The sequence below is a fragment of the Hemiscyllium ocellatum genome, chromosome 5 (genome assembly GCF_020745735.1).
Source record: "Hemiscyllium ocellatum isolate sHemOce1 chromosome 5, sHemOce1.pat.X.cur, whole genome shotgun sequence".
In the NCBI taxonomy this organism is placed as follows: Eukaryota; Metazoa; Chordata; class Chondrichthyes; order Orectolobiformes; family Hemiscylliidae; genus Hemiscyllium; species Hemiscyllium ocellatum.
The window spans coordinates 22851151-22923239 of NC_083405.1; the positions used below are offsets into that span (position 1 = coordinate 22851151).

Sequence of the window (72089 nt, forward strand, 5' to 3'; positions counted from 1 at the left end):
CTCTGATCTCCAGCATCTGCAATCCTCACTTTTGCCTTTCTCCTATACTCAATGGTCTGACCAATAAAGAAAAGTATATCAAACACCTTCCTCACTATCCTATCTACCTGCAACTCTAATTGCAATGAACTCAGAGGTCTCTTTGTTCAGTAACACTCCCAGGACCTTACCTGCTCTGATTAGCTTCTCCAAAATGCAGCACCTCGCGTTTATCTAAATTCAACTCCATCTGCCACTCCTCTGCTGTTCTAGAAACTTTAATCTCTGCTGAGCCGTCTCCTCTCAGCACCCCACCCACCCTCCCCCATCCCCCCGTTAACTCTTTCCATAATTTTCCATGCAACTGAACCTACTCACCCCCAATATTAGGTTTAAACTTTGAAAAGTTCCTGTACGATGCTCATCACATCTTCATTAGCTTGGATTGCTAGCGGTACCTGGCATGTTTATTTTCAGTGGCTCGACCAATGTGTATTAGAAAAGGGAGAGGAGGAGAGAGAAAAGAGAATAATTACTTAGGTCTTGCAGTGGATTTGTGCTTTGAACTAGACTGTTTTATGCAATAGATTAGATCTATGTGCTTTTCACAATTGGGAAAGAGAGAAACATGTAATGTTGAAATAGTTGATTGAAGCTTGTGGCATCAAGAGATGAATAATTCCTGAGTTACTGTATTATTTGCAGCAAATGTAAAATATGTCTGCATATAAATGTAGTCTGACTCAACATATTGGCAATTATCAGTCCCCACTGTTATGAGATAGTTGTATACATTTTAGTGGGAGTGGTTTTAAGCTACAATGAGTTAAACTTGATGATCAGTAAATCTAATAGCCTTGCTATGGTAATTTCATTTTAATTGTAGGAATATTAATTGTCTGTTAAGACTAACTGTAGACCTGTTCCCAAGACTGTTGTGAAGAAAGCCAAGTTCTTAGCAGAATTGTTCACATGGCAACAAGGAGCTTCAAAGCCAGGGAGTCTCCAAGCTCTGCACAGGAGCCAAGAGCCTTTTGACACAAAAATCTTGCTTTCTGCTCATTATAGCAAGGCTTAATTAATCCTTCAGCACAATATGCCATCAGAGGAGGTGGGCAAGCTATGTTTAAACACAGCAAGTAAGATTCTTTGCAGAGAATATTCATTATACAGTTCAGATATAAAGAAGTTTTTGAGTTGATGGGAAAAATTTAAACCTATCAAAGAAAATATCAAGATTGACAACTACTGTAAAGGAAAGGTGAATATGGCCTGCCTTTTTAAAATGACAGTTGCACTCCTAAAGCTTAAGACTTGTTGTCAATTCTAATACAGTGTGGGGACAAAATATGGCACGTTGATCTTACTGTCTTGCTCCAGTGATCTGTATTGATTTTGATTGACATAACATTAGATTCCCTACAGTGTGGAAACAGGCCCTTCGCCCCAACAAGTCCACACTGACCCTCCGAAGAGTAACCCACCTAGATCCTCTGACCAATGCACCTAACACTACGGGCAATTTAGCATGGCCAATTCACCTGACCTGCACATCTTTGGACGGTGGGAGGAAACCAAAGCACCCAGAGGAAACCCACGCAGACACGGGGAGAATGTGCAAACTCCACACAGTTACCTGAGGCAGGAATTGAACCTGGGACCGTGTTGCTGTGAGGCAGCAGTGCTAACCGCTGAGCCAATATTCAGAGACTCTACATCTGAAGATGGTGAAATTTTGTACTCAGCTTATATACACTAGCAGCACTCTAGGGTGTAATTATAATGACAATATTAATCAGAGTGTTGCTTTAACAAAATTGCATTTTATTTTCATACTCCCCTGAGTAAATTCCTGAAGTAAACAAGTGTCAGTTTGCCATTGTTAGTAGCACTCATCTTTGAGTCAAAAGTCCTATTTTCAAGACCCATTTCAAGATTTGTGCACAGTTTGGTATATCAACAATAAGTTGCATTTATTTGGCATATTTTATATAGAAAAATATCAAGACACTTCACTTATGAGGCCTATTATGAGGAAACAGAATTTAACATTCCTCAGACACATTTTGTCAAATCTTTGCACCTTGCACTCATAGAATCCCTACAGTGTGGAAGCAGGGCATCTGGCCCATCATGTCCACACCACCCCTCCGAACAGCATCCCACCCAGACTGAGCTCCCTACCCTTTCCCTGCATTTTCCTATGACTAATCCATCTGGCCTGCATATCCGTGGACTGGGGAGGAAAGCGGAGCACCCGGAGGAAACCCACACAGGGACAATGCGCAAACTCTACACAGACAGGTTCCCAAAGGTGGACTCAAACCCAGGTCCCTGTGCTGTGAGGCAACAGTGCCAACACTGAGCCTTCATGGCGCCCTATCCTTGTCAGGAAATTCACAACAAAAAGCAATGTAAAGGGAAGACAATATTTATACTGTACAGGTCATTCTGCTATAACACATGAATTTGCTATAACATGATTGACGAATTGGGGACACTCTTTATAATGTACGAACTTTTTAAACATGTATTAGTTATAACGTGATTCCAGCCCCATTAGTTTAATTACACAAATTTCTTATAACATGGGATTGCACAAGAACCAACTGTATTAGAGAAAAGTGATAATTGGATGCCAAGTCAAAGCTAGAGGTAATTGAGAAGACTGAACAAAAATCTTGGAGGTATTTTTAAACTATCAGAGGATATAGTTTTACTACAGGATTTGTGTTGGAATTTTGTTTGAATAGAATGCTAAGTGGCCACTCTGTCTGTTCCAATGGATGTAAAAGATCTGTGTTATACCAATGTTGAAATTAGAGTAGAAATTACCAAGATCAGATTGGATTTCTAAAATGAAGCAGAGTGGGACATTCTCCATAGGGGAATCTCAGTCAGTTTCTTTCCACTATCACATTAGGCTCTGATTTCTGATTCAAGGTGTTTCCCTACTGTAAATACAGAGTGATCACAAAGATGCACTCTTTCATCATGACAGTATAATAGAAGTGCAGCAATAATCTTTACATTTTACTTAGCATGATGTGAATCAATGCTTTGTTTGATATCTGTACATTATCATTCATTCACATCAAGGAACCTTAAAGGAAAGTTAACAACTTTAAATGATGAAGAACTTCTCTGAGTCGCAAAGTAAATCACATCAAATAATTTTATGCAAAGATGTTAATTTAAAAAAACCAAAATTCCTTTTAATAATTAACATTATTTAAGTTAGTTTGATCTTCAGATGAGAGCGTCGTATTTAGGATAGTTGCCTTAAGTAAATGCTGCTCAGCATGTACATGTTAATCTCAAGCCTACAGTGATTGCACGTGAGAATCAGAGCAAAATATACAGTTGCAATAAATTTAAAAAGAAAAATTGTCTAACACATTAGTTATATTTAATTAAATTAAAACTGAACATTTAAACTGATGAAATAATTGTTGAAAACAATTGATCCATATTTGATCTCCATCTAAACTATGTTAATTAACATCATGCTCAATGGGAATGGAGGGCAGCTTGTGGTATTGTGTCCCTATCTCTGAGCCAGGAGTCAAGTTCCAGTCCCACCTGCCCCAGAGATGTGGAACAACCTCACTGAATGGATTGATTAGAGAATATCTACAATAGAATTGATATATTGGAGCTCAGCACCTTAGAGCAGGGAGGTAATGAAAATCAGCCCCAGACTTTATCCACATCACTGCCAAGTAGGTAACCTATGAATACTGATTGACTGGCTCATTCAGGCCTCTGGGTCATGTTAACAGAGAAGTGCAGAAATGAATCAATGTGAGTTAACCTCTTCAGGAGAAAGGGAGAAGAAAGGACAGGGGACTTTTAAAAACTGTTTTCTTCACTCTATTTTCATAAAGAGAAAACTGAAAAAATATTAACTCAAGGCTGTCCTAAAACTCCTCATATTGGAAAGATATTCTATACAACTTACCAACAGCATAAAATTATGCATTGCAATAGTTTTTATTTATTTGTTCATCGATTGTGCACTTTGCTGGCTAGACCAGCATTTATTGCCCATTTCTAATCACCCTGGAGATTAGAACAGCTATACTACATGGAGTGGGTATACATAAAGCATTGATACGAAGGACATTCCGGACTGCATCCCAATAACAGTGAGAGAACAGAACTATACTCTTGTCCCAGCGTGGTGGTATCTCAGCAGCCTAGCATGGCAGTCTCTCGGCTCAGTGTGGAGGTACTTCAGCAGCCCATAGTGGTGCTTTGGCCTGGCGTGGTTTCAGTGTGAACCTCTGGTCTTGACATGATTCCAAAGCAGTCTCCCTGCCTCAAGGACTTCAAGGTGAAGCTCAGCACATTCTCGAGTCGAGTCCCAGTGCAGATTTGTCGTTCGGTGCCAGCATGGACTGGGTTGGAAGGACCGGTCTCCCTTTTCTAATCTTATTCTACAATGTGCAAAGTTGGACTTTTTATTTATTTTCTAACTTTTTTTTACATGCTAAGAACTTGTACTGAAGAACTGTACCTACTGACGTCATAAGTGGTGACTTATAAACTATTCACTGTACTCATCTGATAGATATGACAATAAAGCTAAATTCATTCATTCCATCACAATCCTGACTTGTGTCTTCTAGATGGTGGACAGGTTTGGAGAAGCAAGAGATGAGTTATTTGTTGCTGTAATCTTAGCCTTTGGCCTACTCTTTTCTTATGTGGATGCTTCAGTCCAATTTGTGGTCAATGGTAACTTTCAAGACATTGGTGTTGTGGGATTCAGCAATGATGCTCTTGAGCATTAAGGACAATGTTAAATTCTGGTGTGTTGCAGACGCCCATTGCCTGCCACTTGTGTCACTCAAATGTTTCTTGGCATTTATTAGCCTAAATTTAGATGTTGTCCAGGCCTTGCTGCCAATGGGCACAGACTGCTTCTGTATCTGAGGTGACATGAATGGTGCTGAACATTGTGCAGTCAGCACATTTCCCCAGTTCTGACCTCATGAGGAACATAAAGTCATGGATGAAGCAACTGAAGATGGGTAGGCTGAAAACATTATTCTGAAGAATTCCTGAAGAGATGTGCTGGAGTTGAGATGATTGATCTCCAACAATCAGAACCATCTTCCTTTGTGCTTTGTCCTTTCACTCCAATTAATGGAGAATTTACTTGTGATTCTCAGTGACCCTAACTTTGTCATGGAACCTTGATGCCACACTCCATAAGACCACAAGAATTAGGAACAAGAGCAGACCATTCAGCCTCTTGAGATTGCTTTGCCATTTAAAGGATCATGGCTGATTCAACATTCATCATGTCCACTCTCCTGCCCTTTCTCCATAACCCCTAATTCCCTTACTGATCAAGAATCTATCTCTGACCACTCAGTCAAATGCTGCTTTGATGTCAAGAGCAATCAATCTCTCTGACCTCTGGAATTTAGTTGTTTTGTTCATGTTTGAACTAAGGTTGTAATGAGGTCAGGAGCTGAGTGGTCCTGCCAAAACACAAACTGGGCATCAATGAGCAGGTTATTGTCAAGAAGTATTTGCTTGGTTTGATGATCCCTTCCATCTCTTTGCTGATGATCAAGTGTAGACTGAAAGAACTGATTGGAACCAACTTGGATTTGCCCAGCATTTTTGCATGCATTACGTACCTAAGCAATGATCCATATTGTTGGGTAGTTGCCAGCATTTTGGCTCTACTGGAACAGCTTACCTAGGTTGCAAATAGTTCCAGAATACACTTGGCTAGAATTTTGTCAATCCAATACCTTCAGCCATTTCCTGAGTGAATTGACTTACCAGAAGGATGGCCTCTGTGATGCTAAGGACCTCAGGGGGAGGCCAAGATGTCAGAACTTATGGATAGAAATGTTTGCAAATTCTTAAGTTTCACCTTTTGCACTGACATGCTAGACTTCCCCAGCATTGAGGTTGGGGTTATTTGTGGAGCCACCTCCTCCAGTGAGTTGTTAAATTGTCCACCACTACTCACAACTGAACATGGCAGGGCTGCAGAGCTTAGATGTGATCCATTGGTTGAATGATTGTTTAGCTCTGTCTATTGTATGCTGCTTCCTATCATATTTGTAGTCCTGTTTTGTAGCTTGACCAGGTTGACAGCTCATTTCAAAACATGCTGTCCTGCACACTCTTAATTGAACCAGTAGTTAGTGCCCTCCCACTAAGCACCCACACCCTATATCTCCTGCAGCTTTTGCCATATTCAGTACCTTCAGCCGTTTCTTGATGTTGTATATATTTTTACTTCTGACAAGGAAAACCTACCCAGTCAAACTTTTTGACAGGTTAAAACATCTCAACTAGAAGAAACTGTAGGTAGTTAAAAGAACTTTGTCACCTTTACAAGTTAGAGTGGGTCTGGGAATGTAATGTCTGTTATGCGTTTAAACCAGCAAAATTATTTCAGGATTGAATATCCATACAAGTATATTAAAGTAGAAACAACTCATTTTCTTAAGTTTACTAATACCAACATTTTAAATTCACATTTCAAAATTCTAAATGAATTATGTCGAGATGAGGATTTGTGAAGATTTGAAATGACAATGCTTATACGTGCTTATTGATATTTCTTGTAAGAACAAATTTTAAATTACAATATCATAGAATATCAAAGATATTTATATTATGATATTGTAACAGTTTAAATTTACACAATGTTTAAATGCATCGTGAATATTCAATAATACTCAAAATCCAATATACTTTAATTACATTCTTTCCCTCAGTAGGAAGTTTGTGATAAAGTTGACCCTGTTGTGCCTTAATATAGAAACTGTTCTACCTCTCTGTCTTTGTTTTAATATCGATGTATCGCTTTATGATTTGTTTCTGAACAAGGTAGGATGTCATTGTTGTTTCTATTTTCGCAAAAACAACCTTATCAATTTTGCTTATACTGTTTTCCCATGAATTCTTATGGCTCAAACGGTTCTCTCATCTGGTTTTGTCACAAATGTCTGGCTACCTTCCAAAGTGCCTCAGAGTCCCACACATGTTCCATTTCTGTCTTATACTTATTGGCATCTTTTAGAATTCAGGATATAGTGCAATTTAGTTAAAGCAATTCCTTTTACCTTAATTGACACCATACATTTTGCAAAGATTTGGTCAATCCCTTGACAAATTGAATGGTTGAAAATTCTCATTTTTTTTTAATTGAGGACCTCAGGAGGTGGCTGTGATGGAGCATCATCCAATTGGCACTTTCAATTGGAAATGGATACAATGACTTCAGCCATGCTACTCGCATTGATGTGTTAAGCTCCCTATCATTGAGGTTAGGGATATTTAGGGAGTCTGGACTTTGCTGGACTGCAGAGCTTGAATCTAATCCATTGGTTGTGGGATACTTAACCTTGTCTATTGCATGCAGTTTCACTGTTTGGTATGCAAATATTCCTATGTTGTAGCTTCATCAGGTTGATACTTCATCCCTGCTCCTGGTATATCCCTCTATACACCTCATTGTAGCAGGGTTGATCATCCAGTGTGATGGTAATGGTGAAGTGATGGATACACCAGGCCATGGGTTTTACAAATGTTTGAACACAATTCTAAAATACAATGACTACACTGTGAAGGTGAGATTTAGCCTCCACAAGGTGATCACTCTGATCAATACTGTCATTGACGATGCATTGGCAACAGGTAGATTGGGGATGACAAGTAGATTTTTCCCTCTTGTGGATTTGCACACCATTTTCCATGAACGAGACTTGGCCGGCTCAGTCAGTAGTGGATCTACTTAAGCACATTTAGAAATGACCATTGAAGTCCCTCACCTAGAGTATTTTCTGAGCCTTTGCTCCCCTCAGTATTTCCTCCAAGTGGGATTTAACCTGAGGGGGATGCCAGGTGGTAGTCAACTGGAGGCTTCCTTGTTCATGTTCAACCTGATGCTGAGAGACATAATGTGGTCCACAGTCAATACAGGTCTCTTAGTGTAATTCTTTCCCAGCTTTACAGCATTGGTGGATCTAAAATGCATTCCATTTTAGTAGTGACATATTTCTTTATGGCAGTAGCACAGACTGAACTGTTGAGATTGTTAAGCCATTAAAGAGAAAACATAATTTATAAAATATGTTTTGTGTATTATTGTAATGAATGTTTAGGGTGTAGGTTTGCTCACTGAGCTGTAGGTTTGATATCCAGACATTTCATTACCTGGCTAGGTGACCTCCAAGTGAAGTGAAGCGAAGCTGTTGTCTCCTGCTTTCTATTTATATCTTTCTCCTGGATGGGGTTCCTGGGGTTTGTGGTGATGTCATTTCCTGTTTGTTTTCTGAGGGGTTGATATCAACCCCTCAGAAAACAAACAGGAAATGACACCATCTATCAACCCCTCAGAAAACGAACAGGAAATGACACCATCTATCAACCCCTCAGAAAACAACCAGGAAATGACATCACCACAAACCCCAGGAACCCATCCAGGAGAAAGATATAAATAGAAAGCAGGAGACAACAGCTTTGCTTCACCTGGAGGTCGCCACTGATGATGTTACCTAGCCAGGTAATGAAACGTCTGGATATCAAACCTACAGCTCAGCGAGCAAACCTACACCCTAAACCTCAACCTGAGCTACAATCCTTCACAAACCTTGTGTAATAAATGTGTTTCACAAATCTCACTTCTGACCAGCTGATTAATGAACTTGAATTGGATTATTGATATTTTGTACTGAATTATGTTTAAACATAAAAGTGAACAAATTTCAAATAAATGGAACTGTACCAGGATTGACAGATCTGATACACTTACTGATAGTATCCTGGGAAGTGTTGCCGAACAGAGAGATCTTGGGGTACAGGTTTATAGTTTCTTGAAAGTGGAGTTGCAGGTAGACAGGTAGTGAAGGCAGCATTTGGTCCACTTGCCTTTATTGGTCATTGCATTAAGTCCTGTTACAGCTGTACTGGACATTGCCTAGACCACGTTTAGAATACTGTGTTCAATTCTGGTCTCCATGTGAGAGGAAAGATGTTATTAAGCTTGAAAGGGTCCGGAAAAGATTCTATAGAATCCCTGCGGTGCGGAAACAGGTCATCTTGCTCAACAAGTCTACTCTAAACTTCCAAAGAGCAATCCACCCAGACCTATTATTCTACATTTACCCAATACACCCAACCTACACACCCCTGAATACTATGGGCAATTTAGCATGGCCAATTCACCAAACCTTCACATCTTTGGAATGTGGAAAGAAACTGGAGCACCCAGAGGAAACCACACAGAGATGGAGAGAATGTGCAAACTCCACACACAGTCATCCAAGGCTGGAATCAAACCCGGGTCCCTGGCGCTGTGAGGCAGCAGTGCTAACCACTGAGCCACGGTGCCACCACTAATATTTGTATTCCCTCCCAACAGGGAACTGAACCCCAGTTTCCCGTGCGGGGATACTGGCCACTATGCCACTGAGGAGTTGCTAGAGTTGGAGGGCTTGAGCTATAGAGTCTCCCTTTAGGCAGGATAGACTGAGGCTATTTTCCATGGAGTGTCAGAGGTTGAGGAGTGGTCTTACAGAAGCTTATAATAATTATGAAGGGCATAGACAGGGCGAACAGCCAAAACTAGAGAGCATAGATTTAAGGTGAGAGAGCAAGGGACAACTTTTTCATGTAGAGGATGGTGCGTGTATGGATGAGCAGCCAGAGGAAGTGGCGGAGGCTGCTACAGTTACAACATTTAAAATGCATCTGGATGGGTACTTGTGTAGGAAGGAGTTAGAGGGATATGAGCCAAATGCTGGCAAATAGGACTAGATTAATTTAGAGTATTTGGTCCACATGGACAAGTTGGATCAAAGAGTCTGTTTCCATGCTGTACATCTCTATAGTTTATGTAACTGAATTGGTCTTCACAATAATACTAAAAAATTAAATTCCTTTTGAAATTAAACTGGTGATACTGGAGTACTCTTGATTGTATAAATATTAAATTAAGGTTTGATGCTTCGTTAGATGATACCAGATACATTCTAAACCTATCCATGGAGAGAAACTGAATGCTTCCCTTTACAATTGCCGGTGAAACACCTAATTGGATAGTAACATTCTCTAAATGAACAAACACACAGTTCAAAGGGAACAATGATGCAATGCTGATTGTACACAGGAACCAGAAGGAATCAGTCATAATGCCTGTTGAACATCAAATCCACTTTTGAAATCATTTGATTCACTGTGAACAGCCAGCACACTGAGGTGAAGCTCTCAATAATTTGAGTGACATAACTCCTGTCATGATAGTTCTAAATAATTCATCCCTTGTCATAAGACTGTGATTCCATGACTAGTGAATACAATCTCTAGGCATGCACCTTACCTTTGTAATTTTATATATGTCTTGATAAGATCTCTCACTTCTAAACGCCAGAGAACAGAGGTTAAATTTGCTCAGCCTCTCATTACAGAAGACCACCTTCATCCCAGGGATCAATTTAGTGAGCCTTCAGTGCAAGATATATCCTCCCATAAATCCAAAGATTAAGACTACACAGAATTCCAGATGTGGACTCATCATAGCGCAGTACAACTGTAGCTAGAATTCTTTATTCTGGTACTTCAATTCCCTGGCAATAAAGGCCTTCCTAAATATTTATTGTACCTGCAAGACAGCTTTGTTCATTCCTTATATACACATTCCCAGTACTGTCTGAGCAGCAACATTTACAAGTTTCATAACTTTTAAAATGTTTCTGCTTTTCTACTCTTACAACCAGTGATAACTTTACACTTCTCCACATTATAGTCCATCCATCATCTTGTTGCCTACTCAACTTTTCTACATCACCCTGCAGTCTTTTCATCCTCTCTACAGCTTTCCTTACAATTTTGCTAAGATATACATACATTACTGTCACTTCATTTAAATAATTAACATTGTTTAAGAAAGGGGCAAAGGATAACCCAAGAAACCACAGACCTTTCAACTTGACATTAATAGCACAGAAACTGATGGAGGCCATAATACAGGATAAGATAAATATACACTTAGAGAAGAATAAGTTAATATTAGACAATTAGCATGGCTTTGGCAAGGAGAGGTAATGTCTGACAACTTTGACTGAGTTAAAAATTACACAACACCAGGTTATAATCCAACAGGTTTATTTGGAAGCACAAGCTTTCAGAGCGTTGCTCTCGTCAGGATCATCGGACACAAAGTTTATAGTAAAATGATCCTGGCTCCACTAGCTAACTGATGAAGGAGCAGCATTCCGAAAGCTTGTACTTTCAAATAAACCTGTTGGACTATAACCTGGTGTGGTGTGATTTTTAACTTTGGCCACTCCAGTCTAAAACCAGCACCTTCACATCATAACTTTGATTGAGTTCTTCGATGAGGTGACACAAGCAGTGGATGAGTGTAGTGCTGTGGATGTTGCATATTTGGACTTTCAAAAAGAATTTGATATGGTACCACATGGCAGACTGGTTAAGAAATTAGAAATGTTTGGGATTGGCGGGTTCTCAGCAGCATCAATTAGAATTTGGCTAAAAGATAAGAAACAGGGGGTTGGGTACAAATGAGTATTTCTCGGATTGAAGAGTTGAAAGTAGTGATCCCCAGAGATTGGTGTTGGGATCTTGCTTTTTCTGATTTATATAAACAATTTGGAGATTAGTGTTGTGGGAAAAATCTATAAATTTGCAGATGATGCTGACCTAGGGACAACAGGGAATTGTGAGGATGACACTGAGCAACTTCAGAGGAACATTGACAAGATGGTCAAATGGATAGACACATGGAACATGAATTTCAATGCAGATATGTGTATTGTGAGAAGAAACATGTACAGGCAATTCCAGCTCAATAATACAGGAGTAGAGGGACTTTGGGGTTTACATGCATAATTCTCTGAAGATAGTCTGGCAAGTTGAAACAGTTATTAAGGCGGCTTATAGGATCCTTGGATTTATAAATTGCTGCTGACAGTATAAAAGCAAGGAAATTATGCCGTACATACATCTAGGAATCATTGATCAGGCCACATTTAGAGTGATATATTCAGTTCTGGGCACCTTATTTAAAGGAAGATTGTTAAAGCCCTGGAGAGAGTTCAAAGGAGATTTACAAGAATAATACCAGGAATGAGGGACTTTAGTTACTAAGAGAGATTAGAGAAATTGAGCCTATTCTCCTTGGAGCAGAGAGGATTAAAATATTCATTAAGGTGTTCAAAATTATGCACATTTTTGACAGGGTAAATAAGGATATTCTGTTTCCATTGATTGGTATGTCAGCAACTAGAGGTCACAATTTCAAGATTGTCACCAAAAGAGCTGAGATTGAGATGAGGATACATTTCTTAACTCAGTTGTTAGGATTTGGAATGGATTGATTGAAAGAATGGTGGAGGTAGATTCCAAAGGAAGTTTTAAAAGAGAGCTAGATATATATTGAAAGTGAAGAATTTAGAGACCTATGGAGATGGTGGGTAGCTCTTTCAGGAGCCAGTACAGACATTGGGTAGAATGGCTTCATTCTGTACAATAAAATTCTATCATTCTATGATTCAATTGACTGTATAGAGCTGAGATCCCAGCACTGAATGCTGCAGTACTCCACTGCCTATAACACATCAACTTGAAAATAACTAAATTCTATGGTTTCTCCATCCAATGCATCCTCCATACCCCCTTTCCCAAAGTCTACCATGTTAATGGATTAGGAGAAAGTGAGGACTGCAGATGCTGGAGATCAGAGCTGAAAATGTGTTGCTGGAAAAGCGCAGATCAGGCAGCATCCAAGGGGCAGGAGAATCGACATTTCAAGCATGAGCCCTTCTTCAGGAATGAGGCGAGTGTGCCAAGCAGGCTAAGATAAAAGGTAGCTGAAAATGCATTGCTGGAAAAGCGCAGCAGGTCAGGCAGCATCCAAGGAACAGGAAATTCAACGTTTCGGGAATAAGCCCTTCACCAGGAATGGGATAAAAGGTAGGCAGGAGGGTTGGAAATGTAATAGGTGGAAGGAGGTTAAGGTGAGGGTGATAGGCCGGAGTGGGGGGTGGGGGTGGAGTGGTCAGGAAGAAAATTGCAGGTTAGGAAGGTGGTGCTGAGTTTGAGGATTGGGACTGAGACAAGGTGGGGGGAGGGGAGAAGAGGAAACTGGAGAAATCGGAGTTCATCCCTTGTGGTTGGAGGGTTCCTCGGCAGAAGCTGAAGCACTCTTCCTCCAGCCGTCGTGTTGCTATGGTCTGGCGATGGAGGAATCCAAGGACCTGCATGTCCTTGGTGGAGTGGAAGGGGGAGTTGAAGTGTTGAGCCACGGGGTGGTTGGGTTGGTTGGTCTGGGTGTCCCAGAGGTCCCAACAGAGTAGATGTTGGGAAGATGTTTTCATTGGTAGGAAACACTAGGACCCAAGGGCACAGCCTTAAAGGAAAGACCTTTTAAAATGGAGATAAGGAGAAATTTAGTCATCCAGAGTGTTGAATCTATGGAATTCATTGCCACAGAAAGCTGTGGAGGCCAGGTCATTGAGTATATTTAAGACTGAGAAAGATCGGTTCTTGAGTACAGTATTAAGGGGATCAAAGGTTACAGGGAGAAAGGAGAATAAGGTTGAGAAACTTATCAACCATCTTTGAATGGCAGAGCAGACTTGATGGGCTGAATTGCCTAATTTCTGCTCCTATGTCTTATGGTCTGATGGACTTCCCTTTAGAGGAAGCTGGTCAGAAGCCCTTCTAATCCAAATTTTCACTTACGTACTATATGTCAGCCCAGCAAAGTCTGTCTGATGTGAAACCTATTTAGGCACACTGCCAACGTAGGTGGAAGTTGAACCCAGATCTTCTGATTCAGAGGCACAGACACTACCACAGCATCTCAAGAGCTCCTTGCTACTATCCAGGAAAGTATGTAACTCCAGTAACTCAGACTGGTGTGTACATTCTCCTGCCTAAATACTTCTTAGCAAGAACATCTTAATATAAGCCATTACTTCAAAAATGCAAATGGCCTTTGTTTGCATTGTCTTTTTGCAGTTTTAGTCAGAGCACTTGTCAACCAAATTGTTTCTATAAAAACATTAAAAAGCTGCTTGTACGATGAAATCATTTTCAGAGCGAAAAAAAGTGTTTCGAAAAGATTGCCCCTCCCATCTCTATTCTGCAAAGGGTTACAACAGAGGTGCACCAAATTGACCTCTGCTATAATGGTAATGATATATTAAGGGAGACTGAGAAGACTGAAATTTAGAAGAATGAAAGACTATCTCAGAGACAAAGTTCTTAAAGTAATTGACAGAGTAACTGTAGAAAGGATATCTTCCTGCTGAGGAGTCTGGATCCGAGGACACAGTCTCAGAATAAAAGACCATTTAAGACTAAAATGTAGAGAGAAGTGAATCTTTGGTATTCCTCTACTCGAGGTGCTAAGTCATTGAAGTAAGTACAAGACAGAGATCAATAAATTTCAAGCTCCCATTAATATGGCATTGAGGGAGATGATCAGCCTTGATCTAGAATAGTAGAGTAAGATTGAAGGGCTGAATGGTCGATACCTGTTCTTATATCCAACATCAGTGATACAGATATAGTGCTGATGAAGCAGCAGCAATTCAACCTTTCCTTCTGATCTTTACAAATTCAGTCTTCAGAAATGACTGCCTTATGATAGTGTGCTTTTCTGTATAACATGTCATGGGAAATCCAATACCTTTCAATTTAAACTCACCATGACATCTCTACTCAAACTATTTCATTGTATTTTCTTTAACTTGCAGTTCTATGCAAAAACTCCACAAGTACCAAAACAAAGTACGCAGCATAACCCAACACTGAGTTCTACTTGTATGGAAATGTTGTGGTTCTGTTCGCCGAGCTGGAAGTTTTTGCTGCAAACGTTTCGTTCCCTGGCTAGGGAACATCATCAGTGCTATTGGAGCCTCCTGTGAAGCGCTGCTTTGATGTTTCTTCCGGTATTTATAGTGGTATGGAAATATTACTTCAGGCAAAACACTTTACAGGATTAAGATTTTGCCAGTCATTTCAGTTCATGGTAGCTGAGTTTCTCAATGTAAACAGCTTCACAATTTATTTCAGGCTATTTGCTATATTAGCTGCAGCACAAATAGACGATGATTTAAATTGCTTCAGCTTTGTCCTAACCAAGGCCCTCACAGAAATGAACTACCCCCTTGTTAATTTATCTTTAAATTTAAACTTTGAAGGGATTTATTTCTTCTTGGGAATCAGCACCATGATTTTAATCACTCTTAAATCCAAACAAGCATTCTTTAAGTAAACATTCTTTACAAAGAGGTTTATCATAGCGAGGTTTCTTGACTGTAGGGGAGAACACAGCTCAAAGCATTTCCGTTTCACCAATGAATTGTACAGGCCATCTTTCAGTATGACATGATGCACACTAATTAGTTTGAAGAACATTTTTCTGTTTTCAAACCTGGGAACACAGATGTGTTATAGTGTCTGCATCGTCCTTAGCTGAGAATAAGGAACAAGCAGTACATGAAACAGTCAAAAATCAAAAATGCTGGAAATACTCAGTTCAGGCAGAATTGTGAAAAGAGGAACAGTCAACATTTAAAGTTTCCATCAAGATTGCGAAGTGGATAATCAATCTCAGTCTCCTCCTGATTACTTCAGTATCACAGATACCAGTCTTTAGTTAATTCAATTCACACCATATGATATCAAGAAGTGACTGAATAACATCCTGGCATTAGTAACAAAGGCTTATGCTCAGTGTGTAGACAGGATTCCTAGCAAACAGGAGTCAATGGAAATTGTAGGGGGGGGGGTGCGCAGAGTCTTTCAGATTCTCTGCTGGTTGGAGCCATACCCAACACAAAGTAACATGGCCGAGATTGTTGGAAATAAATATCATTTCAGACCCAGGATATCACTACAAGAGGGACAGTTGACAGGGGCCTCAGTGTGCCGGTCCCATTTTGCACTTAACACTCTTGCTCTTAGCCTATTCTTTCACTCCCAGAGTTCCAATGAGTTTGTTTTTGGCCTCATCTTTAACCTCACCAACCCCCATGTTCAAAGGATCATCGTGCACCATTTCTTCCACCTCTGGCATAATACCAGCAATGAACACATTTTCCCTTCTCTTGACAGCCCAAAAGGGTATGTTAACTTTGTAACATCCTAGTCTATTCCTGGGGCTAACAAATCCTCCACTTCTAATGCTGTGTTTACACACAAACACAGGAGCTGCAACACCTGTCCTCTTACCTCCTCCATTTCCACAGTCCATGACACCCAAATATTTCTCTGCATCAAAAGTGATTTAATTGTGTTTATTTCAATTTAGCATGTTGCATCCTTTGCTCATAATAGTTTACACAGAAGAAACCAAATGGGTGACCATTTTGCAAAATACCCCTCTTCAGTCCACAGATACAACCCTAAACTTCTGGTCACTTATCCTTTCATTCTGCAGCCAGTTTTAATGCTAACCTCTCTGCCCTTTTGCAGCTCAGCCCAAGCTCAAGAAACAGTTTCATTTGGTTAAAGTTCAGATTGCAACTTTTGAATTCAACCTTATTAGACCTTATCTCAACCCTTATTTTCTCTTTGCATGTTTCCTCTCAAGTCTCGTCTTTGCATTGGACAGCAGCTGCTCATCGGTGTGCAACTTAATCCTTCTTTTATTATATCTTGTTTATATTTTACGATCTCTTTTTAGAATCTGAGCCATCACCTTATCAATTAATCTCCCTGTCTTGCACCCTCTCCCAATTTTGCCTGCTTAAAATCCATTGCATTTCTGGGTTTTTCCAGGTGGTTGCTGACCTGAAGTGTTAATTCTATTTCTGTCTCTACAGATGGAACCTGCCTGCTCAGTAATTCCAGCATTGTTTTTCTATCCAGCATTTTGATTTTGCTTTAAGGGATTAAGATTAGATGAACCTGTTCGGCATGTTTAAACCATTAACGAACAATCAGAACACAATCGTTATTTGGTAGAGTAAAATGTCTCACAAAATACTGATTCAGCCCTTTACGCCTGTGTCAGCAATTTGAAAACACTATTTTACTTGTTCATCCCTGCCCCACGGATCTTAAAATTTTTCCCTACAAGTATCTACCAATTTCTTTTTGTCAGTCACTGCCAAATCTGTTTCCAAGTTATCAAAATATTACAATCAATTTCATAGTATCAAACAATTTTTCAACAATTTCTCCAGCTCATAACATGGCAATGATTATTTGGCTAGCCTTCTGATTCAGATCATGTGAAGTGCCTTGAAATTTTGTACAATATTAAAGGCATTTTATAAATACAAGTGTTTTTAGCCCCTTTTTTGGCTTTCATACCACAACAGATGAATAGACACTGCAAATCATGCAATTTGTGTTCAAGTGTTACTGAAACATTATTAGATATTTCCACTGCATTTTATAAAGGAATAGTATTCCAATACATCAGCATACAATTGAGGGATTGAACTTAAAGAAAACTGCAAAGGTTGTTTTCATATCATAACTAGGTAGTATATTACTAACTTGAGGCATTGTGCAGCAGGAAGAGGTATGTTTACTGGTGAAAAAATTGCAGGTTCTGCTGTTGCACCAAAAGGTATAACTTTACAGATTCTCCTAACTTTGCTTACATTGCACGAACACAATAATTCACTATTTTCTTGCTTTATGATGTGCCAAATAAAGACATAAGAAATAGGAGATGAAGTACGCCATCTGGCCCATCAAGTCTGCTCAGCCATTCAATAAGTGTTATTTTCTGGGTCTGTAGATTGTGAAGGAGCACAAATGGCCTTTGCAGTGATATGTACTTCGTGTCAGATGTGGGAGTTTAAGGGTTACTGCGGATTATATCTGCCATAAATGCTGTTGGATGCGAATCTTATCAGATCGAGTGGCTGGGTTGGAGACAGATAGAAGCGATGAGGAATTTGCAACAGCAACAGTATGTGATGGATGGCAGTTATAGGAAGGTGGGGGGGAAGTCTCAGATACAGTTACATAGATGGGTTAACTCCAGGAAAGGTAAAAGAGGTAGGCAGCTAGTGCAGGAGTCTTTTGTGGATATATCCATTTCAAACAGGTATGCGGTTTTGAAAAATGTAAGGGGCGATGGATTCTCAGAGGAATGTAGCACGAACAGCCAAGTTTCTGGTATTGAGACTGGCTCTAAGGCAACGAGGTGTACTTCAGCTTCCAAGAGATCAATTGTGTTAGGGGATTCTGTAGTCAGAGGTACAGACAGACCAGCAGCGAAAAAGCAGAATGGTGTGTTGTTTCCCTGGTGCCAGGATCAAGGATGTCTTAAAGAGAGTGCAGAATGTTCTCACGGGGTAGAGGGGCCAGCAGGAGGTCATTGTCCACATTGGAAAGAACAACATAGGAAGGGAAAAGGTTGAGACTCTGAAGGGAGATTACAGAGAGTTAGGCAGAAATTTAAAAAGGAGGTCCTCAAGGGTAGTAATATCTGGATTACTCCCAGTGCTACGAGTTAGTGAGAGCAGGAATAGGAAGATAGAGCAGATGAATGCATGGCTGAGGATGTATGGGAGGTGTATAGGAGAAGGATTCACATTTTTGGATCATTGGAATCTCTTGGGGTAGAAGTGACCTGTACAAGAAGGATGGATTGCACTAAATTGGAAGGGGACTAATATACTGGCAGGGAAATTTGCTAGAACGGCTTGGGAGGATTTAAACTAGTAAGGTTGGGGGGGGGAACCGACCCAGGGAGATAGTGAGGAAAAAGATCGATCCGAGATGGGTACAGCTGAGAACAGAAGTGACTCAAATAGTTAGGGCAGGCAGGGACAAGGTAGGACTAATAAATTAAACTGCATTTATTTCAATGCAAGGGGCCTAACAGGGAAGGCAGATGAACTCAGGGTATGGTTAGGAACATGGGACTGGGATATTATAGCAATTATGGAAACATGGCTCAGGAATCGACAGGACTGGCAGCTTAATGTTCCAGGATACAAATGCTCCAGGAAGGATAGAAAGGGAGGCAAGAGAGGAGGGGAAGTGACATTTTTAATAAGGGATAGCATTACAGCTATGCTGAGGGACGATATTCCCAGAAATACATCCAGGAAAGTTATTTGGATGGAACAGAGAAATAAGAAAGGGACGATCACCTTATTGGGATTGTATTATAGACCCCCACCCCCCCCACACCCCCCCACCCCAACAGTCAAGAGGAAAATTGAGAAACAAACTTCTAAGGAGATCTCAGCTATCTGTAAGAATAATAGGGTGGTTATGGTAGGGAATTTTAACTTTCCAAACATCAACTGGGACTGCCATAGTGTTAAAGATTCCGATAGAGAGGAATCTCTTAAGTGTGTACAAGATAATTTTCTGATTCAATATGTGGATGTACCTACTAGAGAAGGTGCAAAACTTGACCTACTCTTGGGAAATAAGGCAGGGTAGGTGACTGAGGTGTCAGTGGGGACTTTGGGGCCAGCGACCATAATTCTATTTGTTTTAAAATAGTGATGGAAAAGGAACGACCAGATCTAAAAGTTGAAGTTCTAAATTGGAGAAAGGCCAATTTTGACCGTATTAGGCAAGAACTTTCGAAAGCTGATTGGAGGCAGATGTTCACAGGTAAAGGGACGGCTATAAAATGGGAAGCCTTCAGAAATGAGACAACAAGAATCCAGAGAAAGTATATTCCTGTCAGGGTGAAAGGGAAGGCTGGTAGGTATAGGGAATGGTGGATGATTAAAGAAATTGAGGGTTTGGTTAAGAAAAAGGAAGCAAGCATATGTCAGGTATAGACAGGATAGATCGAGTGAATCCTTAGAAGAGTGTAAAGCAAGTAGGAGTATACTTAAGAGGGAAATCAGGAGGGCAAAACAGCGACATGAGATAGCTTTGGCAAATAGAATTAAGGAGAATCCAAAGGGTTTTTACAAATATATTAAGGATAAAATGGGTATCTAGGGAGAGAATAGGGCCCCTCAAAGGTCAGCAAAGCGGCCTTTGTGTGGAGCCACAGAGAATGGAGGAGACACTAAATGAATATTTTGCATCAGTATTTACTGTGGAAAAGGATATGGAAGATATAGACTGTAGGAAAATAGACGGTGACATCTTGCAAAATGTCCAGATTACAGAGGAGGAAGTGCTGGATGTCTTGAAACGCACAAAGGTGGATAAAACCCCAGGACCCGATCAGGTGTACCCGAGAACTCTGTGGGAAGTTAGAGAAGTGATTGCTGGGCCTCTTGCTGAGATATTTGTATCATCGATAGTCACAGATGAAGTGCCAGAAGACTGGAGGTTGGCAAACGTGGTGCCACTGTTTAAGAAGAGCGGTAAAGACAAGCCGGAGATCTATAGACCAGCGATCCTGACGTCAGTGGTGGGCAAGTTGTTGGAGGGAATCCTGAGGGACAGGATGTACATGTATTTGGAAAGGCAAGGACTGATTCGGGCTAGTTAACATGGCTTTGTACGTGGGAAATCATGTCTCTCAAACTTGATTGAGTTTTTTTGAAGTAGTAGCAAAGAAGATTGATGAGGGCAGAGCAGAAGATGTGATCTATATGGACTTCAGTAAGGCATTCGACAAGGTTCCTCATAGGAGACTGATTAGCAAGGTTAGATCTCACGGAATAGAGGGAGAACTAGCCATTTGGATACAGAACTGGCTCAAAGGTAGAAGACAGAGGCTGGTGGTGGAGGGTTGTTTTTCAGACTGGAGGCCTGTGACCAGTGGAGTGCCACAATGATCGGTGCTGGGCCCTCTACTTTTTGTCATTTATATAAATGGTTTGGATGTGAGCATAAGAGGTACAGTTAGTAGTGGATAGCGAAGAGGGTTACCTCAGATTCCAACAGGATCTGGACCAGATGGGCCAATGGGCTGAGAAGTGGCAGATAGAGTTTAATTCAGATAAATGCAAGGTGCTGCATTTTGGGAAAGCAAAACTTAGAAGGAGTTATACACTTAATGGTAAGGTCCCAGGGAGTGTTGCTGAACAAAGTGACCATGGAGTACAGGTTCATAGCTCCTTGAAAGGTAGATAGGATAGTGAAGGCGGCATTTGGTATGCTTTCCTTTATCGGTCAGAGTATTGAGTACAGGAGTTGGGAGGTCATGTTGCGGCTGTACAGGACATTGGTTAGGCCACTTTTGGAATATTGCATGCAATTCTGGTCTCCTTCCTATCGGAAAGATGTTATGAAACTTGAAAGGGTTCAGAAAAGGATTACAAGGATGTTGCCAGGGTTGGAGGATCTGAGCTACAGAGAGAGGCTGAACAGGCTGGGGCTGTTTTCCCTGCAGCGTCGGAGGCTGAGGGGTGACCTTATAGAGGTTTACAAAATTATGAGGGGCATGGATAGGATAAATATTCAAAGTCTTTTCCCTGGGGTCGGGGAGTCCAGAACTAGAGGGCATAGGTTTAGGGTGAGAGGGGAAAGATACAAAAGAGACCTAGAGGCAACTTTTTCACGCAGAGGGTGGTACGTGTATGGAATGAGCTGCCAGAGGATGTGGTGGAGGCTGGTACAATTGCAACATTTAAGAGGCATTTGGATGGGTATATGAATAGGAAGGGTTTGGAGGGATATGGGCCGGGCGCTGGCAGGTGGGACTAGATTGGGTTGGGATATCTGGTTGGCACAGATGGGTTGGACCGAAGGGTCTGTTTCCACGCTGTACATCTCTACGACTCTAAGATCATGGCCGATCTTTTCATGAACTCAGCTCCAATTACCAGCTCTCTCACAATAACCATTAACTGTCCAAAAATCTATCTTTGCCTTAAACACATTCAACAAGGTAGTCTCAACTGCTCCACAGATTCATAACCCCTTGGGTGAAAAAGGTCTTCAACTCAGTCCTAAAAAACGCTTCCCCTTATTTTGAGGCTATGCCCCCTAGTTCGAGTTTCACCCACCAGTGGAAACAACCTCCCTGCTTTTAGCTCAGCTATTCCCTTCACAATTTTATGTTTCTAGAAGTTCCCCATTCATTCTTCCAAATTCCAATGAGTATAATCCCTATCTATCAATCGCTCCTCATAAACCAACCCTCTCAACTCCTAGTGAACCTAATGAACTTTCTTTGCATCCCTTCCAGTGCCAGTACATCCCTTCTCAAGGAAGAACACCAAAAATGTACAGGTGAGGCCGCACCAGTACCCCGTACAGCTGCAGCATAACCTTCCTGTTTTTAAATTCCATCCCTCTAGCAATGAAGGACAATGTTCATTTGCTTTCTTGATTACCTGCTACACCTGCAAATCAACTTTTGGTGATTCATGCATAACCACACCCAGGTCCCTCTGCACAGCAGCATGCTGCCAGTTTTCACCGTTCAATTAATAGTCCCATTTTGTAATTATTCCTTCCAAAATCAATGACCTCACATTAACCAACATTGTACTCCATCTGCCAGACCCTTGCTCACTCACTTGTATATCTCTCTGTAGACTTTTTTTAGTATCCTCTGTACGTTTTGCTCTACCAGTTCATCTGCAAATTTTGAACACGCTATACTTGTTCCCAATTCTAAACTGCCTATATAAACAAGTGCTGTCCCAACACTGATCTCTAAGGCATAAGCATCAAAATTCTCACACATGTAAAGGATTACAACAAGAGCTTAATCCCCAATTAAGATTTATTTATAATAAAATAAACAAACTGCTGAAAACATGCAGTATGTTTAGCAGGATCTGTGATAAGAGAAATTTCACGTTTACTGTTTTAGAAAATCGTATGCAACTCAACAGCATCATTTTCATGTGGGCCCACAGAACTAATCAAAGTGACAAGTGTTTCTAATTTCTGACCTACAAGGTGAGCTTGAGACTATGTGCATACAATTGGGAGCTGTTACTTCTATTTTCTGAAAATCAAGGTCATGTACAAAAATCATTGTTAAGTGAGTCCAATAAAGATTAGACACAAGTGAAATATCTTTATATGATACATTTTAATGGCCCAAAGGGTATTTGCAATTTTGAATGAGCATTACCAGATTCAAATAAGGCAATGTGCCAATTTGCCAGATGGGAATCAAAATTAAACAGTACTTATAGGTTATTACTCCTATTGGTAATATGTCCAATTTGAAGGAAATCAAGTAACTCAAAGTAGTGCAATATCACGTAAATGTTTGTGAACTAATCTCTAATTTGATTTTAAAGCTTTTAACAATTAATTTTTGATGTCTATCTTCGTCAAAAAATACAGTAATTGTCCATCTGAGACACCGAACTAAGCTTAAACACAACGCCAGAGTTTTTGGATGAGTAGTACTGAGCCTCAATGCAGAGCTGTTTGCACATGGCATACATAATACATTAAATTCAGTTATTATTCATTTTCTTATCCCAATTCTCAAAAGATTCAAACTGAAAATGTTTGTTCTAAATTATTTCCTCATTTATCAAAAGCTTGCATCAAAGCAATTAAAAATAACTATATCCATGTTGACCACACTTTTACAGGATTATTAAATACCATCTAAAATGACAACTAAATCACTGTGCAGATATAATTTGGATGGATACTGGTTGCACATGCACTTTCCTCAGCTCAGAATACAGCAAGAACTGTTTTAAGTAGATTAACTAAAAAGTCATAACTGAAATTAAGGCTTCCATAAGATTATTTTGGTGTTGAATTAGTGCTGGTTCAGCACTCAAGCCAGTCAACATTCATAGCAAAAGCTTAGAAGTTTTTGCAGCTGCAGTTCAGAATTTTGCACCCACATATAAAACACTTCAAATTGAGAGCAAATGAAGCTTCAGTTGCTGTACCCCTTGACTACAAAAACTCCTTGATCAGCTTGCCATAACACTTATTCACAGAACTGTTTTATAGCTAATTCTACGTTTACATTCGACCATAAGACTAGGAGCAAAATAATAGGCCATCAGGTCTGCTCCGCCATTTGAGCATGACCATTCACAGTCACATTGACATGCCATCTCTCACTAACTTTCAATTGCCTTGCAGATCAAGAACCTCTGTCTTAAATACATTCAATGACTTGGCCTCCATAGCCCTTTGTTAATGCGTTCCATAGCCACGAACCTCTGGCTGCAGAAATTCCTCATTTCAGTTCTAAATGGTTGCCTCTTCTTTCACAGGTTGTGCCCCTAGGTCCTACCTACTCCTACTAGCGGAAACATCTTCACCAAGTTCACTCTATCCAGGTCTCTCAGTATCCTAAAAATTCAATAAGATCTCTCCTCATCCTACTTAACTACTCCAGAGACCTCAACTACTCCTCATGAGGAGCCTTTCATCTCCAGGATCGTTCTTTTAAATCTCTTCTGAACTTTTCCTTGATACAGGACCCAAAGCTGCTCACAATATTCCAAATTGCATTTGCTTTTCGAACTGCCAACTGAACCTGCATGCTAACCTTAAGAGAACTTAAGAAGTCCTAAGTCCCCATGCACTTCAGATTTCTAAAGCCTTTCCCAATTTAGAAAATAGTCTACACCTCTACCCTTCCTACATAAGTGCAAAACCTCACACATTCCCACATTGTATTGCATCTGCCACTTCTTTGACCACTTGCCTAGCATACCCAAGTCTATCTGCAAACTCCCCCTTCCTCAATATCTGTCCCACCTATATTTCCATCATTAGCAAACTTAGCAAAAATGCCCTCAATTCCTTCATCTAGCTTGTTAATGGATAACATGAATGGTTGTGGTCCCAACAATGAACCCTGCAGAACTCCACTTGGAAAGGCCTCTTTATCCCTACACTCTGCCTTCTGTCAGTCAGCCAATTCTCTATACATGCCAGTATCTTACTCCATAAGACCATGGGCTCTAATCTTGATTCATCTTATCAATTCCTTACATGGCAATATTTTCAATAATAATTGTTATTAAACTAGTTTGGTCTATGTCATTTAGTTGTTTCTGACCAAATTTACTTTAAAATCCAACTTTTATTCAAAATACTGGAATACTATTTTCAAAATGGTTCCATGGAAGCCTACAGGGTTGGCAAAGTGAAAAATCCCCAAGTCCAAATTAAATCTAATATCCTTATCTTTATACTTGCTAACATAATGGCAAGTTTTCATTGTCGGATATCAAATTTACTTTAAAACAAAAATCAGAATAATGCGGAGAGAAAACATTTACAAATTGAAAGATTCAAAAAAGATGTCAATAATTTCAATGACTATTACAAAATAATAAAATGTTAATAATTGTACTGGTTATCGATTTCAGTTGCAAAAATATTAACTGCAAAGTTTAAGTTACTAGTCTTAAGGAAAACTCAGTTAGAAATCTGAGCTGCAGTTGAAATGTTATGGCTGAAGGCTTTTAAGTGATTACTTGTTCATCAAATTCAATGGGAAATGGCACCATTCATGGGATCAGTGAAAGGGGAAATAAAGTGAGTTTGTTGATATTTACTTTGTCAATAACAGTACATAATAAAAAGACATTGTACAGTAAACATCTGGAAAAATCTAATTTTATTTCCATGAACATATGCCTTAAGGACATATAAAAATTCACAAACCTCAAGGACCAGAAAAATACCCTTTCCTCCCCTCTCCAACCCACAAAGCAGAGTTAGAACAAAATCAGAAAATTCCAGAAACACTCAGGTCTGACAGCATTTGTGGACAAAGAAACAATGAACATTTCAGGACAATGATTGATTGGGAATGACTAGCACTGTATTAAAGCTGTGATATTAACTGTTAAACAGTGAGATTGAGATTTCAGAAATAATTAACATCACTACCTGATTCTGCACTGTCAGCAGAGTCATGGAAAAACTTTAGTATTTGTTACTGCAGTGTGGAAGGACACCCATGGACTCTGGATAATATATGCTGAGCTAAACAGTCTCTTTTGTTTCAGTTTTCTAATGGTCTCATTTGTCATTTTGAATCCATTCAAAAATTGTACAGTTAGTAATAAATATGATAAGCCAAAAATCTGGTTAAGCACTCTGGTAGCAAAGAACTTATTTTGTTACAAAAATTGCTGCATTGACTAGCACTCTACAAAGTGATTTTATCACATATACTGGTACAAAAGTATTTCAATCTATTTTACTGAGTTTATCTTCCCATCCAAACAGTGGTGCCTTCACGTTATGTCATGTACTAAATAAATCCCATTTAGTCCAAACACTAATACATCTCGGAAGTAAGAAGGCCTTTGCACATTTCTCAAGTAAGTTTCTAGTCAATTTTCCAGTAGGAAACAAATTTTGCATGACTTTTCAGCATCGAGGAAGAACAACTCTGGCTGCAAAAGGTTAGCCACATTCAGTTAGATCCTGAAAAAAGGAAGCAGTTCCATTCCATCAAATAGAACTTATTGTATCCAGCTACGTGGACAGGTGATCTTCACATCGGATAGCTCGGTATTTGGACATTTCTTCAGGAAAAACTTTGCTCAGTTCATGAATCAGAAGTCCCTTGAATTTCTGGAACAATGAAGAAGATTCATTAATTGCAAGATGTTTTCACATGGCAAGCTTAAAATTATTAGTTTCATTTCATTTTAGTTCATAGTTCTTTGTTTTATCCATCCATTGCATCAACACCATCCACCTCTCCATGCAATCTTGATGGACACGAGTTATTTTCAGGTTCTGTTATTTAGAATTTGAGTATCCTCATTCATTTTTGAATGTTCAAATGTTGCAGCAATCTTTCTTGTGAAGACTTTTATATATAAAAAGCAAAACAAAGAAAAATGATTATAGAAATATTAAATGACTCAGAATAGTATGACAAAATGTTGCAATTCTTCACACAATTTTGAGATTCTCATTGTATTGTAAAGCAAATAATTTGGAAGTATATAATTACCAGTGTGAAATATAAAAAAAACACACAACCGAAACAAGTTTGCTCCTAGTTCAACACCATGCTCACAACAATGTCAGCTGAAGATAAAAAGCAAATTTATTATAAGAAACAGAAGACAGAAGGACAAACTTCCTTACTTTCAACCTGGGTGCAGATGGATAGTTTCTCTCAAGTTTGGAGTAAATTAACTACACACAAAACAGACAGAACAACAGACTAGACAAGAAATACTCCCAGTTCAGTTCACATCTTAACAGGCAATGCATAATTAAGATGGCCTAAAGGAAATTCTGCCTATTGCAGTTCATCAACAGTCACTACAAGTATTCAGAACCTGGGAAGCTTGCAGTTTTATCTTACAGTTTTGCTTCCTGTGTGCTTGGTGCATCCAGATGTATTGGCCCCTGGGCCTTCTTCCTCAAATCATAACTTTCAGGTATCCAGTGCCAGCTAAGTTCAAATCCAGCAGTGACAAAATTGGGAGGCGAGGTACTAAGAAAAACAACAATGAAGCCATGCCCAGGCCTTATGTCATCGTGAACTGAAGGCTCGCCATTTAAGATGTCTTCAGTTCATTACCATTTACTGTTTTAAACTGTTCTGTCAGCTCAGAAACTTGCCCAAAAAAATTATCACTCCCCCAACTTTGAACAGGGACCCCATAAGACAAATGAGGAGTGACAAATATCAGCTGGGAGCAGGTGATAACAGTGGAGGGGTGAGGAGGATTGGACACACTCATCGGAGAGGACGGATGACAAGAGGAAGAGAAAGAGAGTTGTGAAAAGCGAGGGAGTCCATAAACGATGGGAGTGGTATCAACATTGTTTTCAAGAATGCTTTCACAACAGAGTTACTTCACGCTACACTTTCCAGTGACCTTTACACACACCTAAGAAAATTAGATTCCTATAGTATGAAAACAGGCCCTTCGGCACAAGTCCACACCAAACCTTCGAAGAGTAACCCACCCAGACCCAACTCCCTCCGATGAATGCACCTAACACTATGGGCAATTTAGCATGGCCAATCCACCTGACCTGCATATCTTTGGATTGTGGGAGGAAACTGGAGCACCTGGAGGAAACCCACACAGACACAGGGAGAATGTGCAAACTCCACACAGACAGTCGCCCGATGCTGGAACTGAACGCGGGTTCCTGGCGCTGAGGCAGCAGTGCTAAACACTGAGCCATCATGTCGATAATTGATATAAAAAAACTGGGCAAACGAATCTCACAAACACCGGAACATCTGAACTTGCGCGCCAAGTTGGGCAAACAGTCAGTATCTATTTTTCTGGTTACCTGATCCTTAAGTTTTATAGAACTGAGCATCATTCAAGAACAGTAAAACTAACAATTAGAAACCTAAGTATCAGACATTTGTGCATGTTGAGACTTCTTCAGGGTCGCAATACACATCAGCCAAGTTCAACAATTCTCTGGTTCCCCACATTAGGGGATTGCAGGACTGACACATGAGGAGAGATCGACTAGGTTAGGATTGTTTTCGCTGAAGTGCAGACAAATGAGGGGACATCACATAATGACTTATAAAATTCTAACAGACTTATAAAATTCTGCAGGGAGCATGTTCCCAATGGTGAGTGCGCCCAGAACCAGGAGTCACAGTCTGAGGAATCGGGGTAAACCATTTAAAACAGAGATGAGGAGACATTTCTTCACACAAAGAGTGGCGAGCCTGTGAATGCTAGACTACAGGATGCCAGAACATTGAATGTATTCAATAGACAATTAAATAAAGCACTTGGGACGAATGGGAGCAAAGGTTATAGGAAGAAAGCAGGATTAAGCTCTTGAGTTGGACGATCAGCCATGATCGTGATGAATGGCAGAGCAAGCTCGAAGGACCAACTAGGTTCCTATCTTCTAGGTTTTTATGTTTTCAAAAGAAGATTTAGGTCATTATTTTATCGAGATATTTCTACAAGAACATAGTCATAATACTATACAGCCTCAATTTTTTGGACATGTAATGCACTATTTGTATTTGAGGCACACAGGTTTACTATGTAGGGTTAACAATAAAAGCATGGATCATGTATTAAACAGCTTCAGTGAATACCTGCAACATGATACTGAAGGGACAATATGGAAGTACAAGGTTTATGGCAGTATTGTCTAAGCAAAACAAAATGTTTCCAAAAAACACTCAAATGATATTGAAATCAGTACAAAAGTTAAAAGTTCAACATTTTTAAACCTCACAGCTTTGAAAAGTTACAAACATCTAATACAAATATCAATACAGATAAGGAAACATAATAGAACAGCTCTTTGCAGTAAACACTGATCCCATAAATGAGGAAAGTGTGGACTCCCTTAGCTATGCTCTGTTGCAGACATTTGGTGCCAATACGAGACACTATGTCTCAATTTGTTTCCATTGTGTCTTTCTCTATAACTAAGATACAAAGTGGCATGTATCTAGAGAAGAGTCTTAGATTGGAGTTTAGATGTTGATGCAAAATGACGAGGCAGCAGATTCTTTATAATCTTTAACACAGCAAAACATGAAAACATTCACAAGCACATGAACAAAATTAGACTAGGACAGAATTGAAAGCTTGGTTAAAAGGTTGGTTTTAAGGAGCATCTTGAAATAAGGAAATAAAGAAATAGAGAGGGGTGAGGTTTAGGGAGGCAATTTCATAGTTTAAGGCTAAGGCAGAAGGAATGGCTGATCACTGAGGTGATTAAAATCTGGCGTGAACAAGATGCCACAATTGGAGTAGTGGAAGAATGAGAGATGTATGCCTGGAGAAGGTTACAAAAGAGGTGACTTGATGATATGTTCCAACAAATATTAACCTTTTTTTCAATTGTGCTGTTAATTGAGGAGTCAAATTATCTGAGAACAGGAATGCAATGCAAGATAACGTGGAGTAGAATTCTGAAATTTATGGAGTGTGAAAGATTGAAGACCAGACACAGGTACGATGAATTAGCCATATTAATAGATAACAAAGGCATGGATAAGGATTACAGATGAACAGATGATATGATGGACTCAGACACAAAATGCAATCTAATCTAATCTAACAACAGAATAAACAGCCTTGGTGATGCAGTGCTGATATCAACTCATGCTTATCTTGAAGTCAACTAATTTGGTTCAGCCTCAGACTATTGTCTGGAAAAGGAGTGGAGTCAGTAGTTAAGATTTGGTGCAAACTGAAAACAGCAGGAAGTATTTATCATTGGCTGCAGTGGTCCCTCCAGTCAGCTGGATAGTCAGCGAAAGCTTCACCAAATTAAGTGCCACTCATTAATCCAGCAATGATGCAGTCCTGTCACCTGATAGGTCATCCTACACAAACCTGTTCCTTCTCTTCACCTTTCAAACATCCTAACCAACTCCCCAACTACATTTGGGTCCTTTAAATTATCCAGGTCATGTAATTTCTCCAGCCTACATAATTCCTTAGTGCACAAAAATAATAATTAGATTCTAACTTTTGTGAAAATAACTATTTAATGATTGCACATTCTATTATTGAAAACCATTTAATCTTCTTTTATCCTTTACACACTCAACTTCAACCTTTTGCAATAATTTATGTCTAATTTCTCTCCAAGAAAAATCACCATGACAGAACAATGATATCAGTACCATCATTCATATTCCACCTCCTTTGCTTAGATTCAGCTTAACCTTTGGATGCATACTTCATAAAACAAACAGTCAGAGTCTCTATTTTTCTGGCTACCTGATCCCGATGCAAACTCTTTCCATACACTCCACTTTTAAGGAGATCTATTTAACACATATCTGAGGGCACACGGACATTCCCTTAACTTACAATGCAATTGATTCTGCAACATCTTTAACAAACACTTTCTACACAAACTTTGAAATTAGGAGTGGATGAGGCCATTCACCCCTACATCCTGCTAAAGAAGCTGAAATATTCAGAAGTAACTGAAAGATTAAAATGGCTTTTGATAATACAATGCACCACCGTCAAATGATTATTTTCCCAGAAATATCAGACAGTTTAGAAGTGCTTTGTTTTATTAGAATAATTATTTATTGACCTGACTTGCAACACCAAATGCACACTCCCACCTGCCCAATAACCCCTCAGCTTCATAATCTACCAACCACTGCTTTAAAAAGATTCAAGGATCTTAATCTATGAGAAAGATGGGCCTGGAAGGTGGATTTCCTGAACAATAACCAGAAAGCATGATTTGAATCCAGACAGTTGTTTGTTTATTTCATCAACTCTTTATCTCTTGTTATCCCTGAAGAACAAACTGCTTGGATCAGGAATAAGTCTTCGATCCCACCTGTGACAGAGACTAGGAGGCAAAGAAAGAGGGAAGACTATGACAGAGAGAAAGAGGAAAGGAAAAAGAAAGTCAAGCAGAGCAAAAGAGAGGAGATGAAAGACCATGAATGGGATACAGTGTCTCCAAATTATTTGAAATGAAGCAACTTTCTGTAAAAGCAATGCAACAAAATCCAAAAGCTGTGTCTGGAAGAAGTGTGAACAGCAGGCTGATGAACAATTGATATCCAAACAACATTCATTTGTATAAGGCTAAGAGTCATACCTGCAAAGTGAAGAAATTAAAACTAGAGCAGCATCCAAAGTGATATAATTGAACTCAGTGTTGACTCTGGAAGTTTGTGAAGTGTCGCATTGAAAAGAGATGTTGTCCCACAAGGGAGCATAGAGCTTCACTGGAGATAGCCAATAGCCTTGTGGTCAGCCTGTTGGCAGGTGGTCAATCATTTTCTTTCACCACCTTGATTCTGTGGATGAGTTCATTGGTAGTCTGGTTCATTTACGAGACCAGGTTGTCAGAAAATAAACTGCCACTCTTAACATTTGTTGTGCAAAGTTCTCCCTCTAACACTATCGGACAATGATGTGAAGGTGTTAGTGTTGGACTGGGGTGGGCAAAGTTAAAAGTCACAACACCAGGTTATAGTCCAACTGATTTATTTGGAAGCACGAGCTTTCGAAGCACTGCTCCTTCATCAGTAGCAAAACAAAGCTCTGAAAGCTTGTACTTCCAAATAAACCAGTTGGACTATAACCTGGTGTTGCGAGATTTTTAACTCTGACTAGTGAAACCATTGTCAAACGTTTGCCACCCAGCAATTGATTTTAGTCTAACCCAACTGTCCTGATCGTTAGTTGCCCTGTTTTAGATTGCTCAGCCACACAGACTCATTTTTGGTTCAGTGAATGCCTCAGACAAAGTGAATGCAAATTGAACTGTAGGACTCCTAGTTCTGTCAGTATTACTTCAGACAAGATTTCAATTAAATACATTCAGCCAGTTCCCTGAACCTACAAGCATGGAGTTGTATTCATTCATATTTTCAGAGTATAATTACACAAGTAATATGCTTTTGAGTACACTTTTGTTCTGTGCATGTGTGCTGCAATGAGAAGTTGATTGCATTGACTCCTAAGGTTAGGAAATCTACTCATTTTAGTAAATCCCACCTGCTTAAGCACAAAATCAATTAAAAGGTTGTGATTTTTGACAACACTACCATCAAATGGAGGAGAGATGTGAGTAATGTGGGGGAAGGGAATGGGGTGGAACTGGAGGATGCAGTGTCAGACAGCAATCAATAACATGTCCAGTGAACAGAAGGAGAGAGTTCTCACACATGTGATGTGATTTACATAACCCACATATATGTAGATACCTCTTTGCCTCTACAGTGTTAGCAACATGGTCTTACCAGACATCTTACCAACAACCTGGCAGCACATGACAGCTTCTCTGGGATGTGAATTCGGGACCTCTTACATATTAATTAACTAGTTCACCAAAAGTGAGAAACATACACCTAGACAAATGAATCGCTGATAGTTCCATGAACAAATGTATGTTTTCATTGCTGCCTAAATTATAGTCATCCTTTCATCAAGAAATATCAAATCATACACCAATTACACCAAAGGTCAGCTAATAACAAGGACAGAGAAATAGAGGTCATGTTTCACATCCATAATATTTTATCTGAACAGAGAAAAGTTCAAATTGCATTAAGTTCCAGCACGTATTAGAAAGGAAAAAAAATAAAGTGGCAACCTGAGAAATTTTGGAAGTCAAGAATTATAAAACAGAGTTGTGATGCCACGTTGCCAGATTGAACATTCCCACGTGGTAGCAACATTGAACTGATTTTAACTCCATCTTCTGTTTGAAATGTGCAACTGAATTGAAGAAGAGACCAGTGAAAGAAGCACAATTGATGAAAAGAGAAGTGATTTGAGTAATATGGAGTGAAATGTCTTCTGAAAAGCCAAAGTGCTAGAAATGTAGTTCAGAAGAGACCAAATTAAAACCAGGTGTGCAGAAATGTGAAGAATACTCATTAGCGGGATGCATTCAATAATGGACGTATGTGCTGGAGGTCAATTCTGTCAGAAAAACTGCTGTAGTGAAAGCACAACATTCAACCTTAGCAGGTTAACTACAGAAAAGGTTTCCCTTTCTTCCTGTATCGTTACTCTCTCCAAATCTTTCACAGCTCAGCTACATCAAAAATTCCTAAGATCATTGTTGAGACATGCAAGAAAATTAATCCTAGTGGTTTTGTCCTTGCTCAACAGTTTAGAATTCTTTGATCTTCATTCAACACCAGGTTATAGTCCAACAGGTTTAATTGGAAGCACTGGCTTTCAGAGCGTTGCTCCTTCATTAGGTGGAGCAGCGCTCCGAAAGCTAGTGAGTCCAATTAAATCTGTTGGACTATAACCTGGTGTCATGTGATTTTTAACTTTGTACACCCCAGTCCAACATCAGCATCTCCAAATCTTGATCTTCATTGTTTTCTTTCAAGTGCAACTTATTGTTACCTTTGCCATTTCTTGAATATTGTTGAAAAGAAATCAATTTGTCAAAGCTTTTCATTTTGCATTCATCAGGATAATTCACAACACTAATTCAAGGGGAATACCAAAATTCATACCACATGACATAACAGTTCTTGAAAATGGTCTCTCACTGGTAGAGGCATTGCCATTAAGACTGCAACAAATCATATTCACATTTGATGTTTACCTGAAACCGAATATTTGCTGGATAATCCTGATTGTACATAGAATCAGAGCTGAAAATGTATTGCTGGAAAAGCGCAGCAGGTCAGGCAGCATCCAAGGAACAGGAAATTCGACGTTTCGGGCATAAGCCCTTCATCAGGAAGGGCTTTCATCCTGTTCCTTGGATGCTGCCTGACCTGCAGCATTTTTCCAGCAACACATTTTCAGCTCTGATACTCCAGCATCTGCAGACCTCACTTTCTCCTGTACATAGAATCACACTGTTCTTTGCAAAAAGAAAAAATACATTCACATATTGTGCCGATTTCAACCCAATAAAATTAGTATCACTTTTCTGTCCAATGCCTGGCTAATTAGGGTCAACCTGACTGGTTTCAAATTTAAACACAGCCTGACAGTTAACAGTCAATCATTAGTTGGTACATTTGTCATGAGAACAATCGACCAGAACTAGGTAATAATGAATCAGCACTCTCCTCATGTAGTATAAATGTTGATTTTCCCTTTGGCTTGGTATGTTTGTCAATTTTCCTGATAAGTGCAAGAATGTTTTGATAAATATTGCCTTTTTCAGTAATATTAAATAATGGAAATTAAAGAACAAAACTTACTGTATAAAATTCTTGTCCTCTTGTAATTTCACATCCTCAACATCTTTCCATTGTTTCTCACTTCATCCATGCTTGTCCACTTACTACATTTATTGAGTCATACAGATGTACAGCACGGAAACTGACCCTTTGGTCCAACTTGTCCATGCCAACTAGATATGGTAACCTAATCTAGTCCCATTTGCCAAGACCTGGCCCATAGCCCTCAAAATCCTTCCTATTCATATATCCATGCAGATGCCTTTTAAGTGTTGCAATTGTACCAGCCTCCATCACTTCCTCTGGCAGCTCATTCCATACACGCACCACCTTTTGCGTGAAAAAGTTGTCCCTTTGGTCCCTTTTAGGTCTTTCCCTTCTCACCCTAAATTATTGCCCTCTAGTTCTGGGCTCCCCCCACGGCAGGGAAAAAACTTTGTCTTTTTATCCTATCCATGCCCCTCATGATTTTATAAACCTCTATGAAAGTCACCCCTCAGCCTCCAACACGCCAGGGAAAACAATCCCAGTCTATGCAACCTCTCCCTTTAGCGCAAATCCTCCAAACCTGGCAACAGCCTTGTGAAACTTTTTTGAATCCTTTCAAATTTCACAACATTCTTCTGACAGGAGACCAGAATAATTGCACGTAATATTCCAAAAATGGCCTAATCAATGTCCTGTACAGCCACAACATGGCCTCCCAACTCCCATTTCCAATGCTCTGACCAATAAAAGAAAGCATACCAAACGCTGCCTTCACTATCCTACCTACCTGTAACTCTACTTTCAAGGAGCTATTAACTTGCACTCCAAGTTCTTTGTTCAGCAACACTCCCCAGGATCTTACCATTAAGTTTACAAGTCCTGCTCTGATTTGATTTTCCAAAATGCAACACCTCACATTTATCAAAATTAAACTCCATCTGCCACTCCTCAGACCATTGGCCCATCTCATCAAGATCCCATTGTACTCTGAGGTAATCATCTTTGCTGTTCACTACACCTCCAATTTTAGTGTCATCTGCAAACTTACTAACTATACCTCTTATGCTCACATCCAAATTATTTATATAAATGATGAAAAGTACTGGACTCAGCAAAAATCCTTCTGACGCACGACTGGTCACAGGCCTCCAGTCTGAAAATCAACCCTCCACCATCAAGCCAGTTCTGTATCCAAATGGCTAGTTCTCCCTGTATTGCTAACCAGTCTCCCATGGAGAACCTTGTTGAACACCTTACTGAAGTCCATATAGCTTATTCCTGATGAAGGGCTTATGCTCGAAACGTCGAATTCTCTATTCCTGAGATGCTGCCTGGCCTGCTGTGCTTTGACCAGCAACACATTTGCAGCTGTGATCTCCAGCATCTGCAGACCTCATTTTTTACTCCATATAGATCACGCCCATCGCCCTGCCCTCATCAATCCTCTTTGTTACTTCTTCAAAAAACTCAATCAAGTTCATGAGACATGATTTCCCATGCACAAAGCCATGCTGACTATCCCTAATCAGTTCTTGCCTTTCCAAATACACGTAAATCCTGTCCTTCAGGATTTCCTCCAACAACTTGCCCACCACTGATGTCAGGCTCACTGGTCTATAGTTCCCAGGCTTTTCCTTGCCATCTTTCTTAAACAGTAGCACATTAGCCAACCTCCAATCCTCCAGTACCTCACTTATGACTATCAATTACACAAATATCTCAGCAAGAGGCCCAGCAATCACTTCCCTAGCTTACCATAGAGTTCTAGGGTATATATGATCAGGTACTGGGGATTTATCCACTTTTGTGTTTCAAGACATCCAGCACGACATCATCCTCTCTAATATGGACATTTTTCAAGCCATCACCATCTATTTTCCTACATTCTATATCTTCCATGCCCTTCACAGTAAACATTGACGCAAAATACTCATTTAGTACCTCCCCAGTCTTCTATGCTGCACACATAGGCTGCCTTGCTGATCTGAGAAGGGTCCTATTCTCTCCCTAGTTACCGTCTTATCCTTAATGCATTTATAAAAACTCTGTGGAATTTTCCTTTCACCTATTTGCTAAAGCTATCTCATGTCCAATTTTTGTCCTCTTAAGTATATTCCTACTGCCTTTATACTCTAAGGATTCACTTGATCTCTCCTGTCTATACCTGACAAAGGCTTTTTTTTAAACCAAAACCTCAATTTCTCTAGTCATCCAGTTTTTCCTATACCTACTCACCTTTTCTTTCACCCTAACAAGACTCTTGTTCTCTCGTTTTTGAAAGCTTCCCATTTTCCAGCTGTCCTGCGAGCATCTGACCTCAATCAGCTTTTAAAAGTTCTTGCCTAATACCATCAAAATTGGCCTTCCTCCAATTTAGAACTTCAACTTTTAGATCAGGTCTATCCTTTTCCATCATTATTTTAAATCTAATAGAATTATGGTCACAGGCCTCAAAGTACTCCCCCACTGACACCTCAGCCACCTCCCCGGCTTTATTTCCAGAGTCAGTCAACTTTTGCACCTTCTCTAGTAGGTACATTCATATTCTGAATCAGAAAATGTTCTTGTACACACTTAAATTCCTCTCCATCTAAATCCTTAACACTATGACAGTCTGGGTCTATGTTTGGAAAGTTAAAATCCCCTACCGTAACCACCCTCTTATTCTTCCAGATAACTGAAAACTCCCTACATGTTTGTTACTCAATTTCCCACTGACTATTAGGGAGTCTACTATATAGTTTCCCACAACTAGGTGTTTTTAAATCACTTGCAACTAGATTTCAAATTCACAGTAAAACATACATACTTTTCGGTTCCTGCAGGACTTGATTTTCTAACATGTTTTTCAGAATGTTGATCACTTATATCGTTCTTCTTTACTTTGGCCCACCTGACACAACAAGTAGACTTCTATTATCTCACTACGTTCCGATGGCTGTCTTATTTAGAAACTTTGGAGCAATACAAGAGGCCATCTAAAGTATGGGGTGAATTTTACCAGAAATTGGCCAAGTATTACCTGAAGGAAAATGGGCTGTGACCATGTGTTACTTTCACTTCCTTGAGTACAAATATTCCCTTGTGAACATTCGACTCAAATTATTTTATTCAAAACAAAAAACTAAAATAACTCACTTGCCTATTAAACGAAGAAATGTTAATGCGATTAAATCGGAGAAAAGGGTTATTGTTTTCGACAGAGACACAAACTGAAAAATTACCTTTCATTTGTTACAGAAACAAAGACTGAAACCAATATTGGAAAACAAAACAAAAAGTGCAGTTGAAACTATATAAAAAGGAAAAACCAGAGCTGTTAGTTGTAGACAAGTCTAGTGATGCAGTACTGACAGGTTGAAGACAACAGCGGCTCAACCACAAAGCTTTCTATTAGCATAAGTTAGTTACTGCAGTTGTGTCTATTAATTAATGATAACATTGTGATCTGTATTGTGTACATTCATCAAAGCTGAGAAGAGCTTGCAGATGTATGCCATTTTGGTGAAGAACTTGGAAAATACTGACAGTTGAACAGCAAGTTAGCCACTAGAAAGCTAAAATTCTTTGAGAAAGTGAGTTTTGAAGGATTTTTTGCCAGACGTTTATGTCATAAATGCCAAATGGACTGCTGAGTTAATCCATAACATGTTGGTTGCATCAACCAAGAAGTTAGTCATTTATAATTATTTATAATTTCTGTTAATTCGTATTTAGCTTATAGTGATTCTGGGTTTAGGTATCACTCCTTACCTTGTATAGGGAAAAAAAAACTTTTATTTTAAACCATGAACTCTTGTAGCTTTATTCTTTCAGAATTTTTGAATCACAGCGTTTTTAAAAAAATTGTTACAAAACCTTTGCTTAGTTCTTCAATGCATGAAGATTCAGATTCATAACAACATCCTAAGTAAAGTTAAACTACAAGGAAAATGGAGTGTGTCCTGCCTTCAATTACCAGTTGCAAAGAAGCTGCCTTATTGATCTTCAGATCAACAAATCCAAGTACCTCAAGTTAAAAATTAGAATGGAAAAAGGCCTCTGCTATCACCTAGAAATTCAATATATTCTCAAGTTCAAGAGCTTAATTGACCACCGCCAAACAAAACTGTATGACTTCACTAACCAGGATCTTGCCACTACCTAAAAACACATCATACATTATACATAGTCAACAAATATTTTCATTGGCACTGTAGTGAATTTTAGAACATTTTTCCAGTTAGGAAACAGCTGGTGAGAGCGAGCAAGATGATCCTGCACACAGGTGCAAGAGTGTTAAAGAGATTAAAAAGCAGGATTTCAAAGGCATGAGCAATCTCGTGATTACTCCCAATACCACAAGGTGGTCAGTACAGAAAGAAGAGGTTTGAGTAACTGTGCATGCTGCTGGATAGCTTGTTCAGGAGGGAGGAATTTAGATTCCGGAAGCAGTGGGACAGATTCTGGGATGGACAGGGTCATATCTTAACAGAGTTGAGGCCAACATGCTTGCTAGTAGATTTACTGGTGCTGTTAAGGATTGATTAAAAAAAACAGCTTGGTAGGTGGAGTAAAACCTGATAGGAAACTCAGATAGGGGAGAAAAGTTCATCATGGAAGGAAAAACAAACAAAATTTCAAAGCAACAGAAACAAAGGCCAACGTCAAATAGTCATAGATGTACAGTGTGGAAACAGACCCTTTGGTCCACCTCATCCATACCAACCAGATATCCCAACCCAATCTAGTCCCACCTGCCAGCGCCTGGCCCATATCCCTTCAAACCCTTCTTATTCATGTACTCATCCCGATGCCTTTTAAATATTGCAATTGTACTAGCCTCCACCACTTCCTCTGGCAGCTCATTCCATATACATACCATCCTGTGTGTAAAAAAGTTGTCCCTTCAGTCTCTTTTATATCTTTTCCCGCTCACCCTAAAACTATGCCCTCTAGTTCTGGACTCACCCATCCCAGGGAAAAGACATTGTCTTTTTACCCTATCCATGCCCCTTGATTTTATAAACCTCTATAAGGTCACCCCTCAGCCTCCAACACGCCAGGGTAAAGAGCCCCAGCCTATTCAACCTCTCCCTATAGCTCAATTCCTCCAACCCTGGCAACATCCTTGAAAATCTTTTCTGAATCCTTTCACGTTTCACAACGTCATTCTGAGTGGAAGGAGACCAGAACTGCACGCAATATTCCAACTCAGCACCGATCCTTGTGGAGCTCTACTGGTCATAGGCCTCCACCACCACCAGCCTCTGCCTTCTACATCTGACTAAGTTCTGTATCCAAATGGCTAGATCTACCTGTATTCTATGAGGCCTAACCTTGCTCGCCAGTTTCCCATGGGGAACCTTGTCAAATGCCTGACTGAATTCCATACATATCACATCCACCGTTGTGCCCTCATCAATCCTCTTTGCTACTTCTTCATAAAACTCAATCAAGTTTGTGAGACATGATTCCCCATGCACAAAGCCATGTTGACTATCCTTGATCAGTCCTTGTCTTTCCAAATACATGTACATCCTGTCCCTCAGGATTCCCTCCAACAACTTGCCCACCAACATCAGGCTCACTGGTCTATAATTCCCTGGCTTGTCCTTACCACCCTTCTTAAACTGTGGCACCACTTTAGCCAACCTCTAGTCTTCCGGCACCTCACTATCGATGTGACTATCGATGATCCAAATATCTCAGCATAAGGCCCAGCAATCCTTCCCTAGCTTCCCACAAGAGTTCTAGTGTACACCAAATCAGGTCCTGGGGATTTATCCACCTTTATGCATTTCAAGATATCCAGCACTTCCTCCTCTGTTATATGGACATTTTTCAAGATGTCACCATCTATTTCCCTAACTTCTACATCTTCCATGCCCTTTTCCACAGTAAATACTAATGCAAAATACTCGTTTAGTATCTCCCCATCTCTTGCAGCTCCACACAAAGGCAGCCTTGCTGATCCTTGAGGGACCCTATTCACTCCCTAGTTATCCTTTTGTCCTTAATTAGGCTCACAAAATGGAAAAATATTAAAAAGGATAATTCAAAGACTTTCTCAATGCACGCATCATGCAAAGCAAGGAAGACGAACAAGTAAAAACAAACCAGTGCAATCCTATTGATATTGTGGAAGTGAGGCTGCAGTTTGGCCAAGGCTGGGACTTGAATAAGCATACTCTTTGGTAATCTCGTAAAATGATTCATTTCAATCAATACTGACAAAATAATTCTTTAGATTGTCTACCTTTAATGTGTCAATTTTTCCTTTGACTTGTTCATTCTTGGCCAAGGCTCGCTCCAGGCATTCTTTGGTGTAAAGTTGAGGATTTCGGCCTTGATCAATATATCTGTTTAAAATTAAAAACATGAAATGTACGAGATGCTATGCATGTATTTTTTTCGAAGTATTACACAGCAATATTGCACAAGAGTAGCCACTCTGAGCACTAAGAACTCAGAAGAAACAGAAGTTGAAACAAGTCTCCAATCATAAGACCACGTTGATTATTCTCTTGCGTTCACTCAAATGCCCCCATGCACCCCCCCCACCCCACTTTAAATTCCAGGAAAGATAAAGCTTTCCAAATACTATCAGCACTCAACAGTCATGATCCCTTATTGCTTAAACTCAGGCCCTCCATTCACTGCAATATTTTTGCAGCTGCTGATCTAATCAATTAATCCCACTTCTGCCCTTGTCTATTTATGAAAATCTTCAATCCCTTCCATCCTGATCATTCCTATCAGGAGCAAGTCACGTCTTTACTCTGGTAATTCCTCACGAGCACAAACTTGAATACCTGCTGAACAAATATCTAAAAAAAATCCAACATCAAACCTAGCTGGAGCACATCAATGAAAACACAGACAGAGGGAATTCAATATCAGTGACTGTCAGTTGATAAAATTTGGTTTGAAAACAGTAATTATGTTGTGAATAAGAAGTAGCCACAGTGTTATGTATTTAAAGAATTTGAGGGATTTCACCAGACTCATTTCTGGGATGGCATGTTTGTCATAAGAGAGATAGTACATCTGGGGGGTGTAATTATAGGTAGTTCTTCTATAACGCGATGGTTACGTTCTCGTGCAACTCCATGTTATAGAAAAATTGCACTTTAGAAACCTTGCTTAAAATGTTGGCAATGTAATCGCATTACAGGCGACATATTTTAAAAGTTCACGCTTTCCAAAAATAACATCCCCAATTCATCAATTGTGTTATAGTGAATTCACGTTAACAAAATGTTCGTTATAGCAGAACAACCTGAACTGGAGTTGAGAAGAGGGAGGGGCGAACAGATTGTAACGTCAAATTCTGAAAGGGCTGGACAGACTGGATGCAGAGCTGGACACAGTTAACGCTTCCCTTGGCAGGACAGTTTAGAAGAGGTCAGGATCCGTGATCAGCCATTTCAGACTGAGGTAAAGATATTTATGAACCTGTGGAATTTTCTACCACTGCGGTGACCAGGTCACTGACCATATTTTAAGAAATATAGAGGTTAAAGGTATCAAGGGGAGGAGGGGGGAATCCAAGATGGTAGTGATCTGGCAGGAAGATGGCTTTGCAGAGCTAGGTCATCGCAGTATTCTAGAACTCTGAAAAAGTCAGAGTCATAGAAAGTTCTAAGAAGACACTTACCTGCATTTTCGCCATCCAAGCATGCCTTAGGAGTGAGCAGGTTCGCCAAAGGCCAGGGATTTCCTTCAAAAAAGGACTACACATCTAATTTTTACAGATCTGACATAGAGAAGAGGGTGCTCAGTGCTAAGAAAACACTTTCTGTCATTAAGACCGAATGGCTTTGCAGGGTGTGGGAGAGAGAGTTGGGCATTGAGACCGCTTCAGAGACATGGGAAGATATTTAGGAAAACACGAGAAAGATTTTGATGAGCAACAGAAGCTATGTTTTACAGTTGAAGATTCTCCACAGGGTCCACTTCAGCGTGCCCCAAATGCAAAGCAAGTACGAGCACTGTTACTCATTGCCTCTGGTTCTGCTGCAGGCTCCGGAGATACTGGAGCTCTATGGTAGGTACAATAGTGAGGATCTCGGGGACAAGGGTGGAGATGCACTTGGTTTCTCCTCCTCCTGGCCTGTGCAGTGTATTCTCTGTAGGTGCGCATAAGAAAAAAAAACTTTTCAACATTTTTTTTTGCACAAGAAAGAATATTCTGTTTGATTGGGTGTCTGAAAATCCTCCGGGTCTGTCAGGTTGGTGGAAGGTAGTTTTGGAGCATATCCCTTTGGATTTACTTACATGTATGGTACACCATAAAACTGAGAATTTTTATATGACAAGGCAGCCCTTATTGGACTACCTAAACATTGATCTGGCTGCCACACTCATAAGGATTTTTTTTATATAACCGTAAAGATTGTGTTTTACAAGTCTAACACCCAGAATGGGGAACTGCGAACGTATGAACACGTAAGTTAATACTCTCGATGGTCAAGAGCTAGTGTTTTGCTTCGCTGAGCCATATTATTTGTTAATTATTATTTGTGTCTCTTTAGTTTTTTTAACATATATTTGTAATTATTTGTATTTTTTGTAATAGCAAAAAATTTATTTTTCAATATGTTTAAAAAATATCAAGAAATATGGGAGAAAGTGAGACTATGACAGTGGAAGACAGGATCAGCAATGATCACATGGAATGATGGAGCAGGACAATTTGTTAAATGAGCTATTCGTGTGAGCCTATTAATGCTAGCATCCAAGGTTAATGTATCTGCAATGTGATGTAGGTTCATAATAGATTATTAATCTAAGTGGAAGGATGATCTATAGATTTAAGTTTGTTTTGTATTTCTACATTGTGTGTTAAGGGGAGAGCATTTTTAATAGATTTCATTCTTTGTACTTTCATTTTAGATGTGTCGCAAGAATGATGAAAGACTTGGTTTGTTTATATGCATTTAGACAAGCTCTTTAAAACACTGGCGATTATTAGTTCAGTGCATTAGGAACAAAAAGGTAGGAGCAAAAAACAAGAGTGAAGCAACATAAAATCAGAACAACCCAAAAAAGGTCAGGCAATAACAGGCTTCATTCAGAGAAAAAAAATGTCTGCAGAAGTACTATTTATAGCAGTCTCCAAAGCAGCTGAGGTGGTGAAAATGTCTCAAATTGTTTGAAAGAAAATTCCTTCTGGATGCATTTAAACAGCCAATGTTAAATAACAAGTGAGCTGTGTTAGCCATGTATTTAAGGATATCAAGAAAAGACATTAACTAAAGAAAGCAACATGGACTGAATGTAAAATAAATTTCCAAAGGAGACCAATTATAAGTATGCCAACTGAACAAGTTGCTTTAAAGTGGAGACAGGGTGACCCTTCTCCAAAAGTTGAATACCTATACGGTTCTTGCAGAGTACAAAAGGGTTGAAATCTTATTAATGATATTTGTAATAAAACCATTTAAAACAGTTCTTCAGAATGTATTCTTCAGAAAAACAACCCACCCAGATGCATTCACCTACCCTATATTTACCCCTGACTAATGCACCTAACACTATGGGCAATTTAGCAAGGCCAATTCACCTGACCTGCACATCTTTGAATTGTGGGAGGAAACTGAAACACCCGGATGAAACCCACATATATTCGGGGAGAATGTGCAAACTCCACAGACAGTTACCAGAGGCTGGAATCAAACTCGGGACCCTGGTGCTGTCAGGCAGCAAGGCTAACCACTGAGCCACCATGCCGCCCCAAATTTTTACTTTCTTTCTATAAACCTCTCAGCATCTTCTTGAGAAAATGTTCAGTGACAGATCACCAAAGTAAACAAATGGCAAAAATAAAACTTATGGTCAGTCTAGCCATGTTTCACTTTGGGATCCAACTTGTCCAGTTTTACCATCAGCTGGGATAACAGTAAAAATAATACTAATATAACTATCCCAAAAAAAATATAAAAATTTTCAGGCAATCATGAGCTTTTATAAAACCTTAATACCTCAGTTACAGAATGGTGCAGAGTATTGGAGTCTGCGAAATAAAAGCTAAGAGTTTTGAAAATATGTGGCACACATTGAAGACATAGAAATACAAGGAAAATCATGTGAAAGAATGCAAATGTGTTGTTTTTTTCCAAAATTATGAAGGGATGAGACAAGGTTGATAAAAAAAAGACTTCTTCCAATAGTTAAAGGGTAACACATCATAGAATCAGAATGGCTACAGTACAAACGCAGTGATTCAACTCGTGACAGGATTAGTATTTTACCAGAGCAATTTGAGTTCCAATTCCCTATGTTTTTCACCATAGTGCTGCAAACTTTACTCAATCAAATTCATACAATTCATCATGAAAGCCATAATTAAATCTATCTCTGCCAAACTTTCAGGTAGTGCAATTCAGATCTTAACATTCACTGCTTAAAGTTACTCATCATACTAACGTTGATTATTTTCTCAATTATCTTAAATGGGCAGTCTGGTTCTTAATTCTTTTACAAGAGGAGCAAGCCCAGCTTTTCAAAATTATCCACATAACTGAAGATCTTCATCCATGGAATCATTAAGTTTTTCCTGCATTCTAACGTCTTCACAACATTAAGATGTGGTGAAATAAAACCAAGGATGAAGCTGAATCAATCTTTTATACTTGTTTTCATATTTTATACCTCGCAGAATTGTGAATGCTTTATCATCCTGATACTTCCAATGATTTGTGCAAATGGTCCCTCTGCTCCTGAATTCTCTTTAGAATTCACACCAAAATAAGTCACTTCATAGCTCTCTACATTAAATTTCAGTTGTCATTTGTCTATTTATTCCCACAAACCTGTCTAAGCCCCTTTGCATTCTACACAAGTTTCCTCAATGTGCACAGTTCACATTACTTCCAAACTTTATTTCATCTGGAACTTTGACATTGTGCCATTGACACCAAAGTTTAGGTCATTAATATTTAAAAAGAGCTAGATTCCAACATCAGCCCCTGAGAGCCCCACTATAAATGTTCCTCCAGTCCAAAAGAAAACTGTTCACTGCTGTTTTTCAGCAAATGTCACATCCATGTTGCTGCTGTTCCTTATATTCTAGGAGTCCTATCTTTGTTTATAAAACAGTTGGAGCACTTTATTAAATGTGTTTTGGAAACCCATGGCAACCACATTACTCCTTCAACCCAGTTACTGGAACAAACAAATTGTCATGCTATTTTATTCAAGAAATACATTCACATCCCGATGCTTGAATTATAGTGACTTGCATCAAAAATTTAACATGCTCGTTAGTCTGTTTCAAAATCTGCAAGCTTTTAAGCACTATGTAAGAACAAAAAAGGATGGGTTAACTGGCTAACAGGCAAGTGGTGCTGAATCAAAATTGTATTAAAATGCCAAATCAATACACTATCTCTATGTTTCAATCACTGAAGGGCATAAACATCTTTAACCACTTCACTGAGGGGCCTGAATCTTGCAACATGAATACTGCTCAATCTTCCAGTGTAAGGGTGTCAAAATTCTGAGTTGAACTCAGTGAATATGTTAGCTATACATGATCTGACCTCAGTAAATCAATGTTGGCTTTCCTTAAAGAACCCACATTTGCAAAAGTGAGCTAATTGTGTTCCAAATTATCAGTTCCAAAGGACAGCCTCCCACTGAGGCTCAACTAACTAGCCTGTAGCTGCTAGGTTTTTGAACAATAAGGTATAATATTTGGAATTCTCTAGTCCTCTGGCACTAGATCTGTACCTAAGAAGAATTGGAAAGTTATGGCAAGTGCCCTAGCAATTTCCATCCTTGCTTACGGTGCATTTCCTCTCTTCACAGTGACTTATCATGAAACAAGATTCAGAAAAACAGGAGTAAGCCTTTCAACTCCTTGAGGCTACTCCACCTTTAAAAGCATTGTGGCTGATTCAATATTTGTCATATCCACTTATTTGCATTTACCCCTTAACCCTTAATTGTTACACTGTGTTAATCAAAAACCTATCTTTCTCAAACGTAAATGTAGACAAGGACTTTGCACCGACAACTCTCTATGGCAAGGAATTCCAAAGACTCAATCGTGATAATAAATTCCTCATCTCAGTCTTAATTTTGAGATTTTGCCTGGTGGTCCTGGACTCTCCCATATCGTGAAACATCCTCTCAGCATTTATCTGTCAATCCCCTTAAAAATTCTATATATTTAAATAAGATCACCGCTCATTCTTCTAAATCTCAGTGAGCAAACTTTCAAGTAATTCCAGCCTTTGCTCAAGACAATTCCTTTTCCCACACCCCCACCAAAATTATCTTTTACCCTAAATAAGGGGACCAAAACCGCTCTCAGAAGAAGATGTGGTCTCATCAGCACAATGTACAGTTGCAGTAAGACTTCCCTAATCATATCCCATAATCATAAAGCCTAAGCTATAAGGGCCAACATTCTATTCTCCTTCCTGGTTGCTTGCTACAACTGTGTGCTAGCCCGTGTTTCAAGCACTGTATTGCAGCTTCCAGCAGTTATTTTCTCTATATAAATAATACTGTTCTTTTGATTTCCCTTCCAAAATGAACAAGTTCACATTTTCCCACATTATACTCCATTTATAAACTTTTTGTCCACTTTCATAACCTATTAATATCTCTGTAAACTGCTTGCATCCTTCTCACAAACTGCCTTTCCACCTATTTTAGTGCTGTCTGCAAATCTGGCTACACTACTTCCTGCAAATTATTCAAATATTTTCAACAGTTGCGGTCCCAACACTAATCACGGTCTTCGGAATCCACTGGTCACAGGTTGCCAACCTGAAAATAACCCCTTATTGTTTCCTGCCCATTAGCCAATTCATTATGCCAACATACAACCTCCAACATAACGGATGCTTATCTTAGGTTACCTTTTGTGAGGTACCTTGTCAAACACCTTTGGTTGTCCAAATACAGCACATTCACTGGCTCCCCTCTATCTACTCTGGTTGAGACTTCCTCGAAAAACTTGAACAGATTATGATGTAGAGATGCCAGTGTTGGATTGGGGTGGGCAAAGTCAGAAGTCACATGACACCAGGTTATAGTCCAGCAGGCTTATTTGAAATCACAAGCTTTCAGTACTCCAAAAATACTTCAAATAAACCTGGTTTATTGTGCTGTGACATCTGACTTCGAATAAATTAGCTAGACAGTTTCCCTTTCATGCAGCCATGCTGACTCTGTTGGGTTGGATTATGATTTTCAAATGTGTTGCTATTAAGTCTTGATAATTGATTCCAATATTTTTCCAATAACAGATGACAGGCTAATTAACCCCCATACTTAGCCACATTTTTATCATCCCTCCCTTTTTGAATAGGGATGTATTCCAATGTTTTTCAGAATCCAAAGGTTTTTGGAAAATTAGAACTAATGTATCCAATACCTCTGTAGCTACCTCTTTTAGGATCATAGGAAGCAAGACATCAGGGTCAAAGGGCTTATCTGTCTTTAACTCCATTAGCCTTATACTACTACTCAGATAGTGGTACTTAATTCTTCCCTATTTTTCTTTACTATTAATGAGATACTCACAATATCTTCCACTGTAAAAACTGAAGCAATATACGTGTTTAATTTCTCTGCCATTTCCTTGTTCCCCAGCAGTATCTTCCCAGATTAATTTTCTGGGAAGTGTTTTTTATTTAAAAGAAGGTCTTACTGTCAGTTTTAATATTCCTCACATGTACACACTGTTTATTGCCTATCATTTGAGTCATCTACCTTATTAACCTTTTAACTAGACTGAATGCTAAATTTTGAAAGAGCAGAAAGAAGAGGAAAATTTACCAATTCTATTTCCACATTGCTCCAAAATTAAAAGCAAGAGATTTAGAACAAGTACAAAAACATACTTCTTCAGAGAGCTTTAGATAACGGCTGTATTTATGTGACTCATCCTGTTATATTTCTGGTCAATAGCAACCCAAAAATGTTAATAGTAAGGAAATAATAATAATACCACTGAATATCAGCGACTTGGCTGTCTAAGTATTATTGCTTGTTTCAGTAACTGAGGTGTTCGAGAGTAGTATTTGATGCTGTACAAGCAGAGAACGTCCTCATTTTTCACCTTGATACAGAAATGTTATTAAATGGTTGAAGATAACTGCACCTAGAATACTACCCTCAGAACTCCTGCAACAATGTTCTGAGATTGAGATATTTCATTGCAATAACCATAACCACCTTTCTTTCCTAGTTATGACTCCATCCAATGGAGGGTTGCCCTGACTCCCACTGATTTCAATTGTGCTGGGGTTCGTTGCTGCCAGCCAAATCCTGCCATGATGTCAAGACCAATCATTCCCACTTTATTAAAAGGCCTTCCTCTTCAAAGCTGATTCCATCAGTCAAGTTAGAAAAACCAAAAGCAATTCAGTCTCACAGTAAAGTATTTCCTTTATCAAGAGTTTTCTGATGACAACAATCATAATCCAGATATTGAAGCTGCAAAGCCCTAGGCTGCTGTGACGAAATTAAAAGTACATTAAAAAAATTTCAGGGAATCTTATTATCACTTTACCCTACAAAAAAAATGTTTGATTCTGGATTTACAAAAATAGTTCAAGTACACCCATTTTGCAATAAACTCTTCTTGTGTAAATGCGGCTTTAAACAGCAAAGATTTAATATAATTACAGTAAAGGCTATAGGTACTTTAACTACTTTCACTTGTGAAACAATTGAAGTGACTTGCATTAACCTATTTACATATTAAAAACTCACCAAATGAAAGTTGATCTTCACAATTCAGTAATGCATTGCAGAATACAGATATCTCATACAAATACTCTGCTGAGTCCAGACTAGCAAGCTTGACTGCAAAAATTATTTGTAACACAAACTAAGTCTTGACAAATAATGAGTTATAATTCATACTTACTCAAATACTTCCAGAGGCACATTAATATCATGCAGTTGTTGTCGGCATTTATCGACATCCTGCAACCCCGTAATCATAGAATTTCTGGAGAAGAAGAGTGAAATGTGATTTTACTAACAAACTATCAAATTAAATCAAGGATTTGTACAAGGTATTATTAGCAAAACCTTTGGGCAATCGTACTTTTTGCTTGATTATTGTTATATGTAAAATATATATTCTAACTTAATGTTTAAAAACAGACTATTTAACAAAGGCTTGTTGTGAAACACCCAGAATTTTTTAAAACGTTAAAAGGAATCCAAGATGGTGGATGGGAATAAATTATGGCTGTTTAAGAGCTATTCCTCTTTTTGAAGTATTTTCAGTATTGGAGCTGATTTCCTCAAATTCTAGAAGCAGTAGTTATTGTTTAATAAGCTGTTGCATTGTGTCAGAATTTGCGGGGGGGGGGGGAAAACTAAGAGAAGGGGGCGAGATTAAAACAACAACACTTTAAAAAAGAAAGACGACAAAGGCAATGACCATAAATAAGGAAGGGATTAGAGGGATATGGGTCAAATGCTGGCAAATGGGACTAGATTTATTTAGGATACCTGGTCATCACGAACAAGTTGGACTGAAGGGTCTGTTTCCATGCTGTATACCTCAATGACCCAATGATTACTGATGAATCCTGCTAAAAGATTTAATTGCATACCTTGATTTAGATATTAGAAGGCTTCACCTTTATTTATACTAGTCAACAATTTTACCTAGATTTGCTAAATTGCCACTGCAAGTAGATTAAATATAAACAAGATCCATATTCTGAAACCTGAATTAGAATATAACCAACAATTCACTGATACCCACGCTATTTTTACTTTACCAGGTCCTGGTGTTCAACTCCCATTTAATCATACTGGGAATGGCAGATTAAATCGAGGAGATTGGCCTTTATTTTGTCATGTTTGGCAAAATGAAAAGTGGTCTCATTGAATCATATAAAGTTTTTACAGGGCCTAACACCAGGATGTGTTGCAGGATGTTCCCCCAGCTTGGAGGTCTAAACCCAGAAGAAAAAGTCTCAGAACTGAAATAGGGAGGAACTCCTTCACCAAAAGTACAGTAAATATTTAGAATTCTCTATCTGAGGGCTGTAGAGGTGCAGTCATTGGGCTTGTTCAAGTTAGATATTTCCAGATATAAAGATATCAAATGATATGGGGATAGGGTGGGAAAATGGCATTAATCATGATCAGCCATAATGTAGTTGAACAAAGATGCAGTCTCAAGGGGCCAAATGCCCTATACCGGTTTCAGTTTCTTATGTTTTATCACTATCTATAGCTCCAGCCTACAAAATGTATGTAAAGTTTACAATGTCACAACACACAAGACTCCTTAGGAGGATAGTTGTTCAGTTAGTTGGATACCCCAAATTGATCAAATTCGTGCAAATTGCACAGGGTTCAATCCCTGTTTGGCCAGGATGGATCCTGCCGACTCAGTGCAGGACATAGTGCTGTGGGTTAAACTTGCATTGAGGCAAAGACAGACAAGGTGACAGGACCCTTGGCCATGACTCATTTTGCACACTTCTGCTCTTACCTTTTCTCTCCCCTCCAACAGTACCAATAAGGTCCTCACTTTCCAATCCACTAACATCTACAGCCAAAGGATCATAAACTTCCATTTCTGCTAACTCAGTGGGATGCCACCAGACATATACAGCCACCCTTCTCGTCAGCATTCCATACGGACCGTACCCTCCAAGGCACCCTGGTCCACTACTTTGCCATTTCCAACAGCTTCCCACATCCCTGCAGCACCTTCCTATGCAATTGCAGAAGGTTTAACACCTGCCCTTTTGCATCCTCCCTCCTTATTTTGCAAGGCTCCAGACACACCTTCCAGGTGGAACAACAATTTAGCTGCACTCCACTGAATCTAATCTATTGTATTCACTACTCATTCCTTTACACAGAGGAGACAAAACACAGGCTGGGTGACTGCTTTGCAGAACACCTTCATTTTGTCTGTAAAAATAGCCTGAAGCTTTCGGTTGCCTGCCACTTCAACACACCACCATGTTTCACTTCCCTTTTTGGGCCTATTGTAGCACTCCACCGAGGCAGCACAAGTTGGAAGAACAACATTTCATACTTCACTTGGGGGCCCTGCAGTCTTCAGGACTGAATATCACGTTTGATAATTTCAGAACCTAAACACTTTCTTCCGTTCCATTTACCAAACCCCACACACCCCAGTCCCTGTCATGACATGTACTGCTTTCAGTACAGTAAACCAGTTTTCACCTACTTATGGTCCTCATTATCAGTTTTTCTTTCTCCTGAGCACACATTCACCTATCCTTTTGTCTCCTTAACTGCTGTTTTCTCTCTCTGTCTCTCTCTGGTCTTCATTTCCACCTACCCGCTCACTCCTGGCATAGACCCAGCAGGGCCAAATAGCCTGTTTAAGCAAAGGTAAAGTCACCATCGTGTTACCAGACCATGGAACTGCTCTCATTAGTGTGTCGTGACTGTAACTGGTTTAACCTGAGGGTTACGTTGCTTCAGATTCAAGGAAAAGGTTGAGGAGTGCTCTTCACTGTAACTCAGCCGGTGCAGGAATTGAACTCGCTGTTGGCATCACTTTGCTTCACAAAGCAACCATCTAGCCAAATAAGCTAACAAATCTTCTAGCAGCACACAAACCAATTAATAAAATGATGCACATTGGAAAAGCGTATGACATGGAAATGCCTCCTGATTAGGTTACTTGAGGTCCACATCCAGCTGGAGTGTAACTGAAAGGGGCGGCACGGTGGTTAGCACTACTGCCTCACAGCGCCAGAGACCCGGGTTCAATTCCCACCTCCGGCGACTGACTGTGTGGAGTTTGCACGTTCTCCCAGTGTCTGCGTGGATATCCTCCGGGTGCTCCGGTTTCCTCTCACAGTCCAAAGATGTGAATTGGCCATGCTAAATTGCCTGTAGTGTTAGGTAAGGGGGTAAATGTATGGGTGGGTTGCGCTTCGGCGGGTCGGTGTGGACTTGTTGGGCCAAAGGGCCTGTTTCCACACTGTAAGTAATCTAATCTTAAAGAAACAGCATTGTTGTGAACAATGGAATTAAGCTTTGCAGGCTGCAATTACACCCATCTTCAACTTAAAACAGAGAGCACACAGTGCAACTACAAAACACCTTCAGACCAGACCTACTTTGCTGTCTGGGCACTTTGAACACCCCCCTCTACCTTATTTTGGTCACCTTGATGTACCTCTGCCCTCCTCCACCTCCAGTCCCAGCCCTGCCCTCCATCCCCCCCTCACTCGCTGCCCCATTCTGTCCCCCCACCCAGCATTGCCTCTCCCCAACTCCACTCCCCACCCCCTCACACCCACATGACGGCCCAGCCCAGCCCAGGTCGCCTGCCGGCTTACAGCTTCTGGTTGAGGCCGGCCTGGCTGCTGGGCTGGAAGTCACTGACGATGATGCCGAGCTGCCGGATGTTCTCGATGAACTTCTCCAGCTGCTCCTCCAGGTTGTCGAACTTCTCCGCCATCGCGCGACCGGGCAAACGGTTGGCGAGCCTCACCGCCCCGCCCCCCACTCTCTCACACACACACACTGTCCTGGCGCAAAAACCGGAAGCGGCACGCTCCGCCTCACGCCCGCATTGTCGGGCAGTCTGTGAGGTCACTTCCGCCCGTCTCCTGGAGCAGCCTCTTCCTCCTTCCGGCTGTGGACTGCACAGCCTGTGGTCAGTGTTAAAAGTCACACAACCCCAGGGTTAGAGTCCAACAGGTTTAATTGGAAGCACACTGGCTTTCGGAGCACACAGTTGTAAGATACAGAACTGACAGCAAAAGTTTACAGTGTGATGTAACATTGGACATATTGAAAAATGCCTTGATTGTTTGTTGTATTTTCAATGTTTAATTTTAGTTACATCATACTGTAAACTTTTACTCTCAATTCTGTATCTTACAATTGTGTCTTCTGCACACACCTGCTCAAGCAGCATCGCTCCGAAAGCTCGTGCTTCCAATTAAACCTGTTGGACTACAACCTGGTGTTGTGTGAATTTTAACTTTGTACACCCCAGTCCAACACCGGCATCTCCAAATCAGTTTGTGGTCTGCAGTGTGAGGCCGATGTTAGCTCCATTCTTGGGCTTCCTCGCAAACAGCAGTTGTTGTTCTCTGACTTACATTTGTATTCCGCCAGCATTTATGAATGAATAATGACCAGACGCCCTGTTACTTTGTCATTTTGTCAGTTACCCTGTCACCAGGATAACTCCTTTTCTACTCATCGTAAAACCCCACGTACATCAAAGTTTTACCTGCACATCCACTAATATCATTTATTGTATCCGTTGCTCCCGATGTGGTCTCCTCTACATTGGGGAGACTGGGCACCTGCTAGCAGAGCGCTTTAGGGAACATCTCTGGGACACCCGCACCAATCAACCACACCGCCCTGCGGCCCAACATTTCAACTCCCCCTCCCACTCTGCCGAGGACATGGAGGTCCTGGGCCTCCTTCACCGCTGCTCCCTCACCACCAGATGCCTGAAGGAAGAACGCCTCATCTTCTGCCTCAGAACACTTCAACCCCAGGGCATCAGTGTGGGCTTCAACAGTTTATTCATTTCCCCTTCCCCCACCTCACCCTAGTTCCAAACTTCAAGCTCAGCACTGTCCCTATGACTTGTCCTACCTGCCTATCTTCTTTTCCACCTATCCACTCCACCCTCCCACCCCTGACCTATCAACTTCATCCCCTACCCCACTCACCTATTGTACTCTATGCTACTTTCTCCCCACCCCCACCCTCCTCTAGCTTATCTCTCCATGCTTCAGGCTCTCTGCCTTAATTCCTGATGAAGGGCTTTTGCCCAAAACGTCGATTTTACTGCTCCTGAACTGCTGTGCTCTTCCAGCACCACTAAGGGAGAAACAGAGGTTGTTTCCTCTTGTGGAAGAATTAGACTAAGGAGTCACCCATTTAAGACAGCCGAGGATTTTTTTTTCTCTTAGAGTGATGGACCTGTGCAATTCTTTATCACAGAGGGCCTTTGAGGCTGGTTTGTTAAATATATTGAACGCTGAGATAGATTACTATTGAGAGAATCAAGGATGATGGGGATAAGACAGGAAAGTGGAGTTGAGGATTATCAGATCAGCCATGATTTCATTTAATGGTGCCAGTGACTTGATGGTCCAATTGTCCTACTTCTGCTCTTAGACCATCTTATGGTCTAATTCCTGTTGTCTTATCATCCCTATGTTTACAGACCTTCATTAACTCCTAGTCAAGCAACATTTTGATTTTAAAATTCTCATCGTTGTTCTCAAATCCCTGCAAGGTCTCAACCTCCATGTTGTTAATTACTTCAAACCCCATAACTCTCCAACATATCTGTGCTTCTCTAATTCAGTTTTTTTTTTGCATTCCCAATTGTAATTACTCTACCACTGGTGGCTGTACCTTCAATTATCTAGGGTCCAATCTCTGGAATTCCCATCCTACTCCATCTCTCTCTACCTCACTTTCCTCCTTTGTGATAATGATTAAATCCAACTTTAACAAAGGTTTTGCTCATCTTGCTTAATATCTTCATATGTCCACATGTGTCTTGGTTTTATAATATTTCTGTGAGAAACACTATGATGTTAAATGAAGCTGTATAAATAAGGTATCATTGAGTCCGAAGCCATCATTGATTTGGGGTTTAACTGTATGACTGGGTGTCTCCTTTCTGAGAGGCACCAAGCAGTCGTCCTCATTGAACATCTTGCCTTATTCTCTACAATGTTAAAATTGGTTGGTATCTTCAGGAATCAGTGATTAATATTTTGGGTACTGCTGCTAGTACTCCAGCAGAAGATTTTTAAGGATATTCTTTACATACGTTGTTTATTACTTCACCTCCACTACATGTACTATTACTAGGTCAAGATATTTCTTTTCCCTTAAGGTGGACCCTTGTGGTAACCCTGCAGTTACAGATTAAGCTTTAAACTCAGGATCTCTTGCTTCTGCTCTGTATTTTTATCCATTCATCATATCATTTTTTTGCTCTGTTATCTTTTGTTTTGACGGGAGAAAACACATGTTTGTTAGGTTTTCCACACCATCTGTCCATGCAAATTACCAAACAGTACCCCTGACCTGTAATGGATCCCAATCGATGCCACCCGCCCCTCCATCCACAGGCATTCTTACTCGCAATAATGACATCTTTGTTTCCTCCCAGTCCAAACTTGAAACTCGTTCCACTCTTGATGACAGGGTCTAGTTGTCTTATTTGCTCCCAATTGTAGCACCTCAACCATAGGCTCCTTCCCAACTCATCACTTAAATTTTAATAAAAGTTCAGCCACCTATTTTCTCTAAGTAATTACCTTTGCCTAATATTTGCTCTTCAAACATAATCTCAATAACCAGTTATTTCTTTCTCATTTGTACATGGTGTGAGGCATAAATGAAGTTCATTAACTGGCCTTTGCTTTTACATTGAGATGTATTTCATGTAGTTAAAGCAACAGGACTGAAATTGGAATGGAAGCCGACTTCCGGTCATTTTGCCAACACATCTCCAAAACTCTCCCCAGAACTAGAAACAAATGAGGAAAACAGGTGCAGGTTCATAGTTTCTTGAAAGTGGAGTCACAGGTAGATAGGATAGTGAAGAAGGCGTTTGGTATGCTTTCCTTTATTGGTTTAGGATACCCACTTCCCAAACTCCTCAGCCTCTGACGCTCCAGGGAAAATAGCCCCAGCCTATTCAACCTCTCCCTATAGTTCAAGTCCTCCAACCCTGGCAACATCCTTGTAAATCTTTTCTGAACCCTTTCAAGTTTCACAGCGTCTTTCCGATAGGAAGGAGACCAGAACTGCAAGCAATATTCCAAAAGTTGCCTAACCAATCTACTGTACAGCCGCAACATGACCTGCCAACTCCTGTACTCAATACTCTGACCAATAAGGGTAAGCATACCAAATGCCTTCTTCACTATCCTCTCTACCTGTGTCTCCACTTTCAAGGAGCTATGAAACTGAATCCCAAGGTCTCTTTATTCAGCCACACTCTCTAGGATCTTACCAATAAATGTATAGGCCCTGCTAAGATCTGCTTTCCCAAGATGCAGCACCTTGCATTTATCTCAATTAAACTCCATCTGCCACTCCTCAGCCTATGTCATTTAGGATGGTGATGCAAACAAACACTACTCATTAATTTGGCTAAAATATTTCTCGTGATTGAACATTTTCAAAGAGGCCTTGTGGATTGGAATAAAACAAAAACTGTGGATACCCGGATTTGTGAAATAGAAATAGAAATTGCCAAAGAAATTCAGCAGGTCTCACTTCATAGAGTCATATAGCATGGAAACAGACCCTTCGGTCCAACCAGGCCATGCCAAACATAATCCCAAACTAAACTAGTACCACCTGCTTGTTTCTGGCCCATATCCCTCTAAACCTTTCCTATTTTTATTCCAAATGTCTTTCACATTTGTGAAGAGAAAACAGAGTTAGTATTTCAAGTCCAATGGCCCTTCAGAACTGACAGGATGATGCTTAAGTGGACATCGTGGCTTCACATCCGGGGACAAATAGGACAATTTCCTCAATTATCAAAAAGCCAGAATTCAAATGATTCAAATCACTAAGTGTTGCAAGGAAAGAGAAAGGGCAGAATCATTTGTTCCTGCTTGATGTTTTACTAAGGGCAGCAATGGAACTTAAATAATTGGAAGGCAAAAGTTCCATGCCCTCGCAGTGAGTGAAACGTCTGGTATTATGTTTTCAGAAGCCTTTAGATTGGCTGGGTTTCCTGACTTCCATGTTATAAATGCACATTGATACCCATGCTGACTGGAATTACTTTCATAATCCCCTTAGTCAAAAACAGGAAAAATAAATGTAGTATATGAGGTGTGTCCCAGGCAGGGAAGACTGCTTCCTCCAAGCTCCAGTGAATGCCAACTTCTTCACTGACTTTGCTTCTTTGTAAACAAGCCTTTTTTGTGCAAACACTTGCAGAGTATGGGGTAAAGTCTGATCAGATCAACCAGCTCAAGAGAAGTCCCATATGCGGTTTACTGCATTGTATTTAAATGCCTACGGCAAAAGGGATAAAGCTTCTTTATGTTCAAAAGCTCAGAGGAAGTCTTAGTCATTTATTCTATTCACAGGGTAAGGGCATTTTTGGCTAGAATTTATTGCATAACCCTAAATGCCCAGAGCACAGTTAAGAGTCAACCACACTACTGTGGGTGTGGTGTCATATGTAAACCAGACCAGGTAAGGATGACAGTTTCCTTCCATAAAGGATATTAAATCTTATTCCTCTCACCTTAAAATTATGCCATCTAGTTTTGAACACCCCTACCTTAGGGAAAAGACCTTTGCTAAACATCTTATCTGTGCCCTTCATGATTTTATATACCTCTATAAACCCCTTAACCTCCTGATCTTCTGGAAGTTGTACATGCTGGATCCTGACATCCATTCCTGACATTGATTGCTGCACCTAATATGGGAAAAACTATATTTTATTCATCAGGAATGATAAAGAGGCTGAATGCCAGGAATGCTGAAACCAGGTACACTATGGTAGGGTGCTTCAACTACTATGCCTCGCTTCACACGTCTGCCATTTGAATTTAAATGAATTTGATTGTGTACATACTAATAAGTAAACTTGGATTTTCTAAAAGTTTTATATCTTCAAATAAAGTTAAAATGCAATGGGGAAAAAAAAAGTTCAGTTTTTTTCCGGATGCCTCAATGGAGGGGCTGGGAGTGGTGCAGAACTTCATGCCTGCCCGTGCAGTACATTTTCCCTGTGCACGAATATGGAACAAGCCAAGAATAATGTAATTATGTGGAAAACCCCAATGTGGCCCTGAGCAGAAGTCCCTCCTGTTTTTATATCTTCCTCCACTCAAACAAAATTTCACCCAGGGTCTCAAAGAAGGATGGCAGAAATTCAGAGTTAAAGTTTTTCACACAGAGAGGAAGACATAGAGAGTATTGGTTATGCAAATATTAGATATTTGATGAAAATACTTCATACATATAGATGCAGAGCCCTTTTTTATATATCATTTTTGTAATCTGTGTCCTTAATTGCTTATGTTTGTACTGTCCATTCCTCCTGCCAAAGTGATTATCATTACCCAGATTGCTGCCCTTATCTGATACATCATTGTTTTCCTTTGACTCCTTTGACTTAATCCCTGTTCTCCATGCTTCCACCCCCAACAACCATTTAAATCTCTAGTTATATGACACACCAGGATACTGGTCTCAGCATTGTTCTGGTGAAGCCCATTGCAACAGTACAGCTCCCATTTTCCAGTGTGTGTGTCTCTATAATCATAATTACCTTGTATCAATTTGTTCATGGCTCAGATTGCCAAAGGTTCTCCATTTTAATTTAGCTCCTAGCTTCTCATAATCTCTATACAGAACTTCTTTTTTGAATCCTGTCTGTGTCGTTGGTTTGAATGTAGACAGAACGACTTGAACTTCCCTCTCCCACTGCGAGATTCTCTGCAATCCAGGACAGATGTTCTAAACCCTATTAATAAGTAGGCAACACAGGCTTCTGATTGATGCTCTGGGCTGTGGAGGGCTGTACCTATCCCCCTGTCTATACTCTCCCACGCTATCATGACCTTCAGAATTGTTCCCTTCACTTGAACAAAGGGTTTAGAAGGAGAATTGTCCATCAAAATGACCCAAGCATGTGCAGACTCACTTTGTGGAATCAGCTGATCATGACTGACTGCAAGAAGTGTTTGTGCTTGTGTGACTCATGTCACAATATTCTGTGTGCAGTGATATGACCACCAGGGTATGCGCAGGCCTAACTAAACCTAACCACCGAACGCCTCATCTTCCGCTGTGGGACCCTGGAATCACGTGGAGTTAATATGGATTGCACCAGTTTCCTCATTTCCCCTTCCCCCACCTTATCCCAGTCCCAAGCTTCCAGCTCAGTACCGCCCTCTTGACCTGTCCATCACCTTTTCCATCTATCTGTTCCACCCTCCTCTCCAACATATCACTTCTTCCCCACCTTCAACTAACAATTACATTTCCAACTACCTTCCCCCCCACCCACCCCCACCCATCCCCACCCCCTGTCCCACAAGCCTCATTCCTGATGAAGGGCTTATGCCTTAAACATCAATTCTCCTGCTGTGCTTTTCCAGCACCACACTCTCAACTCTGATCTCCAATATCTGCCGTCCTCACTTTCTCCAACACTTATTTGCTCACAGGCAGCTTTTGTTAAGCCTTGCACATTGGTCACTTGGGATGTTATTTCAAAATTAGTCCAGGAGTTGGCTAGTGGTGAGCTAGGTCTATCCTACCAAGTTAGACTGGAAGATAGACCATGATCAGTTATAGGGGAGCCAGAATGAAATAATCCAAGGCCTTTTCAGGGGTCAGTTCATGTCACTGTCAAAGCTGCGGTATCTCAAATCTGGGGAATCCTCTCACGGTGAATTTATTACTAAGGGAATAGTTGCAGTGATAAGGGGCAGTTACCCTTCCCAACTTTTATAGGTGTGCCATCGAGAGCATTCTGTCTGGATGTATCACTACCTGGTATGGCAACTGTACCATTCAAGATCGGAGACGGTTATAGAAGGTGGTGAACTTGGCCCAGACAATCACAAAGGCCAACCTCCCATCTATAGAATCCATCAACCAGGCCCACTGTCAATAAAAGGCCGCCAGCATTCTCAAAGATCCATCCCACCCTGGCAATGTTTTTGTACAACCTCTACCATCGGGGAGAAGGTACAGAAGCTTGAACACACGCACCAGCCAGTTTCGTAACATTTCTACCCTACTGTGGTTAGAATAGTGAATGGACTCACCAACTCTTAACATTCACCTGTACATGGTTAAAAATCACACAACACCAGGTTATAGTCCAACAGGTTTAATTGGAAGCACACTAGCTTTCGGAGCGACGCTCCTTCATCAGGTGGTAGTGGAGGGCTCAATCCTAACACACAGAATTTATAGCAAAAATTTACAGTGTGATGTAACTGAAATTATACATTGAAAAATTGAGTGTCTGTTAACAATGTATAATTTCAGTTACATCACACTGTAAATTTTTGCTATAAATTCTGTGTGTTAGGATTGAGCCCTCCACTACCACCTGATGAAGGAGCGTCGCTCCGAAAGCTAGTGTGCTTCCAATTAAACCTGTTGGACTATAACCTGGTGTTGTGTGATTTTTAACTTTGTACACCTCAGTCCAACATCAGCATCTCCAAATCATGACCTGGACATGTGTTTTTTTTTTGCTGCTGTTTACCTATTATTTGCTTATCTATGCTACTTAATTCTGTAATCTGCCTCTATACCTTGCAAGACAAAGCTTTTCACTGTGCTTCGGTACATGTGACAATAAACTAAAATAAATTAAATTCAATTTCATAAAGGAAATAGATATAGTTAAATGGATAAAAAGATAAAGGGAGAAAGCAGGAAAAGGATATTGAGTTGGATGATCAGTCATAAATACATTGAATGGTGGAGCAGGATCAAAGGACTAAATGGCCTACTCCCATTCCTATTTTCTTTGCTTCTTTGTTTGTAAGCCAAGAACATTTATGGTAACGTAATGGAGCTAAATTGAAATGGGAGGAAGGTGAACAATCATTGGGAGTATGGTCAAAGTCAGAAGTCACATCCTTGGTGCTAATCCAGACAGGCCATCAACCTTACCCTGTACCCACCATTAACCTGAGCACAACTACCCTATCCCTAATCTGAGCAATGTGAACCCCCAAGAGTCCCTATCAGGGACACAGGGATAACAAACTAATAAAGCACATGAAATGTGGAGGATAAATTGTGGGTCACAGGCAAAGCCTACAAGACTGATATACAAATGCAAAGCTGGAATCTCAACATATTCATTCAAAAATCAATAGGGTAACAATGTTGCAATGTGCAGCAAAAGGTACCCTAAGTGGAAGGGGTAAATAACTGTTTTTTTCAGTGGGGCAGAGTGTAACACGAGAAATGTGGGGGTGAGTGCAGCCATCATGACTCCAGATTGTATTGGACAATTTGCCTTCAATTCACAGTTCATCTGAATGTCAACATCCATCCATTCGGAAATACTTTGTGATTTCTGAGCTCACAAAACTTAATGGAACAAGGCACTTTCAATTACAACTTCATCTTCCCAATTGGCCTGACACACAGTCCCAAAGATTGCAAGCCAACGAATTTTAGCTGCCATTGTCTCACATACACTGCTAGGACATGACGACTGAGCTAGAAGGTGGTGGAGGTGTTGGAGGTGGGCAACTGCTTCATGCCAAAGGATTTGAAGCAAAATACTGCAGATGCTGGAAAATTGAAACAAAAACAGAATTGCTCAAGTAAGTTAGCAGGTCTGGCAGCATCTCTGGAGAGAGCAACAAGAGTTAACGTCTCCAGTATAATCATTCTTCTTCAGACTTCTCCAGATTCCCTGGCCTCGAAGCACTAACTTTGCTTCTCTCTCCTCAGACACTGTCAGACGTGCTGAGTTTCTCCAGCATTTTCAGCTTTTATTTAGTTCCTTGTGTGAGCTCTACAATACCCTCTGTGAGGACATCATATGTGACTTCATTGCGAAGGGATCAGGACTCAGGCAGCTTTTAATCAGACCATGTACTGTCTCATACCTTCACGTATCGTCTTCAATTGAGGATTCAATGGCCAAGATCAAAACAGCTTCTTTCTGGTGGCGTTGCTACTACAAAGAATCAGGCACAAAAGAAAACAAGACAGCTGCTTCTGAAAACACAATAAGAACAGCATCCACCACTGGCTGCAATTCAGTCTCCAGGGGTAATAGCAACAGGACATGATCCAACATTAAAGGAGGAAAGCCCTAGTGCAGAATCTTATCTACCAATCTTGATGCAACTATCTGTAAATGTCTGAGAGCTATTGCAGAAGAAGTAAAGGATACCCTGACGCATCCATCACATCACAAATACAACAGCTGCTGGACAAGGATTCGTGCCTGCAAGGACTTGGTAGCTCTTCAGATTACAGTTGCCCTTAATTCTTTTGTTAGTGGTTTGTTACAGGGAGCAATTGGGACCTCTGGAATTTCACTGATGCTATGTTTATTAGAGACCATCAACTCATATAATTCCCCTTGACCTGGCCAGTCAAGCAGTGAAGACATTAGGATTCTCAGCCACCACTCACTTGCTGTGGGGTGCAACTAAATGTACCCACCTACCTTTGAGGGCACCCTATTACTAACCAGCAGTGTTCATGAACAGAAAAAAGTTCTACTCCCTTAGTGTTCAACTCATATCTGACACTAACTGCTGTATTTTGCAGGTTTGCCTTAATATTCAGGGAGCTGCCTCAACTTGTCTTACTGGAACATCAGAGGTGCCAGTATCTTTCAAAGGTCATTAGGCCCCGTAGTTAGGCAACAAGAGGTGCCCGATTTGGACATGGCTGATGCAACTCTAAGAAATCCTCAGGTCTCCACAAAAGAAAAGTGAAATTGTTGCCCACGCTTCAACCACTGCCAGTGTGTAATACAGATCTCCGAGAGGGGAGGTTTCAAACCCTGGATGAGGCAGGGTCCAGTTCATGCACAGTGCATTCCAGTCACATTGCCTTGCATTATATTGCTGTACAGTACCTTTTACAATTAGTTACCAAACAGTAGATTTGTTGGATGAGAAGATTTGAAAGGAATCCTCTGAGGAGGAAGATGAGGTTGAGGATCCCCTGATGGAACAGGAGCAGCATGAAAGAGGGGGGAAAAACAGGATAAGAACATATAATTAGGAGCAGGAGTATACAGTTCAGTATTTGATATGATCATGGCTGATCTCATCTTGGCCTCAACCACTTTCTTGCCAGCTCTCCATAACCTTTCAACCCACTACCAATTAGAACTCTGTCTATCTTCTTAAATTTCCACAATGTCCCAGCTTCCACCACTATTGGAGTAGTGATTTCCACAGATTCACGCCCCTTTGGGAGAAGTAATTGCCTTGTCTTGCAGAAGATGTTTGATAATGTGTCGCACAAAATGTTACTACACAAGATAAGATCACATGGGGTTAGTGGTAATTTAAAAGCTTGGATAGAGGATTGGTTAAGAACAGAAAGCTGAGAGTCAGGATAATGGGTCTTTTACTGGTTGGTAAGATGTAACTAGTAGGGTACTGCCCCTTATCCTAAAACTATGAACTCTTGTGACTGATCAACATGAGGAAGTATCCTTCCTACTTTTATTTTGTCAATCCCCTTTAGCATCTTCTGTACCTCAATAAGATCTCCTCTTACTCTTCTAAACTCTAGAGAGTATAGGCCTAAACTGTTCAATCTCTCTTCTTAAGACATACCTCTCTGGAATCAATCCAATGAACCTCTTCTGAACTGCTTTCAATGCAGCAACATCTGTCCTCAAGTAAGGGGACCAAAATTGAACACAATACTCCAAGTGCAATCTCACTAATGCCTAATACATTTGAAGAAACATTTCCAGACTTAAGTACCTCTGCATTGCAGAACTTTGATTTTTCTCTCCATTTACAAAAGATGTTGCCTTTCTATTCCTCCAACCAAAATGGATAACCTCACACTTATCCACATTGAACTACTTCTGCCAGATTTTGGTGATTTCACCATACTTATCCATATCCATCTGTAAACTTCTTATTTCTTCATTGCAACTTACTTTCCCACCTATTTCAGTGTTATCTGCAAATTTAGCTATAAGACTCTCTATCCCCACATCCAAGTCATTAAGATGGGGATTGTAAATAATTGGGATCGAACCTTGCAGTACACTACTAGTCACATCTTGCCGATCAGAAAAAGACCCATTATCCTGACCCTTGGCTTATTGTTCTTAACCAACCCTAAATCCAAGCTAAAACATTACCACTAACCCCACAAGATCTTACCTTGTATATTAACATTTTGTGCGGCAACTTATCAAATGCCTTCTGCAAGACAAGGCAATGGTCCAGAAAGACTAAAAGGCTAAAGAGAACTTTGTGGCCATTCACTTCCAAGATGTCTAAAACTTTCCATTTGCAAGTTATAATTTAATTTGAATCATCGACAGTCTTCTGCTTGTATTCCACATTGGTATTGGATTTACCTGTTTTGATAGTTCATTATTCAATAAAACTTTCAGTTTTACTTTCAAATATGGACTAAATGTCATCACTTACGTAAGAACTAGGAGCAGGAGTAGGTAATTCAGCCCCTCAAACCTGCTCCATCATTTTAATACAATCATGGATGCTCTCAGTTGCACTTTCTGACCACGTCCCTTTTACCCATGACTAAATTAAAATCTGTCTATCTCCTCTTTAAATTGATTCAATGTCCTTTGTGTCAACCATATTCTGAGTTAGTGAATTCCACAGAGCCATGATTTCTTGAGAAAAGTAATCCTTCCTCATCATCAAAACCGAGGTTGCTGGAAAAGCTCAGCAGGTCTGGCAGCATCTGTGAAGATAAATCAAAACTAACATTTTGGATCCACTGGCCTTTCCTCAGAGCTGATGGCAGCTAGGAAAATGTTGGTTTATATGGAGAAGATAGGGTGGGGGAGGGTAAGAAGTAAACGATAGGTGGGAATAGAGACCAAAGAGAGAGAACAATTAGACAGACAAAACAGCAGATAATGAGTTGGCTAGGAGAGTGAAAAGCTATTAATGGAGACTGTTGGTGACTGACAATGGGCTGTGTATAAAGACAGACTTGTGATAACAAGGCCTGGTGTGTAGGTTAGGGATCTAGGACATGGGAGAGTTCAGGCCCTAAAATTATTGAACTTAATATTGAACATTCCAGTGAAGCTCAGCACAAACTGGAAGAACACACATCATTTTCCACTTGAGAACCCTGCAGCCTTCCAGACTCAATAACAAATTCAATAATTAAGGCCTGAACTCTCCCATGTCCTAGCCCCACCCCCACACACCAGGCCTTTACTCCTGTCACCTAGTCTACCATTATACACTACATATTGTCAGCCACTAACAGGCTCCATTAACAACAACCACCCTCCTAGCCAGCTTGTTATCCACTCTTTTGTCTGTCCAACTGTTCTCACTCTTTGGGCTGTATTCCCACCTATCATTTACTCCTTACTCCTTTCCCTGACCTCTCTTCTGCATATAAACTGACATTTTCCTAGCTATCATCAGTTCTGAGGAAGGGTCACTAGACCCAAAATGTTAACTCTGATTTCTTTTCACAGATGCTGCCAGACCTGTTGAGCTTTTCCAGCAACATCTGTTTTTGTTTCTGATTTACAGCATCTGCAGTTCTTTTGATTTCTAATTCTTCCCCATACCTATTTTAGATTTATCACTCCTTATCCTAAAATTATAGTTTTACATATCTGAAAAGTGAAGTGCCTGATCAAACCTTGCCCTCAACCAATGTCAGTGATAAAGTAGCTGTGAAGCAGTGAGCAATGCTATTAAGAGGCACTCCTGATATTTGTGCTAAAGTGATCCTTGTGCCAAAGACATATGAGCTGGAAGTTTTTGTTGCAAACGTTTCGTCCCCTGGCTAGGAGACATCATCAGTGCTGTGGAGCCTCCTGCGAAGCGCTTCTTTGATGTTTCTTCCGGCATTTATAGTTGCATGTCCTTGCCGCTTCCGGGTGTCAGTTTCAGCTGTCCGCTGTAGTGATTGGTATATTGGGTCCAGGTCGATGTGTCCGTTGATGGAATTTGTGGATGAATGCCATGCCCCTACATCCACAAATTCCATCAACAGACACATCGACCTGGACTCAATATACCAATCACTACAGCGGACAGCTGAAACTGACACCTGGAAGCGGCAAGGACAGACCACTATAAATGCCGGAAGAAACATCAAAGAAACGCTTCGCAGGAGGCTCCACAGCACTGATGATGTCTCCTAGCCAGGGGACAAAACGTTTGCAACAAAAACTTCCAGCTCGGCGAACAGAACCACTACAACAAGCACCCGAGCTACAAATCTTCGCATAAACTTTAAAGACATATGAGTCATATCAGCTAGTGCATTCCCTCAAGATGCCTACAAAGTGGTCACTGACTAGAAAATGTTCCTCTCAGCATTTTTCCTTCATTGTTCCTGCACAGCTTTGGAGTATTATGAACCTTCACTTGATATGCCTTAGCACCTGCTTAAAATACACTTAATGTGTTGATATCTAGTTCGCCCTTAAACAAGTTAGCTAACTCCAACCAGAACGTTGTGAATGAATTTGCCCAGGTATCCCACAATACCTAAGTGGTCAAATCAATACAAACACAAGCCAGTACCAATGCAAAACAATCCCAAATTTATAAGGAACAAAATTACAATAACCTTTAAAAGTAAAAAGTGCATCTAATCCTATTTGGCCCCTTACAATACTCCCTGAGACTCCTGTAGATTTTCTTTCTCTCTCTCTCTCTCTCTCTCTCTCTCTGTAAATGGTTGGCCAATCTCTGCCTCTTGCCATGCTGTTCTCATCCAGAAGACTCAAGTGAACCATGTTGTTATACCTTTTAGATAGTTTTCTGGAATTTTCTATAGTTCTGGCCAATCAAGGAGACACACTTAATAGTTTAAAGCAGTGTCAACCATTTGGATGGCTTGCCACTGTTTATTTGTTTGTTTGTAGAGCAGGACCTGGTGCCTTTCTGTCTGGTCCTCCTTTGTTTGGCAGATAAGTTGTTGGGGGAATGTCTGTCCAGGATAACTGTTATGACTTGGAGATGTCGGTTTTGGACTGGCGTGTACAAAATCAAAAATCACACAACACCAGGTTATGGTCCAACAGGTTTCATTGGAAGCACACTAGCTTTTGGAGCGTCGTTCCTTCATCAGTGGAGGGCTCAATCCTAACACTCAGAATTTATAGCAAAAATTTGCAGTGTAATGTAACTGAAATTATACATTGAAAAATTGATTGTTAAGTCTTTCATGTGTTTGAATACCATATAGTTTCACTTCTTTCATGTGTAAATCACAAAACCTTTTTTATAAAAAAAGTTGCATTCTCAGTTTAGCTGTTAACAATGGGTGATAGCTAGACAATATGTTGAAGGTGTTGGCCCCCTGTGTTCTCTGTCTATGCCATGATGTTTAAATTGAATCTAATCTAAAAAGTGAGATAACGGAGTTTTACATGAATTCATGCAGTTTTTGAGCAAAGTACAATGTAACCCTGCAAGTACAAATTCACCCCACAAAATATATGTGTGCATGTGGGTCTTTGTCTGTGTGTGTGTCTGTCTGTCTGTCTGGGTTGGGGATTGTGAGTGCGAGAAAGTGTGTATGTATGTGTGTGTGTAGTGAGTGTAGAGTGTCTTAAGCCTGTGAGGGAGTGCATGTGTGAGTGTGGGAGTGTGTGTGTGTGTGTGTGTGTGTGTGTCTGTGTGTGTGTGTGTCTCTGTGCGTGTGTGTAGTGCAATGGTGGTCACCTGTAACGTGACATGAACCCAAGGTCCTAGTCGAGGCCCTCTCTATGGGTACAGAACTTAGCTATCAGCCTTAGCTCGGCCACGTTTCGCTGCTGACTATCCCGAAGTCCGTCTTGGAGGATGGTCACCTGAAGGTCCGAGGTCGAAAGTCCTGGACCACTGAAATGTTCCCCAACTGGGAGGGAACACTCCTGTCTGTTGATTGTTGTGTGGTGCCCAGGATAACTATAGCCTTTTACATTATTGCTGACGTCATTAGCTCCTAGCTGCTGTATTTGCACTGTGTCTGGTGTGTGGAATTTGTTATTTCTGAATTTCATTTGGCTAATCTACCCAGCATCCCTTGTTGTTTGGCCAGGTAAGCAATCTATCCGCATTTTAGTGGCCAAGAGGCTGCTACAGAATCTTGACCATGAGAGTTTTCCATTGGCCACATCATAGCCTTAAGTGTTAAAGTGATTCTTTGAGAATCCCAGACATGAAACAAAATTTTCCCTCTTGAAACATGCATCACAACATCACAGATTCCACCATCATTTCCACAAGGTGCTTGTGAAGGGTGAATGATTTGGAAATCCAAGACTCTCGCTCTGTTCCTACACTTTATATTTAACCTCAGAATCCACAACATTCACCTGCAGCAACGTGGCTGCAACCTCCCAATTAATAGCTATATGGTTTCCTGACAGATTAGACTATTTACAGTTATGCACTTTGTTGATTATGAGAGAGGAACCGATGTTTGGCACTTGCAACAGAACACATCTGTTAGCTGATGGAAGATGTTCCATATCTTCAACATCATTCCACTTAATCAGGTCCTAAAGGGACAATAAGACTATAGCAGACATTATAATAGTGGAATTTATAAAAAGTACAGATTTTATACAATGACCAATTACATGTAATACCGATGTGCCCTCGGAATTCTTTTCCCTCTACCTCCCACTACCTGTAAGTGCAGGCCTACCTTCTCTAGTTAGGGGGAAGGGAACCTGCCATGTTGTGTATCTTGCTGATTTCAAAATCTTGGGAAGCTGTCTCCTAGTGACGAGAGGATCCCAGCCTGCTGAGAATGGCCTGCCCAAGTGTGTGAATCGTTGGGGGTTTTGGGGTCATGTGTATTGTACGAAATATCCTCGGCACACACCTGGATTCTGCAAGGATCTTCTTTAGGTAGATTTGCAGCCACCAATCTCTTTTGTACTACTTTCCAACAGCTCTTACTATTGTTATATGGTGAAAGATTGAATACCAATAAATCTTCAGCTGAAGGCAAGTAATGAGGATTACATAATAACAACATAACAGTTTATAAAGACTTCTTAACTACATTAGCACTAGTGAAGAAGCATCGTTTCCTCCTAAGTGATTGCAATTAGGTGTGTGCCACATGGCTGCAGAACTAAAAAAACTAGCAGAAACAGTCAATTGTATTCAGTGGAAGTTGAGGCGAAGTTCCTTTTACAGTGTAAGAATATGCTAGGGGGAGATGGGAAGGCAGGGCCCCTCTGGAATGTCTTGAGAAGCTGTCAGAATGCTTGTCTGTCACTCCTCCTCACTGTTGACACTGTTTTGTCTCCTGGAGAAAAAGAGGCAGCTGGAGAGCAGTCTCTTGCTTTGCCATTGATGCTGGATACCCAGGATGAAAGCAGGTCCTAGTGTGTATCCAGCAGGCAGTGAGTTTTTTTGACAGGACCTAGGTCTCCAAGGTAGCTCCCTGTCTTTCCATGGAGGCAGCCAAATGCTCACATGCTGAGCTATAACTACAGGAGTAAGAACTTGGATTGACTCCTCTATCTTTTGCTTCAAACTGTAGTGGGCCTTGGGCACACCTCCATTATATTTCACTGCCTCACCTCTGTATGTTGACCGTGTCACTAATGGCTGAGTACAGAGACACATTTTCATGGGCCTGGCCTCTGGCTGTCGTCCAAGTATCAGCGACCTTAAGGCATTTCCATGGGCACATATCCGTGATGTGCTTACCGGATTGTTCACTGAGTCTATTCGAGCTAAGATAGAATTCTGTCAGGGTGAGAGTTTCTCTGCTGGTGGAGACTGCAGATGAACATCTTGAGGGCATGTCCTGTAAGGTTTCATAGATTTCCTCCTCTGAGGACATGCTGTTGCAGGCTGTGGCCTCTTCCTCTTTGGGTGTTACAGCATTCTGCTAATGTCTGCAGAAAGAGAAAATAAAGAATGAATTAATGAAGAAGGGGAAGAGCTTTTGCAAAGCAACATTTTAGTATTGGTGTTCATTCAAGAAGAGAAGAGCGCTATGTTATTTACAGAGTTGTCTTCCACATCTCATGAGCAGTTCTGGTCCTCTCTAGCCAACACAACAAACCTTTCCTTGAAAGGAGGTGAGGATTTTGATGCATTCCACTACCAACTCCTCTCCTCTTTTCCCTTAAGCATGCACACACACATACAAACATAATAAGAGAAAAACCTTCAAGGAAGTTTATCCTGAAGGACCAGGGATTTGAAGGAAAGTGGGAGAGGCATGCTCTCAATCTTTGTGTCAAACCTTTAGTGTTCTGGAGGTTATCATTGAGCAGAAACATAACTGGACCAGTCTCATGCATACTGTGATGACAAGAGGTGAGATGTTGGGTACTCTGTGGTGAAGAACTTACCTCCTGCCTTTTCACTACTTACCAAACACAAGTGACGAGATTAATGGAATAATCCTTATTTGCCTGGATAAATGCAACTCCAATAATACTCAAGAAGCTGAACACCATCCAAGAGAAAGTAGCCCACATGGCCAGCATTCTGTCCACAATCTTAAACACACACAATCTTCACCACTTGGGGTGCAGTGTGTATCTTATACAAAATTCAATGCAGGAGCTTGAAGCACCCTCCACTGCACCTGACAAAGGAGCAGTGCTCTGAAAGCTTGTGATTTCAAGTAAACCTGTTGGACTATATCCTGGTGTTGTGTGACTTCTGAATCTGTCCACCCCAGTCCAACCCCGGCACTTCCAGATCATGCTTAAATTACATCAGTCCCAGTGGTGTAGGTACATTGACAGTACTGTTAGGGAGAAAGTTTAAGGATTCTCGCACTGATGAATGAAAGATATATATTTCCAAGTTAGAATGTTTGTGAATTGATAGCTTAATTGATAGCTAGAGGTGCTCCCATGAGCCTGATGTCCTTGCTCTTCCAGGTGATCAGGGTTGTGAGTTTAGAAGCGACTCTTGAAGACATTTTTTTCAGGCTCCTTCATTGAATTTTGTATAAGATACACACTCCAGCCCCAGTGGTGAAGGGTGCATATGTTTAAGATTGTGGATGGTATGCGGGCCAAGTGGGCTACTTTGTCTTGGATGGTGTAGTGATATGTCGGAGCGGAGGTTGGAGGAGATAGGTGGGAAGGAAGATGGACAGGTGGGACATTACAAGAGGGCAGCACTGAGTTGGAGGATTGGATCTGGGATAAGGTTGGGGGAGGGGAGATGAGGAAACTGGTGAAGTGGGAATGATCCCATGTGGTTGGAGGAAGGGAACACAATGAAATGCTCAAGAGAAGGGAAGGTGCAAGAGGAGTAGGGGTGATTAAATTTAAGTAAAGTATTAGAAGTAAACCTTTACTATGAGCACAAAATTCCAGAAAGAGGTCACTGGAGAGTCAGAATTGGTTTCTCTGGCAGCAGAGGCAAATCAGAATCACCATTGCTTAAACTGGTACAGAAGAAAAGGAATGAGACAAACAGAAGCAGGAACCACACAGCGGAAGGGAATAAATATCATAAGTCCAAGTTAAAAATAAAGGGAATCAACACGAGCATGCATTTAAAGAGTTAATAAGACCAGAGGCTGGATTCCAGTTGCTTCTACCCAAAGTTCTTTTTACCAAGTTTTACCTCTTTCCAAATTTAAAAGAACAGCATAAGATTTTTTTTAACAACACTTAATTTCTAATGAAAATATTGAATTCAAATGAGAAATGTTATGAAAAGTTCAAGAGAAGAAAATTGTCAATTGGAACAAATGTATTAACATTATCATTACAGAAAGACAATATGACTACTGTAATGAGTCAGTTGAATTCATATTTATATTTACTTAAACGTTGCCAAAGGAGATTAGAAATTGATGTATTTTATGTTTTGAATTAGGACACGAGAAACAAATTTGAAAGAGCCACCATTTTATTCAGAATAAGAAGAGAATGCTGATTGGTTGGTCAATCATGGCATGGGAATACAACAAGAATAGTCAACTGTCAATCTTAATTCTTTGACCAGGCATATAAATTCTGATT

General features: G+C 40.3%; 1 protein-coding gene across 2 annotated transcripts; it reads right to left on the reverse strand.

The window, feature by feature from the left end:
• Positions 1-25430: 25430 nt before the first annotated feature.
• On the reverse strand, positions 25431-52972 carry med10 (mediator complex subunit 10). Of its 2 annotated transcripts, none has more exons than XM_060825332.1 (4): positions 52744-52972; positions 49314-49397; positions 40680-40782; positions 25431-26415 (listed from the first exon to the last, which is right to left on the reverse strand). In XM_060825332.1, exons 1-4 carry the CDS (start codon positions 52863-52865, stop codon positions 26317-26319), a joined length of 408 nt encoding a protein of 135 aa, XP_060681315.1. In that variant the 5' UTR covers positions 52866-52972; the 3' UTR covers positions 25431-26316. The 2 variants fall into 2 exon arrangements, with proteins under 2 accessions (XP_060681315.1, XP_060681316.1); XM_060825333.1 differs by lacking the exon at positions 25431-26415 and adding an exon at positions 26447-26656.
• Between the last annotated feature and the right edge of the window lie 19117 nt (positions 52973-72089).

Excerpts from the sequence above, each read along its gene's own strand:
- med10 (XM_060825332.1), bottom strand. The coding sequence starts at position 52,865 with ATGGCGGAGAAGTTCGACAACCTGGAGGAGCAGCTGGAGAAGTTCATC. Across the intron at positions 49,398-52,743 it reads GCCGGCCTCAACCAGAAGCT|AAATTCTATGATTACGGGGT; the intron begins GTAAGCCGGCAG and ends CTTCTTCTCCAG. Across the intron at positions 40,783-49,313 it reads GTGCCTCTGGAAGTATTTGA|ATATATTGATCAAGGCCGAA; the intron begins GTAAGTATGAAT and ends AATTTTAAACAG.